We start from the raw sequence: 62392 nt of genomic DNA, 5'->3' as shown, positions 1-62392 counted from the left end.
CGCAAACGGTCCGACATGTATTATATTAGGATAATCTTAATTTAAACAAAATTAAAAATAAATAAATGATAAGAATAAATTTTAAAGTTTTGAATTAACAACAAAACATAACAACGAAAAATGGTCTGGGGAAATCTAGGGAATTGTCATAAGTCCTAAATAGTGAGTGGTTGCACAACGCCGGTCTGAAACTTGCGTTCAGGAATGTGCAAATTAATTCCTCTATATCTCAATTTGTGTCTCACTCACACCCACCCACCCCAGAACAGCTGCTGGCGAGGGGCGAAGGGCAGGGGGTGGGAGGAGGGGGATATTGAGGCTCAGTATTTATCGTCTGGTGCTTAGTTGAGCTCTGAATGGTGCTTTTCAACCAGAAAATCCACCTGGCCTGAGTTGGCATGGGTGTGAGTATTTTGGAAGGGGGTGTATGTCTCCAGTTGCAGAACACCCCCCCCTCCATTTCTTGTCCAGCTGCAATAATCCACTTGGAGGTTCCAGCAGGGATGCAAGCCATTCCTTGTTCTGACGTCCCTGGCCTGGCGCCAGATCTTCCTTGGCACCTACTGCCAAGACACCCTGCTTGGCAGACTGGCATAAAATAGGTCTTTTGTGCAGAGAATCCAGCAGGAAGGATAGGGGTTCAGAGGCAAAAGGGATGAGAGGAGGGGAGACAAACCAAGAGGAAGGTGGAACTTATTCGAGGGTCCTTCGAAGTCAAAGAAAGAGATTTTTTTAATTTTTTTTTAATTTTTATAACAAAAACAACAAATACAACCATCTTTCAATTGTACAGTATGTAGGTTGGGTTCATATATCCTGTCCATATAATAATATTAGTATACGATTTCTTATTGAGTTTACATTCATTTTATATTATAATCAACATTATAGATCCTCTTATATCATGATTACATTGTCATTAAGTGTTTATTTCGATTTCCAACTATCCTTAAAGGCAAATTCCAAATCTTACTAAATTCTATTCATATTAAAGCTTATTCAAAAATAATCAATTTTAGTATACCGTGATTCATACAATAATATCCTTTAATTTCTGACTCTATTTTCTAGCCTTGGTAAGACCACGCTTGGAATGATGCATTCCGTTTTGGTTGCCAACAATGTAAAAAAAAAGAGGTTGAGACTCTAGAAAGAGTGCAGGGAAGAGCAACGAAGATGATTTGGGGACTGGAGGCTAAAGCCTACAAAAAACGATTGCAGGAATTGGGTATGTCTACAGTAGTTTAATGCAAAGAAGGTACTAGGGGAGACATGATAGCAATCTTCCAAGATCTCAGGGGCTGCCCCAAAGAAGAGGGAGTCAAGCTATTTTCCAAAGCACCAGAAGGCCGGACAAGAAACAATGGATGGAAACTAATCAAGGAGAGAAGCAACGTGAAAGTGAGAAGAAATTTTCGTAACATGGTGATCAACATGGGATGCAGGATTCCACCATGATCTCAGCTTCTTTGCAAACCAGATAAAAAGTGCCCCTGCTTTGGGGTTCAAACTCCCCCCCCCATTTCTGGGATCAGCCCCCCCTATACATTTCTGCTGGGTCTCAAACCTGTAAAGAGAGGGACCCCAAAAAAGCAGGCTGAATAACTCTACTATTTCTTGATTAAAACTCTTTAGCCTCCCAGGATGGGCCTTTGGCAGCAATCTGGCAGGCAGGCAGGCATAAATTCAACAGATGGAGAGTCCAGCTTCTTGCTTTGTCCTCCTCTTCCTCCTCCTCCTCCTCCACCCCACAAACCTCACTCCCTTCTAGCACTGATGATGTTCCCTAGTTGGATCATGAAACATCTGCAAAAATAATAATAATAATAACCACCACCACAATCAAGCTCAGAGAACACCAAGGGCCCATGTTTGTTTGCATGTATTTGTGTTTGTGTTTTGGTGCGTGTGTGTGTGTGTATTTTGCACCCAAGAGGGATCCAAAGAGGGCACCCTCTTTCCATTCAGATCTGAGACACGGGCAGCTCAACTTTGCACTGAGTCTGTCTGGTGTGCACAGGAAAGGGAATTGCCCAGGTAAACAGGAAGTTGTGCAACCTGTGTTACCTGAGCCTCCAGGTCAGCTGGTAAATTTAATACCCGCCTGCACAGGAGCAAAACGGTTATAGCTGGGAAAGAAGGAAGCCGCAGCTGGCTGGTTCCTGCTCTGCCGATCTCGGCTTCTTTGCAAACCAGGTAAAAAGAATGCCTTTATTTTGGGGTTCAACCTGCTCCCCCCGTTTTTGAGATCAACCTCCCCCTGATACATTTTTTTACTGGACCTCAAACTTCTAAAGAACAGGCAACATTCCCGTGGAGCAACTCTACTTTTTCTTACGTAAAACTTTTGAGGTTTCCCCGGCCATGGGATTTCGACAGCAATCTGGCTAGCAGGCAAGCAGGCAGAAATTCAACAGATAGAGAGAGCCTAGCTTCTTGGCTGAGGTTTTTGGCTGAGGTTTTTTTTAACTCCTGGTTAGGAGCGTGGAATGGGGAAGGTCGTGGACCGGTAGGGGTGCTGAAGGGAGTGGGGGGGAGGAAAATTCCCCAAGGATGAACTTTGGCAATCCGTCCATGAAGAGGGGAAAATGGGGCAGTTGGGAATGGGGGAGGGGAGAAGGAGGGAGGGAGGGAAGGAGGAGGGTCTTGGAGAATTTTGCAAGATTGAAATGTTTGGGAGACTGGACGGTTTGGGGGTACTGGCCGAGGATGAGGCTGGGGAGAGGCTGTCAATCATTTCGGAAGCAAAAAAAGTGTTTGCAGATTGTTTGGTTCTGGGGTGGCTGGAGGAAAAAGGGGGGTTGGAAGAAGCTGCCCTTCTTTCTTCCGGATTTTCATGCTGGGACAATAAGGGCATCCGTGGTTCCCCCTCACCTTTTCCTTTCTTTTTTCTGGTGTAGGGTCTCCAGCCGGGGAGGGGGGGTTGGACTAGATGGCCTACAAGGTCCCTTCCAACTCTGTTGATCTAATTTTCTGAATTTTTTTCTTCTCTCTTTTCTCTCTTCCTTTCTTTGGGTCTTCTCCTCTTTTCTTCTCCCTTACTTCTTCTCTTTTCTTCTTTTTCCCTTCCTTCTCTCTTCTGATCTTCCTTCCTCCTTTTCTTTGGTCCTTTTCTCTCTTCTCGACCCTTCCTCTTTGTCATTTTTCTGTTTTGCTTCTCTTCTCTTTTTTCTTTTCTTTTTTCTTTCCTTTTCTCTTCTCCTCTCCTCTTTTCTCACCTTTTCTCTCCTCCTCTCTTCTCCTTTTTCTTTCCCTCCTTTCCTTTTCTTCTCCTCTCTCTCTCACATCCTTTTTTCTCTTCTCTTCTCTTCTCTTTCTTCTTTAGTCACTTCTCTTCTCTCTCTCTCTTCCGATTTCCTTTCTCCTTTTCTCTCTCTCTCTGTCATCGATTTTCTCTTCTCCTCCTTTCTCATCTTCTTTTTCTTTCCTTCTCCTCTCCTCCCCTCCTCGTTCTTCTCTTCTCCTTTCCTTTTCTTTTCCTCTCCTCTCCCTCTCAACCTTTTTCTCTCCTTCTCTTCTCTACTATTCATACTTATGTAACTCACGATATACCACTACCTTCACCTTGAGGGAAATTGGATGGGAAAACCAATCAGTCTGCCAAATGCCTTTGCCAGGAAGCCAGCAAGTTGTGATTTTTTGAAAACAGAAAGTTGAAACACGTGAACCGAAGGAGGGAGGACATTACTTGGGCAATGCTTAAAAGTTTGAAGAATTCTTGAATTAGGTGTGCCGGCCGTTTGACCTCAGAGGAAAGGCTTGCTGTGAGAAACATGAGATTTTGGCTTTTCTCTCTCTCTCTCTCTCTCTTTTGATTTTGCTATTTTTCAACATTCGAGTTGTTGTAAGTTTTCAAACATTTGGAAAGTGGTGGGAAAGAATTAGAGATGTACTATTATTATTATTATTATTATTATTATTATTATTATTATTATTATTATTGGTATTGGTATTGTTGTTATTGTTATTGTTATTGTTATTAGTGTTATTGTTATTAGTGTTAGTGTTATTAGTGTTATTAGTGTTATTATTATTGTTGTTGTTGTTGTTGTTGTTGTTGTTGTAATTATTATTATTATTATTATTATTGAATCTTTAGTGAGATTCACAGCTTTTGGGGCTGGTTGGTCGCTCAACAACTCGAGTCCTAACCAAGGACCTAGGAACTGTTCAGGTAGCGTTGGAGGATATAAGCTGTTCCAAGTAGGGTGGTTTTTTTGTAAAATCAGGGTATTCAAGTCTGATAAATTCAGGATTTCCAAATAGCGAGGTAGCCCTTTAGGTATTGCTCCAAGGACTCCAATCACAATTGGGATAACACACGATTTCTTTTACCAAAGTCGCTCAACTTCAATTTGTAAGTCCCGATACTTTGTGATTTTTTTTCTTGCTGTGGGTCTACAATTCATGCATCACCAAGTATTGCAATGTCAATGAACCAAACCCTTTTCTTCTCCATTATTATTATTATTATTATTATTATTATTATTATTATTATTATTATTATTCCTCCTTTTTGCTTTAGAGTTTTTGGCTCCCTGTTTGAGAAGCCACCTGGGCTGTGATGTAGAGAAAGTGTTGTCTTTATGTAGTCACTTGGCTTGTTTGCCAGAGTGGCCTGTTTCTATCTGCACCCTATAATTAGGATTATCCGAGAAGCACCAGCGTAGGTGTGAGTATGTGTACAACACTGCAATTCTCAACTCCATGCAAGGCTCTGACGCTGCAGTCTTAAAAGTACAGGTAGACCTTGGTTCGTTTAGTGACCGAGTTTACGATGGCACTGGAAAAAGTGGCTTAGGTTAGGACCGTTTTTTTAACACTTACGACCACTGCCGCCTCCCCATGGTCACCTGGTCAAAATTTGGACACTTGGCAACTGGCTCATACGTACGACGGTGGCAGTGTCCCTGTGATCCCCTTTTGTGACCTTCTGACGAGCCAAGTCAATGGGGAAGCCAGATTCACTTAACAACCAGGTTATTCACTCACCAACGGCCGTTGCTTCACTTAACAACTAGGTTATTCACATCAATGGCAGTGATCCACTTAACAACCGTGGCAAGAACGGTTGTAAAAAATGGTGCGAAGCTCATTTAACACACGTTTCCCTCAGCAGCATCCATGTTGGGCCTAACTATGGCAGTAACTCCAGGGCTACGTCTCTGGTCCTCATCTCCTAGCGTCGGCAATTCAAGGATAGACTGCATGTGTAAAAGGAAGCTCCATCCTGCCATTTATGCCAGCCCTCCCCAAATGGGTTGAAAAACCCTCGGTTAAAGTAAGCCGTGAGTTGTTTTGTGCTCATATCTTTCAAGGTTGCTCAACTCATTGTAACGCAAGAGGTTTCATACACCCTGCGAGTAAGCAGGAATAGCTTGGAGCAAACAGGCTTAATGAAGGTCAGGGGGAAAAAAAAGCAAGTTTTAAACCCGAGTCACTTATTAACCGCAATGCTTTGAAGGGGAGGGGAAAAAAAGGAGTTTATGACTTCTCCTTCTGGAATTCAGTCTCATTTTTATTCTGTTCCAACAAGGATGGAGGCAGCGGGGGTGGAATTTCTGGAGATAGCAGATGAACAAATGTCACGTGTTTGCTTTCCTAGAGAAATATATATTCTAGCACGGTGGTGGCTAACCTTTTTGGGCTCACGTGCCAGCACCCAGAAGGCAATGCGCACCCACCCCACGCCCCCTGCGCATGGAAGGCACTGCGCCTCCCCAGCTGATTTTCAGCTGGTTTGAGGCCTTTCTCGGCCTTCCGAAGAGGTTTGAGGGGGGCCTCTGCAGCCTTTGCAGGCCGAAAAATGGGCCCGTTTCGTCACTTCCGGTATTTCTGGAAATACAGGAAGTGATGAACCAGCCCTATTTTTTGGCCTGCAAAGGCTGCAGAGGCCCCCCTCAAAACTCCGTGGAAGGCCGAAAAAGGCCTCAAATGGGATGAAAATCAGTTGTGAGGCGCGCGCATGCACAGTGAATTAAGTTTGCCTGGGGCTCGCATGCCCACACAAATGGCTCTGCGTGCCACCTGTGGCACACGTGTCATAGGTTCGCCATCACGGTTCTAGCAGATGTGACCACGGGTAGTCCTCAACCTACAACCACGCAGTGGAGCTCTGAAATGACTGGGGCTGAGGGAGAAATGTGTAAAGTGAACTGTTTTGTCCCATTTTACCACCTTTCTGGGGCCCCGCCGTTAAGCGAATCACCGCAGCTGGTCAGTGAGTGACACAGCCGTTAAGTGAATCCAGCTTCCCCATTGACTCTGCTGGCCAGAAGGTCGCAAAAGGGGATCTCACGTGACCCCCTGGACACTGCAACCGTCATAAATATGAGTCAATGGCCAAACATCTGAATTTTGGGGCCACGGGGATGCTACAACAGTCGTAAGTGTGGAAAAATAGACACAAGTGACTTTTTTTCAGTGCCGTTGTAACTTTGAACGGTCATTAAATCTAAGTTGAGTGTAGGGTTTCCTGCCTAAGCAGGGGGTTGGACTAGAAGACCTCCGAGGTCCCTTCCAACTCTGTTATTCTATTCCAAGGATCTCCAAACTTGGCAACTTTGAAACATTGTGGACTTCAACTCCCAGAATTCCCCAGCCAGCATGGCCGGCTGAGGAATTCTGGGAGTTGAAATCCACAAGTCTTAAAGGGGCCAAGGTTGGAGACCTCTGTTGTATTCTAATCTAAAGGATGACAGATTTGGGGGGTGGGCTTTTTAAGGACCATCATGGCTGAATAGCGAGGCCGGCTGGGGAATTCTGGGAGTTGAAGTCTACACATCTTAAATTTGCTGAGGTTAAAAAAAAACCCCACTGATCTACAGAAAGACTCCAGAGGTTTCTGTCCAATTATAGCTAATTTAACAAACCACCCACTTATTTTAATAAGCCATTTTGAATGATAAGAACAACAATAACAGCAACTTTAATTGTCATCCTAGGGTATTACGAAAAAGGAATTCCAGCACATTTGAATGTTATTACTGCCTTGGTATGAATATTTAGTAGTGGTTATGTTTTAATAAGCATATTCAAATGGACTGAAGTTTCCCTACCAAGGCATATAATAATTCACAGTTTATTCAGGGTTGGGAATTTCTATTTAATGTGTTATTCTACTCCCTCTCCTCCGGTTCTAACCTATAAATTAATCTAATGGCCTCCATTCACGCATGATGCAAGCTTACCTCCTCTAAAAATTAAGAAATTAATAACCACTTATGTTGATTAAATAAAAAGTATAAATTTATATATATATATATGTATAAAAGCAAAATGCCCGTCATGCATCATCACAAAATCTCCATAACTGTGAAGCCTACAAACTTGAAATTTGGCATATATGTACCTCTTGGCTTCTAGGTGCTCTCCAAAAAAGGGTTTTTCGAAATGACCATCAGAGCATTTAGAGTATTTCCTATATTATTATTATTAACACGCTCTGATGCTAAGGAGTTCTACTCCCCCTCCCCACCTGAAAAAAAGAAATCTCTTCCAAATGCAAAACACAAGCAGAGGAGAGGAGTTTCAGTTTCACAGCAGCAAGCAGCTTTAGTACAGAACAGTTGAGCTAAGCCACACCCAGGCTCCTTGCTGTCTCCTTGCTCACACAGCAAACACTGTTTCAGTTTCCAAACAGCCCTCAACTCTCTCACACACTGACAGGATGCTAACCAGATGAATGCCGATGGAGGCTGGTAGGTAGAGGCAGAATTTTCTTCCCCCAAAATTAAGCCCGATCACATAGTTTCATAGCAAAGCAAGGGTATAGAGCTAGCAAAATATGTAAAAATTAAGAAATCAAATCAAGGTCCACTCTAACCAAGTTTAGGGGGTTGCATGAATTTATTGGTGAGATTGAAATACCTCTAGCCAGGTGTTTCTCTTTGACCCTAAAAGTTCAGAGGTTCATTGGGGAAATCTTGGGAGTTGAAGTCTAGTTTGCATCTTAAAGTCGCGAAAGCTCAAGAAACGCTGGATTTGGCGAATTAATCAGAATAATCAGGAGTACGTGGGATTGATGGTAAACTGAAAAGTTGAGAGAAGTGCAAAAAAAAATATATATTAAGGAAAACTTTTAACTGAGTTGCAGAAGATTCATGAAAGACTACGCAGCTTGGGCTGCTGCAATATCGATAGATTAAAATATTTGTAGCTCAGAGTGGAACTATGGGGTCCTTGGTGCTCTCTGAGCTTGGTTGTTTCCTTGCAGACGTTTCGTGACCCTACTGGGTAACATCATCAGTGCTAGTAGGGGGTGGGGATTGGGGGGAGGAGGACTGTAGGGTCTTTGGTGCTCCCTGAGCTTGGTTGTTTCCTTGCAGACGTTTCATGATCCAGCTGGGGAACATCATCAGTGCCAGAAGGGCGTTCCTTACACCAATACCAACTGAACAAGCGAATCAAGCAGTAAACAGCAGTTTAATTGAAGAAGCAATTGAAGAATAAAAGACTCTCACCAATAGTGACAAGGCAGGCCACTTATATGGGAACAGAGCACAGACCCCACTCCCTTCTATCACTGATGATGTACCCTAGTTGGGTCATGAAACATCTGCAAGAAAACAACTGAACTTAGAGAGCACTAAACACCCACCCTCCTCCTCCTCCCTGCAAATCCCACCCTCTTCTAGTACTGATGATGTTCTCTGGTTGGGTCATGAAATGTCTACAAGAAAACAACCCAGCTTAGAGAGCACAAAACACCACACCGTCCTCCTCCTCCTCCTTCTTCTTCCTCTTCCTCTTCCTCCTCCTCCTCCTCTTCTTCTTCTCCTCCTCCTCCTCCTCCTTCTCCTTCATCTTCTTCTTCCTCCTCCTCCTCCTCCCATCCTCATCCCTGCAAATCCCATTCCCTTCTGGTACTGATGATGTTCTCTGGTTGGGTCATGAAATGTCTACAAGAAAACATGTCTACCGTGCTTAGAGAGCACCAAACACCCCCAGTCTTTTTCTTCCTCCTCCCCTTCTTCCTCCACCCCCCCAATCCCACTCCCTTCCATCATTGATGATATTCTCTAGTTGGGTCACGAAACGTCTGCAAGAAAACCACCAGGCTCAATTTGTGCATTCACAAATTATCATATTTTCTGGAGCTTCCAAAGTAGGACGGACGTTTCGGAACGGAGCGTATGAAGGAAGAGCTGAGCAGGTTTGGACACCTGCAAGGGGAATGATAATTATCCTGGAACCTTTGGGATAAGGCGAGAGAGAGGAATTCAAAAGAAAGAATTGGGCCTTGTTGTTATTTTCAGGTATTTCGTTCCAAGACTTGGCCCGGGGGTGAGAACTTTCTGATTTCCTTCCTTCCCCTTCCTTCTCCTGTCTCCAAGGTGTGACCCTCATGACAGGTTTGCAGAAGTCTAGCAAGTAAGACAGGAACTTGGTGTGCAGATCTAAAATACCGAAATGTCCAAAGAAAAAAACAAAACAAAACCATATTTCCCCCCACTTTTTGGGTGTTGTGTGTTCCTCCTTCCCCTCGTTCATTTTTTTTTCTCCTTCTTTTTCTTCTCTCTCTCTCTCTCTCTCTCTCTTTTACCAACTCTGTGTCTTCAAAATAAATAAATAAATCCTGAAATCATCAGTTAATTTTTTTAAAAAAAAAAAGGCAACCCTGCATTTATGTATCAGGCGGGAGCTTCCGAAAAGACTTAGCAGACTAGGATAAAAATGAAAGATTAAAATGTTTCTAGCTCTCCTCGTTGGATGGGAAAATGGGAGTTTCCTTGCCAAAGAGTTCATTGCTACCCTACCCCCCAAAAATGTGACCTATCCTGAAAGTAAGTCCTAGCTTGATTTTTATACATGCGCCCAATATAAGCCCTACCCCCCCAAAAATAAGCCCTAATTAAGTTCTCTCCCACTCCAGAGTGGATGGGTAAAAATTCAGCTAGGATGGGAACGGGGTGGATGTAAAACTGCCCTACTACTTACCTTTGGGCAGGTGTAGCCAGGCCTCGCACACCCCAACACCTGCCTTGCCGGCCCATTTCTTCTGCCACCAGGAAGGCTGGCAAGGCTTTCCTGAAGGCCTCTGGAGCTGAGAACAAAGCTCTGGATCGATCCTGAGCTCTGTTGTCCACTGCAGAGGCCTTCAGGAAAGCCTTGCCGGTCACAGAAGAAGTTCCTGAAGGCCTCTGACAGGGAAAAGGAGGCCGGGGGCAACGTGCGCAAGTGAGGTTAGTCAGTGGATGACGTCCCCCCCAAAATAAGACCTGGTGCCTTTTTTTGGTGGCAAAATATATATATATAAGACAGGGTCTTATTTTCGGAGAAACGCAGTAAGATATACATCAACTTCCACTCTCAGAATTTCCTGGCTGCTTTTTTCTCCCCTGCAGCTGTTAAGCGAATCGCTGCCATTGTTAAGTGAGTCATGCAGTCATTAAGTGAATCTGGCTTCCTCCGTTGAGGCTGCTTGTCGGAAGACGGCTGGGAAGGTCTCAATATGACGCCAAGATGCTGAGGACTGTCATAAATATGAGCCAGTTGCCAAGAGTCTGGATTTTGATCACGTGGCAACGGTCGTTAAGTGTGAAAAACGGTCCTCAGTCCCTTTTTTTTCAGTGCCCATGTAACGTGGAACGGTCACTAAATGGATGGTTGTAAGTCGGGATATTCATGACAGGAAGTCAGCTCTCTCTCTTGTTTCCCTGAAGGAACAATACAAATCTTTCTTTCAATTAAGAATTTTAGATGAACATTAGAAATTAAAGAAAAAAGAAGAATCTGAATATTACATGGTATGGGATTTGTTTTATAAATGGCTAGAAAATAAAATTAATTAAAATTAATTAAAAGGGATGAGATGTAATTACAAAGCAATAAGAAAAATTAGCATAATAGATATATTGAATATTACTTATATATATGGGAATGTGATATTATTATATGGTTATACTATTAAAAAGAATATTATTAATTGTTAAGCACATGAAATCGACACACGGTTGAAGTGGAATGGATTTATTGTACGTTAAAAATAAAAAGTTTGAATTAAAAAAAAAGAATTTAATAAAAATTATCGTAATACAGCATAATCCTCGACTTACGACCATAATTGAGTTTCCGATGCTAAGCGAGACATTTGGGAAGTGAGTTTTGTCCCACGTGACGGCAGCCTTCCTCGCCACGGACGTTAAATGAATCAGTGCAGTTCTTAAGTCAACCCCGCAGTTGGTGAGTGAATCTGGCTCCCCTGTTGACTCTGCGTGCTTGGAAGGTCGCAAAAGCGGATCACGTCATAAATATGAGTCAGTGGACAAGCTGCTGAATTTTGATCGCGGGCCCAAAGGGATGCCGCAACAGTCATGAAACGGTCGTAAGTCACTTTTTTTCAGTGCAGTTGTAGCTTTGAACGGTCGCTCTATGAACTATTGTAAATCGAGGACTAGTTGCATAAAACACCGATCAAATTAAAGGTGATAGGAAAAAGGCTGAAGGGGAAGGAAGGTGGATGTTGGAAAGAGTAAAAACAGCAAAATTCCAAGTTATTTCGGTGCAGGAAAAATTCAGAATAAAATAACAGCCTCCAATGTTGACTTTAAACCAGGGGTCTCCAACCTTGGCCACTTTTAAGACTTGTGGACTTCAACTCCCAGAATTCCTCAGCCCAGTGGCTGAGGAATTCTGGGAGTTGGTCCAAAAGTCTTTAAAGTTGGCTAAGGATTTCTGGGAATTGAAGTCCACAAGTCTTAAAGATGGCTGAGGAATTCTGGGAATTGAAGTCCACAAGTCTTTAAAACTGGCTGAGGAATTCTGGGAGTTGAAGTCCACAAGTCTTTAAAGCTGGCTGAGGAATTCTGGGAATTGAAGTCCACAAGTCTTAAAGATGGCTGAGGAGTTCTGGGAATTGAAGTCCACAAGTCTTAAAGATGGCTGAGGAGTTCTGGGAGTTGAAGTCCACAAGTCTTAAAGATGGCTGAGGAGTTCTGGGAATTGAAGTCCACAAGTCTTAAAGATGGCTGAGGAATTCTGGGAATTGAAGTCCACAAGTCTTAAAGATGGCTGAGGAGTTCTGGGAATTGAAGTCCACAAGTCTTAAAGATGGCTGAGGAGTTCTGGGAATTGAAGTCCACAAGTCTTAAAGATAGCTGAGGAGTTCTGGGAGTTGAAGTCCACAAGTCATTAAAGCTGGCTGAGGAGTTCTGGGAGTTGAAGTCCACAAGTCTTCAAGTGGCCAAGGTTGGAGATCTCTGCTTTAAACAACTTGTCCCTTACTTTGGAACAACGCAACCTTTGCAAATAAACCTTCCTTCCTTCCCACAATTCTGGCATCAGCTCCGCCAAAGGGCCTTCGGGCTCCCGGGAAGCCTTCACCTCAATGGAAACTCTTGTCAGCCAGCCCACTCTCAAGTTTCTAGTCCTCATGGCTGAAAAACAGGATGCCTTTTTGGCTAAACTAGCCAGGCGCCTGGCTCCATCCTGCCCCGCAGAGATCGTTGTGCAAGTTAATTACCCCCCTTTTAGGGACTTCTCTGTGTCCTTCCGAGGCAGAAAATGAGACCTTCCCGGTTTCTGTCGACAACTGGTTGAACTTGAGGTGTGAAGCAGGCCGGTTGTATCACAAGGAGACAACACACCATGTTGTGTGTGGGTTTCTGCGGTTGTGAGTTGCCCTTGGCTGGAGTTTGAAAGGAAAAGTGTAGGAGATCCTGGAACCTGTTATTAATCACTTTTTATAAATGAACAAGATTTTTTTTTTCCCAAGGGCTGAATTTGCACCACAAGCCTGGATTTGCAAAACACCCCGGCTGTGTTGGCCACCAGGGATCAACCCAATAAATGACAGCTCATCGTGGTGAATTGGTCCATTTAGAACGTTCTCAGACCATGGCTAGGCGTTCCAAACCCCAGACTATTTTAGCTGAGTTTTATTGATTAAATTTGTATTTATGTTTTAATTTACAATAACAGAATTGGAAGGGGCCTTGGAGGTCTACTAGTCCAACCCCCCCTGCTCAATCAATCAATCAATCAAAATTAGAGCTGGAAGGGAACTTGGAGATCTTCTAGTCTAATCCCTCTGCTCAATCAATCAATCAGAATGGAGCTGGAAAGGACCTTAGAGGTCTACTAGTCCAACCCCTTGTGGTCTTCTAGTCCAACCTCCTGTTCAAGCAGGAGAACAGGATTACAGAATACGAGAATTGGAAGGGACCTTAGAGGTCTTCTAGTCCAACCCCCTGCTCAAGCAGGAAACCCTACACAGGTAGTCCTTGACTTACAACACTTCATTTAGTGACCATTCAAACTTACAACGGCCCTGAAAAAAGTGACTTATGACAGTGGGGACCTTGGTGATCTCTTGAGCTTGGTGGTTTTCTTGCAGACATTTCATGACCCAACTAGGTAACATCATCAGGAGAGCTAGGAGGGAGAGGAGGAGGAGGGAGTGGAAAAGCAGGACAATTGTGGGTGCTTTCTGATCTTGATTGCTTTTTTGCAGACATTTCACGACCCAACTAAGTAACATCATAGTGCCAGAAGGAAGTGGGATGTGTGGAGAGGAGGAGAAAGAAGACCGTGTGGTCCTTGGTATTCTCTGAGCTTGGTGGTTTTCTTGAAGATGTTTCATTACCCAGCTAAGGAACATCATCAGTGCCAGGAGGAAGGAGGAGAATTGTGGGGTCCCTGGTGCTCTCTGAGCTTGGTTGCTTTCTTGCAGACGTTTCATGACCCAGCTCGGGAACATCATCAGTTCTAGAAGGGAGTGTGGTTTGCAGAGACAAGGAGGAAGAGGAAGAGGAGGGAACCATGAGGTTCTTGGTGCTTTCTGAGCTTGGTTGCTTTCCCTGAAGATGTTTTACGACCCAACTAGGTAACATCATCAGGTGCTGATGTTATAAATAGATATTGATATAGATATAAATAAGATATAAATATAGATTAGATAGATAGATAGATAGATAGATAGATAGATAGATAGATAGATAGACAGACAGACAGATATTAGATAGATAGATAGGTAGATAGATAGAGATAGATAGATAGATAGATAGATAGAGATAGATAGATAGACAGACAGATATTAAATAGATAGATAGATAGATATAGATAGACAGATAGATAGATAGATAGATAGATAGATAGATAGATAGATAGACAGATAGATAGACGGATAGATAGATAAATAGATAGATAAATAGATAGATAGAGGGATATTAGATAGATAGATAGATAGATAGATAGATAGATAGATAGATAGATAGACGGATATTAAATAGATAGATAGATAGATAGATAGATAGATAGATAGATAGATAGATAGATATTAAATAGAGATAGATAGATAGATAGATAGATAGATAGATAGATAGATAGATAGATAGATAGATAGATAGATAGATAGATAGACAAGCAGAGAGACAGACAGAGGTAAATAGATAGATAGGTAGTCAGGTAGAGATATAGATAGATAGATAGATAGATAGATAGATAGATAGATAGATAGATAGATAGATAGATAGATAGATAGATAGATAGATAGATAGATAGATAGATAGATAGATAGATAGATAGATAGATAGATAGATAGATAGATAGATGATAGATAGATGGTAGAGATAGATAGATAGATAGATAGATAGATAGATAGATAGATAGATAGATAGATAGATAGAGGATAGTTAGATAGATAGATAGATAGATAGATAGATAGATAGATAGATAGATAGATAGATGGATAGATAGATATTAAATAGATAGATAGATAGATAGATAGATAGATAGATAGATAGATAGATAGATAGATAGATAGATAGATATGAGATAGATCGATGGATAGAGAGATGATAGATAGATAGATAGATAGATAGATAGATAGATAGATAGATAGATAGATAGATAGATAGATAGATAGATAGATAGATAGATCGATCCTAGTCCTTTCTAGCACTGATAATGTTACTTAAATGGGTAATGAAACATCTGCAAGAAAACAACCAAGCTCAACCAGGAATCTCACAGCACTTCCACCTCCACCTCTCCCTCCTTTACCTGTATAAGCCTCAACCTTTTGCTTTACATTCCACAACATTCCAAGCCTTTTGCTAGAACAACAAAACCGTTTAAATCATCCCAACCTGAAATTAGGATGATTTTATTCTTGGAAGTTTCGAGGGCAAAAAAAAAATCAGAACTGGTTTCCCAATGGAAACAAAACTAGACTGAGCCTTCCCTTTCATTAAAACAGCCAGTTTCGGCCAACTTCTCTCCTTTCCATCTCCGTTTTTCCATTGTGGACTTTGTGGACGTGTCTTTTTGTCTTGGTGCATGTGGACAGGCTAGTCATTAAATTTCGGATTTTATTTCGAGCTCTTTGTCCCTCAAACAGTGGTTACAGGAGTTGTTGCCCTGTTTTTATGACCTTTCTCGCCCCAGTCGTTGAGTGAATCACTGCATTTGTTAAGTGAGTCCCATGACTGTGAAGTGAATCTGGCTTCTCCAGGGACTTTGCTTGTTGGAAGGTGTTCTGACCCAAACCTTGTTCCAAGGAAACAAACACACGAAACGGAGGTAACAGCAAAACCTTTTTAATGATTCTTTACGAATTCTGTTCCTTCCTGGTTAAAAGGCTGTTTCAAACCAATTGGCTCCGGTAAGAACGAGCCTTGCCAAGGTGGTGCAAGGCTGCCAAGAACACCAGATAAAGTTGCCAAGAAATAGTTCAAATACAGAGAGTCTCCAAACACAAACTAAGAGAGTCCGAACGTGCACAAGGCTTGAGTGCAAAAACGTCTTTGCTTCCTGCAAAGAACTCCAGTTTCTCAGCTGGCTTTTATCTCTTAAGGGAGGGGCCATTACCTTGCAGCCTTACTCCTGAGTTGCCCGTGCTGCTGCAGCTGCTCTTTCCTTCGAGCAACCCTGCGTGCACTGGGCACAGGCTCCTCGGGGGCCTCTTCCTCATTGCTGCCAGCCTCCACAACCTCCGAAGGCAGCACTCCACTTCCCGATGGTCCTGGTCCCATCCCTGCATCACACGCAGGCCCCTCATCCAAGTCCTCACTCTCCGAGACCTCAGCCGTCCGCAACCCGCTGCCGGCAAACCACAACAGAAGGTTGCAAAAAGGGGATGACCCCGGGACACTGCAATGGTCATAAATATGAGTCAGTGGCCAAACGTCTGAATTTTGACAACGTGACCCTGGGGTTGCTATGAGTGGTGCGGTGGCCTAGAAGGTGGAGCTCTCGCCTCACAATCAGGAGGCTGTGAGTTCGATCCTAGGTAAGAGACTGATAATTTCTCTCGCTGGGCATAGTGAGAATATATCTGGCTGAACAAAACTCTGCACTGGTGACAGGAAGGGCATCCGGCCAATAAATATTCAGCTCCATTCCGTCGCCTAGATTCCACCCCGCAAGGGATTATGGGGTGGTTAAAAGAGGACGGTGATGACTACGGGAATGCTACAATGGTTGTAAGTGTGAAAAAAGGCCATAAGTCACCTTTTTTTTTTTAGTGCCGTTATAACTTTGAACAGTCACTAAGTAAATGTGGTAAGTCCAGGACTACTTGCATACCCATTGGTTGATCTCGCCGATTCCAACAGAATCTATAATTCAGTGTAGATTCAAATGAAAATGCAGTTTAGGAAAGAAAGGTCTGGGAATCACATCACATATACATGAATGTTTCTCAGCTTCCGTAACTTTAAGGGTTGTAACTTCAAATGGACACTAAACCAGTCAGAATAGAGCTGGTAGGGACCTTTGAGGTCTTCTAGTCCAACCCCTCCCAGTCCAAGCAGGAGACCCTACACCATTTCTGACAGATGGCAGTCCAGTCTCTTCTTGAAAGCCTCCAGGGATGAAGCTCCCACAACTTCCGAAGGAAAATTCTGTCCCACGGGTTGATTGTTTCTCACTGTCAGAAAGTTTCTCCTTATTTTCAGGTTGAATCTCTCCTTGGTCAGTTTCCATTGTTCCTTGTCTGGCCTTCAGGTGCTTTGGAAAACAACTTGATCCCCTCCTCCTCTCTGGGGCAGCCCCTCAAATATTGGGATACCGCTGTCCTGTCTCCCCTGGTCCTTTTCTTCCCTAGACTAGCCAAACCCAAATCCTACAACCGTTCTTCCTATGTTTTAGCCTCCAGGCCTTTAATCCTCTTAGTTGCTCTCTTCTGCACTTTTCCCAAAGTCTCAACATCTCTTTTTGTAACCTGCTGAACAAAACTGGGTGCCGTATTCCAGGTGTGGCTTTGCTAAGGCTTTTTTTTTTTTGGGTTTTTTTTTTTTTTTTGTTTTTTTTTTTTTGTTGGTTTTTTTTTTTTGGGGGGGGGGGGGGGGGGGGGGGGGGGGGGACGAAAGGGGGGAGATGGAAGGGGGGGGGGGGGGTGTTTGGTGGTTGGGGGGGGGCCCCCCCCCCGGTTGGCGCTGGGGAGGGAAGAAGGGCGTGGGCGGTTCAACGGCCCTAAGAGGCAGTCCCAGCGAAGGTGGCCATGACGTTTAGGAAACTATCAAATCTGCGAAAGGTGACTGTCGGGGGGGAGACCTAATGTTGATTCTATGCCTCTGCTAATAGAACCAAGGATTGAATTGGCTGCCGCTGCACACAACTCGCTCATGTTTTAAGTGATTGTCCACTAAGACTCCAAGGCCCCTTTCACAGTGACTGTTTTGGAGCCAGGTTTGAGCCTAATCTGTACTTGTTGTACCTTTGTTTTTTTTCTTGCCCAGGTACAACACGTACTGTTGTGAGTGAAGGATTACCTCTAGTGCTGTGGAACGAGTTGAGTTTTGGCTCCGTTCCTAAGAGTCATTTCACCAGGCAGGTTCTTTGCTTGGTGGTGACATCAGGTGATGCTTTCTGAATCATAACGATAACAACAATAATATTGGCACTGACCTACGGATCAGTCAATTGCAAAAGGCAGCCTTGCTTGCAACAGCTTACATCCTGCAGTGACTTGCCCTCAGAAGTTGTGGGAGCACCATCACTTGGGACTTTCAGGAAGAGATTGGACTCCCATCTGTCAGAAATGGCGTAGGGTCTCCTGCTTGGGCAGAGGGTTGGACTAGATGACCTACAAGGTCCCTTCCAACTCGGATGATCTGTTACACCTTGAACAATCTCTGACAACAACATCGGCCTGTCCTAAGTCCTTGATAGGCGGATAAAAATGTTAAAATGCTATCAAATGAATTGCATCCCAACCTTGCAGGATCTGATTGGTTAACTAGGTTGAATGTTTGGGGGTGGGGTGGGCAGACAGTGGATGAGTGGACCCTCAAGTCCAACCAGCACTTCGTATCAGATCTGGAAGGGGAAACCAGCTGTCATGCCCCTGTCGGAATCTGATTCGGAGGGGGAAGCCGAGCAGCTGATAGGGAGTGGGAGTGTGGCTCCATTGGCTGTGGAGGAAACTGGGGAAGGGCAAAGTCCGGCTGGGCAGAGCAGGGAAGAGGTAGAACAAGGGAGAGGGGAATTCAAAGAAAGACCCAGGCCCACCCCCTCTTCATCCTAAGGCACGCAGGAAGGAATGGAGAAGGGAGCAATGTAAGTGGCGTGGCTTATGGGGGAGGAAAGGGCCCTGATTCCCTCCATTAGCTGCAGCTGGGAACACAGTTTTTAAAAAGGGAAGCTGCGCACAGCAAAGTTGTTGGGAGCAAACGTGAATTTATCTTGTATTGTCGTGGCTTATCTGGGTTCCTGGCGTCTTCCCAACTGTGTCTGTTTTGCTGGCCTTTCAAGTCTGCAATTCCTTTTTCCTGCCCTGTCAAGTTAATTACTTTAGCTTGGTTTGTGTGGATTTTTAGTTACAGTTTGTATGTACTTTGTTTTCAGACTGAATTTTTTACAGTTAAAGGCTGTTCTTGGGAGTTTTTTCTCCAGCCGAAGGTAACTGGGCATTGGGGGCAAAGTTGGAGGTATTAAAGAGACTCTTCTTACTTATGTGAGTGTGTTGCCTTTGTGCCACGCCACTTTGGGTCATCACACCAGCAGACAGTGTGACTTACAAAGAAGAGGTCTTAGGTAGGTCTACTGAGGTATGCCTGTTGCCATTCACGCTGCTGTGTTCTGGACCAGTTGAAGCTATATATATATATATATACAGGTCTTCAAGGGAAGCCGCATGTAGAGTGCATTGCGGTAGCCAAGCTACAAGGTGAGCAGGGCATCAGTGACTTCCTGATGGGCCCTGTCCCCCAGTCTACCAAAGATGGAACACCAGATGGAGTAGTCCCCAAGTTGCCTTTTTTTTTTCCCAAGAGGCAATTGGATTTCCTGGTTTTTCTTTCGAAGACGTTTCGCTTCTCATCCAAGAAGCTTTTTTCAGTTCTGACTGAATGGTGAAGGGTGGAAGGATTGATATTCCTTGCAGACAGCTGGTCATTTTGCATCCTTTTAGAGGGTTGTTGAGGCCACTTGGAGGTTTATCTGTGTCCTCAGGGTCACCTGAGTGGTGCAAATAGGTGTTGAACCTTCTTGGAAATGCTGAAAGGACCGTGTTGTAGGCTGGAGATAGATGAGGGCTGTTCAATTTAGCTACTCAGGTGACCCTGAGGACACAGATAAACCTCCAAGTGGCCTCAACGACCCTCCAAAAGGATGCAAATGACCAGCTGTCTGCAAGGAATATAAATCCTTCCCTTCCCCACCATCCAGTCAAGAGCTGAAGAAGCTCCTTGGACGAGAAGCAAAACCTCTTCAAAGAAAAACAAGGAAGTCCAGTTGCTTATCACCCATCCCCTCCCACTTGTGACTGTATGACTGAAACATTGTCGCTTGTATCCTTATGATTTATATTGACTGTTTCCTAATATGATTTGATTGCTTATTGTACCCTATGACTAATATTAAGTGTTGTACCTGATGATTCTTGACTCTTGACGAATGTAACTCTTCTCTTCTCTTCTCTTCTCTTCTCTTCTATTCTTATTGTGCCCTATGACTATTATTGTGTTGTACCTGATGATTCTTGACTGATTATGAACACTGAGAGCATTTGCACCAAGACAAATTCCTTGTGTGTCCAATCACACTTGGCCAATAAAGAATTCTAATTCCATTCCATTCCATTCCATTCCATTCTATTCTATTCTATTCTATTCTTATTGTACCCTATGACTATCATTGTGTTGTACCTGATGATTCTTGACGAATGTATCTTTTCTTTGATGTACACTGAGAGCATTTGCACCAAGACAAATTCCTTGTGTGTCCAATCACACTTTGCCAATAAAGAATTCTAATTCTATTCTATTCTATTCTATTCTATTCTATTCTATTCTATTCTATTCTATTCTATTCTATCCTTATTGTACCCTATGACTATCATTGTGTTGTACCTGATGACTCTTGACTCTTGACGAATGAATCTTTTCTTTGACGTACACCGAAAGCATTTGCACCAAGACAGATTCCTTGTGTGTCCAATCACACTTGGCCAATAAAGAATTCTATTCTGTTCTATTCTATTCTATTCTATTCTTATTGTACCCTATGACCATCATTAAGTGTTGTACCTGATGATTCTCGACTCTTGACGAATGTATCTTTTCTTTTATGTATATTGAGAGTATTTGCACCAAGACAAATTCCTTGTGTGTCCAATCACACTTGGCCAATAAAGCTATTCTATTCTATTCTAAATGCAACAACCTCCTTCAAGGAAGATCATCAAGTCCAGGAAACCTTCCAAATTCCTTGCCAACCATCAAGAAGGAAGTGTTACCCCCATCTGAAGTCAAAGATAGACCGTCCCTAGATCTGGGGAGGTAGAAGTTTGAATACTTACCGCCCTCGGTCTTGGTAGGATGGAGTTGGAGACAATTCCTCTCCAATCTCTAATATCCACAGCCTTACATGACTGCCCCGGAGTCAAAGGTTACAGTTGGGTATGATCAACATGTTGATGATACTGAACCCCAAACTATCCGATGACCTCACCCAGCAATTCCAGCCCTTTGTCATGTCAGAAATCAAAGGATGGGTTTTCCTGTACCCCAAGAGGGAAGTCAACAGATGCTGAACCTGTTGTTAACTCCAATCAATTAATGGCATTTAATGCTAATTAAAGGTTAGTCAAATCCGGTCCAATTTGAGGCTCATGGTTGACCTTCCTTCTTTCTTGGCCAATAAAGAATTCTATTCTATTCCTAATTCTATTCTATTCTATTCTATTCTATTCTATTCTAATTCTAATTCTAATTCTAATTCTAATTCTAATTCTAATTCTATTCTATTCTCTATCCCGTTCCATCCCATCCCATCCCATCCTATTTAAATTCTATTCCTATATCCTTCTATTCTATTCTATTGTACCCTATGACTGTTATTAAGTGTTGTACCTGATGATTGTTGACTCTTGAAGAATGTATCTTTTTTTTTTAATGTACACTGAGAGCATTTGCACCAAAGACAAATTCCTTGTGTGTCCAGTCATACTTGGCCAATAAAGAATTCTATTCTATTCTATTCTATTCTATTCTATTCTATTCTATTCTATTCTATTCTATTCTTGTTCTGCTGCCACTGACTTTTGGGGTCCTTTCAATGGCTCTGTTGATTCCCCCTCAACATGAAACAGCAACGAAGCTATTTAGCAATCAAAAGTTTAGCTTCTTAGCAACAACGACGATTAGGGAACTGGAGGTTATAACGTATGAAGAACGAAGAGTTCTTGATGCTCTCTGAGCTTGCTTTGTTTCCTTGCAGACGTCTCATGACCCTAACTAGGTAACATCATCAGTGCTAACGTCAGTGAGAAAACAAGCAAGCTCGGAGAACACCAGGGACCCCTCATTTCAACCCTGAGCTACAAATCTCCTTTATGGATATGAAGAATGTTTGCAGGAATTGAGTGACAGATAACAGATGAACAGAGTTGGAAGAGACCTTGTAGGTCACCTAGCCCAACCCTCTGCCCAAGCAGGAGACCCTACACCATTTCTGACAAAAGGCAGTTTAGTCTCTTCTTGAAAGCCGCCAGGGATGAAGCTCCCACAACTTCCGAAGGCAACTTCTGTTCCATTCGTTATTTATTCTCAATTGTCAGAAAATTCCTCCTTATTTCCAGGTTGAATCTCTCCTTGTTCAGTTTCCATCCATTATTCCTTGTCTGGCCTTCAAAGATGCTTTAGGAAATAGCTTGACCCCTTTCCTCCTCTCTGTGGTAGCCCCTCAAATATTGGAACAGTGCTATCCAGTCTCCCCTGGTCCTTCTCTTCCCTAGACTAGCCAGGCCCAGTTCCTGTATGTCTAGTCTAACAAAGAGAATGGCTAGGGCTGACATGATAGCAATATTTCAGTATCTGAGGGGCTGCCCCAAAGAAGAGGGGGTCAAATTATTCCCCAAAGCACCAGAAACAATGGATGGAAACGAATCAAGGAGAGAAGCAACCTGGAATTAAGGAGAAGGGAGGACAATGAACCAGTGGAACAGCCTGCCACCAGAAGTTGTGGATGCTCCATCACTGCAGGTTTTCAAGAAGAGGCTGGACAGCCACTTGTCTGAAATGGTATAGGGTCTCCTGCTTTGGGCAGGGGTGGTGGTGGACTAGAAGACCTCAAAGGCCCCTTCCAAGTAGGCCATTCTGTTAAATGGGCCGCAGTGCCCTGATCCTTACCAGCGAAGGCGTTCTTCCTTCCATCCAACCAGAGATGATCAAGGGTTGGGCAGCAAGCACCAAGGAGGACGAACTGAATGTGGACTGAAAAAAACATGGAGAGATTGCAAAAGAGAACATTTCCAAACTCAGAGTGGATCGTGAGCTTCCCACGCGTTTTGCCATTTGGCTCCATCCTTTCCGTTGGAGAACTGGCGGTGATTTTGATTAAGCCTCGTTGTAGAGTTTGGCAGCTAGAAAGCTTCAAATGAGAGGCTGGTTCTCTTTAATACCAAAGGACTATTTGGGGGGGTTTCAAAGGGCAGGAGGACTTGAGCATATGAATTGCTTGTCCTTTTTCTACTCCCATGTAGGTGGGCCAAATTCTAAATGCAACTTCAATCTGCCCTTGCTTAAGCTCAGTCAGAATAGAGCTGGAAAGGGAACTCGGAGGTCTTCTAGTCCAGCCCCCTGCTCAAGCAGTAGACCCCATAACCATTTCAGACAAATGCCTGTCTAATCTTTTTATTAAAAACCTCCTTCTGGAGGCAAATTGTTCCCACTGGTTAATTGCTCTCAGGGTTTAGAAGTTTCTCCTCAATTCTCTCCTTGATTAGTTTCCATCCGTTGCTTCTTGCCCTGCCTTCAGGGGCTTTGGAGGATAGCTTGACACCCCTCTTCTTTGGGGCAGCCCCTGAGATATTGGAACATTGCTATCATGTTCTCCCCTAGTCCTTCTTTTCTGTAAATTAGCCATACCCAATTCCTCCAACTGTTCTTCTTCTGTTTTATTCTCCAGGTCTTTAATCATTGTAGTTGTTTGTCTCTGCACTTGTTCTCCAGGTCTTTCATCGTCTTAGCTGCTCTTCTCTGTGCAATTTTTCCAAAGTCAACTTCCAGAGTTGAAGTTAACACACCTCAGCTCTGGGAATTGAAGTCCACCCATCTTCAAGTTTTGAGAAACACTGGAATCCTCGACATAACGACAATTGAGCCACACATTTCCACAGCTCAGCCAAGACGGTTAAGTGAGTTTTGCCCCGTTTTGTGACCTTTCCTTGCCATGGTCCTTGAGCAAATCCCTGCAATTGTTAAAGTGAACCGTTCTCTCATTGAGCGAATCTCTTTTGACGTTGTGTCAGGATTCCGGCTGTTGCCCTCATTCAATCATGAGCCTCGAGCCAAACTTCAAAAACTTTGAAGGATTTATTAGGAGCGAACATGTCGGCGTGATCTGCGTATGAAGCCGATTCTGAGACACGTAATTCACTGTCACCCTTGACCCTGGTTTCCCCCCCCCCCACATCCGTCTAGGTGTATTATAATTCATTATTCTCCAATGACACACGTTCATCGCCAGGGGTCATCAATCATGTTCTCCAATTAGAGATTTGCGTGGCAGAAATTCTGATAGCTTCGTTATCCTCTTTGTGTCATGCCCAACGAACACACCATGACTCCAGATGCCATACACCCATCATTAAAAAAAAACAACCCACCGTTAAAAATCTTCCCAGTGAACTCCACCCCATGTTTCCTGCCACACTCTCCATGCATTTTTTTTAAAAAATTCTGGGAATAGATGACTTATGTCTGTTGACTTGCCCTTTGGATGCTTTCCAAGAGGGATTTGCAAGTGAAATGCTTTGGGCCCAGGAGGGGAGAAGAAGAAGAAGAAGAAAAGAAAAAAACCCACGCAAATATTTAAATTTATCCTGCCGCCAATGGCAGCTACGTTAAAGCTGAAGCGATTTTGCTGAATCACTCCTTCGCTCTTCCTCTTTCTTTCTTTCTTTCTTTCTTTCTTTCTTTCTTTCTTTCTTTCTTTCTTTCTTTCTTTTTTTTTTCTTTCTTTCTTTCTCTCTCTCTCTCTTTCTTTCCTTTCTTTCTTTTTCTTTCTTTCTTTCTTTTTCTTTCTTTCTTTCTTTCTTTCTTTCTTTCTCTCTCTCTCTCTTTCCTTTCTTTCTTTCTTCTCTCTCTCTCTCTCTTTCTCTTTCTTTCTTTCTTTCTTTCTTTCTTTCTTTCTTTCTTTCTTTCTTTCTTTCTTTCTTTCTTTCTTTCTCTTTCCTTCCTTCCTTCCTTTCTTTCTTTCTTTCTTTCTTTCTTTCTTTCTTTCTTTCTTTCTTTCTTTCTTTTCTTTTCTTTTCTTTCTTTTCTTTCTTCCTCCTCCTCTTCTCTTCGTTCCCTCGCAGGCAGGGACCTGCCTCACTCTTGTGGTGAAACTATTTTCGCTGTGTTACACACACAGGAGAGGCGCGCTTGGCTGAATGAGTCCTCACAACGCCCACAAGCGAATGTCAACGCGAATCGGTTTTTAAGACCGGTGGGAAAATGCGGAGGCTTGGATCCCAAAGAACCTTTTTTTTTTCCCCCACCCTCTCCAGGATCCTTCTTGGTCAACCACAACCGTTTGAGGCCTCGCACAACGCGCCCTGTCAAACGTGCTGCCACGCAGCTGATCCGCTGTCTGGTCCTTCCTTCAGCATCTCTCTCAAAGAAGGACGGTGGGAGGGGAATCCAAATCCATTTGAGATCCTTGAGGCTACCCCTAGATGGGAGTCACAAAAAGAGCAGAAGGGAAACTCAGGGTCGAATGTGGGGTCGTTTTCTTGCAGGCATTTCATGAACCAAGAAGGGAGGAGGAGGAGGAGGAGGAGGAGGAGGAGGAGGAGGAGGAGGAGGAGGAGGAGGATTGTAGGTTCCATGATGCTCTCTGAGCTTGGTTGTTTCCTTGAAGACGTTTCATGACCCAAATAAGTAACAACATCAGTGCTAGAAGGGAGTGCGGTTTGCAGGGAGGGAGAGGAGGAGGAGGAGGAGGGGAGGAGGATTGTAGGTTCCATGATGCTCTCTGAGCTTGGTTGTTTCCTTGAAGACATTTCATGACCCAACTAGGGAACATCATCAGTGCGAGAAGGGAGTGGGGTTGGAGGAGGAGGAGGAGGAGGAGGAGGAGGAGGAGGAGGAGGAGGAGGAGGAGGAGGAGGAGGAGGAGGAGGAGGAGGAGGAGGAGGATTGTAGGTTCCATGATGCTCTCTGAGCTTGGTTGTTTCCTTGCAGACGTTTCATGACCCAACTAGGGAACATCATCAGTGCGAGAAGGGAGTGGGGTTGGAGGAGGAGGAGGAGGAGGAGGAGGAGAAGGAGAAGGAGGAGAAGGAGAAGGAGGAGGAGGAGGAGGAGGAGGAGGAGGAGGAGGAGGAGGAGGAGGATTGTAGGTTCCATGATGCTCTCTGAGCTTGGTTGTTTCCTTGAAGACGTTTCATGACCCAACTAAGTAACAACATCAGTGCTAGAAGGGAGTGCGGTTTGCAGGGGAGGAGGAGGAGGAGGAGGAGGAGGAGGAGGAGGAGGAGGAGGAGGAGGAGGAGGAGGAGGAGGAGGAGGAGGAGGAGGAGGAGGAGGAGAACTAGGGTCTTCTTGGCGCTCTCTAAGTTGGTGGTTTTCTTGCAGGCATTTTATTACCAAACTAGCTCAATATCTGTGCTTCGCTATGAAACTATGTAGTCAGGCTTAGTTTTTTGGGGAGGAAAAAAAAGGGGGGGGGGGAATTCTGCCTCTGCCTACCAGCATCCATCAGTATTCATCTGGCTAGTGTCTTGTCAGTGTGTGAGAGAGTTGAGGGCTGTTTGGAAACTGAAACAGTATTTGCTGTGTGAGCAAGGAGACAGCAAGGAGCCTGGGCGTGGCTTCGCTCAACTGTTCTGGACTAAAACTGCTTGGTGCTCTGAAACTGAAACTCTTCTGCTTGTGTTTTGCCTTCGGAAGAGATTTCTTTTTTTCAGGCGGGGAGGGGAAGTAGAACTCCTTAGCATCAGAGCGTGTTAATCATAATAATAATAATATAGGAAATGCTAATAGCTCTGATGGTCATTTGGAAAAACCCTTTCTTGGTGAGCCCCTAGAAACCAAGAGGGATATATAGGTGCCAAATTTTCAAGTTTGTAGACTTTACGGTTCTGGAGATTTTGAGATGACGCGTGAGTGGTATTTGGCTTTGCTATACTGTATATAGACTAGGGAAGATAATCGGTGCTAGAAGGAGTTTGTGGAGAGGAGGAGACAGAGGTGGTGATTGTAAGGTTCTTGGCGATCTCTGAGTTTGGTGGTTTTCTTGCAGGCATTTCATGACACAAATAGACATCATCATCCGTGTTGGAAGGGAATGGGGTTTGCAGAGAGGAGGAGCCAGGAGGAGGATTGTGGAGACCTTGCTGTGATCAAGGTTTGCTTATTTTCTTGCAGATGTTTCAATACAGATAGGCCTTGACTTACGAATCCCACCACGGAGCCCGGCATTTCCTTTTGCTAAGCAAGACACTTCGGTGAGTTTTCATTCCATTTTACAACCACACTGTGGCCACAGCTGCTCAGTGAAATCACTGCAGTGGCTAAAATTGGCTTTGCTTCTCGGAAAGGTTGCAAAACTTTCCGATCCCAGGAGCTGACCTTGCAATCACAAATCTACGGGCCGGTTTGTCAAGCATCGGATTTGGGTCATGTTGGAACGTGGGGGATGCTGCAACGGACATGCCGGTTTGCCAAGCATCCGGACATGCGTGGCAGCAGCCCCCAAAAAGCGAACACAATCCTGGGTTGCATAAAGAGAGACATTTCCGACGGTTGCGGTGTCCGAAGGTCCCATGAGCCCTTTTTTCCAACCTTCTGGCAAGCCAACAGATTGGCTTAACGGCCGTGGGACGAACGGAACAGCTGCGGTGATTCGCTGAGCGAGAAAAGTCATACAAACGGGGCAAAAGTCCTGTGATGACCCGGGGTGGGGTGGGGGAGGGTGGGATAAAAAATAAACACAGTCACCAAAACCTGGTGAAGCCCCCTTTTTTCCCTTCACTTTGCTTCCAAACTCTGAATATTCTAGATGGAAGACAAAAAACTCCCACACAAACAGTTACAAGAAGGGAAAAAAAACAACACAAACCAGGCAAGGGCTGGAGGACGTCCACAGATAACACACACTGGGAAGGACGCCAAACTCAAGAGAGGAACCATAAACTAGAGATATTTCCATGCTTTGTTTCCAGCGTTCGCCCATACGTATGCATGTCCGTCCTCTTATTCAGTTGTCACAGCTGCAGCCCATGAAGAGGATCAAGGCCCTTTCCTCCCCCATAGACCATGTCTCTCCCTTATCCTCTCCTCCCTGCGTGCCCTAGGATGGAGAGGGGACGGGCCTGGGTCCTCCTCTGACTGCCCAGCCAGCCTCTGCCCTTCCCCAGCCTCCCCTACAACCTCCGGAGCCACACTTCCACTCCCTGTCGGCTGTTCCTCCTCTCCCTCAGAGCCAGTCTCCACCAGGGGCAGGAAAAGTCCCTCAAGTGATCTCTCAGCAACTTAAATGTTGGGCTCAATTGTGGCCACAAGTCAAGGACTACCTGTACCAAATGCTAGTGAGCGTGTGGCAACGATTTGAAGTTCCCCCCGCTTGTTGCGCGCACCCACAAACTGCGTCAGTTCTGTGTTTCTTTGATGTCATCGGGCATCTGTTCTACTGGCTTTTATCGCTAAGGTTTCTATAAAAGGCGGTGCGATGATAACCCAAGTTGGAGGCTTCACAGATTTCCAAAGGAACACGCACACATATGGTGCTGGGGGTGTGAAATCCACATTTCTGGGAATGAGCAATGTTCTCCTCTCCCCACTCTTTAAGTGTGCGTGGGGGATCCCATGCTTGGGAAATAGATTAGAGGTCAGGCTGGGGATGTGTGTGTGTGTGTGTGTGTGTGTGTCAAGGACTACAGTTCCCAACCAGAGCAGAGGTAATGGGTGTTGGAGTCCAGGTGCTGCAGACCTATGCTGTGAGATCCTTGGTGTTTGAGCCTTGGTGGTTTTGATGTTTCGTGACCCAACTAGGGAACATCATCAGTGCGAGAAGGGAGTGGGGTTTGTGGAGGAGGAGAGGAGGAGGAGGAGGAGGAGGAGGAGGAGGAGGAGGAGGAGGAGGAGGAGGAGGAGGAGGAGGAGGAGGAGGAAAAGTGTGGGGTCCTTGGTGCTCTCTGAGCTTGGCTGTTTTCTTGCAGACGTTTCATGACCCAACTAGGGAACATCATCAGTCCTAGAAGGGAGTGGGCTTGTGGAGAGGAGGAGAAGGAGGAGGAATGTGGGGTCCTTGGTGCTCTCTGAGCTTGGTTTCTTGCAGATGTTTCATGACCCAACTAGGTAACATCATCAGTGCTAGAAGGGAAGGGGACTGCAGAGAGGAGGAGGAGGAAGAGGAGGAGGAGGAAAAGGAGGAAGACGAAGAGGAGGAGGAGGAAGGAGGAGGAGGAGAACTGTGGGGTGCTCTCTGAGCTTGCCTGGGTTTTTGTTCTTGTTTTTTTGCAGACATTTTATGACCCAACTACGTAACGTCGTCAGTGCTACAAGGCAGTAAGGTTTGCTGTCTGTTTGTAGCGGCTTGGCCTGTCAGTGTTGGTGCGAGTGTTCTTGGTGATTCCTTGATTCCCTGTTCACTTGTTTGTCTAAATTGGTAGTTCCTTGATAGTTTTTCCAACACTAACTGGAGAAAGCGGCTTGCATATAGGCAGATAGCAGAAACCAAACCCCACTCCCTTCTAGCACTGATGTTGTTATCTAATTGGGTTATGAAATGTCTGTAAGAAAGCAGACAAGCGCAGAGAGCACCAAGGACCCCATAATTGTTTCTGTTGTGGTTTCTTCTCCTCCTCCTCCTCCCCTTCTTCTCCTTTTTCTCCTCCTCTTTTCTTCTTCTCCTCCTCCTCCTCCTCTTTGTCTCTTTCTCCTTTTTCTCCTCCCCCCTCCTCCTCTTCTTTTTCTTCTCCTTCTTTTTTCTTCTTCCCCTCCTCTTCTTCTCCCCCTCCCCCTCCTCCTTTTTCTCCTCCTCCTCTTCTTTTTCTTTTCCTTCTCCTTTTCCTCCTCCTCCTCCCAAACCCCCTCCCTTCTAGCACTGATGATATTTACCTAGTTGGGTCATGAAACATCTGTAAGAAAACAATCCAGCTCCGAGAGCACCAAAGCACGTTCAACCCGGAGCTACAAATACTCTTTTCTAACTAGGCTGTCAGGAATCCAGGGGTGATTCAGCTGACTCAGTTTCCCACCAGCCCATCAAGGGCCAGGCGGATCCTCAAGCCAGGCTTGTGGGAATGATTCAGTCAGCGTGGCGTGATCTGGTGTAAATACTTCCCGACTCCGCTTGACTGTTGGGGTGGAAGATGGCAATCTGCCTACGTGTTTCTCCCACTGCCCCCGGGGCATCCCAGTTTCACTCGCTTGCCTTCCTGACTCCTGAACTGATGACAGGGGCGCATTCTTCCTCCGTTGAAATCCTCAGTTTATGCCAGGCCGAACAGGCAAGAGTGTCTGCATTGCTTAGCAACCTGGGGTCCTTTTTTTTTTAACGCAAAAAGAAAGCAGAAAAGAAAAGGGGAGGGATAGAGGGACAAAGGGAGGGAGGGAGGAAAAAGAAAGAGGAAGGAAGGAAGGAAGGAAGGAAGGAAGGAAGGAAGGAAGGAAGGAAGGAAGGAAGGAAGGAAGGAAGGAAGAAAGAAAGAAAGAAAGAAAGAAAGAAAGAAAGAAAGAAAGAAAGAAAGAAAGAAAGAAGAGAGGAAGGAAGGAAGGAAGGAAGGAAGGAAGGAAGGAAGGAAGGAAGGAAGAAAGGAAGGAAGGAAAAAAGAAAAAAAGAAAGAAAGAAAGAAAGAAAGAAAGAAAGAAAGAAAGAAAGAAAGAAAGAAAGAGGGAGGGAGGAAAAAGAAAGAAAAGAAAAACAAAGAAAGAGAAAGAAAGAACAAAAGAGAAAGGAAAGAAAGAAAGAAAAAGGGAGGGAGGGTGGAAAGGAGGAAGAAAAAGAAAGGGAGAGAGGAAGAAAAGAGAAAGAAAGGAAGAAAGAGGAAGGAAGAAAGAGAAAGAAAGAAAGGAGGAGGGAGGGAGGGAGGGAGGAAGAAAAAAGAAAACAAAGGGAGGTAGGAAAGAGAAAGGAAGGGAGGGAGGAAGAGAGGAAGGAAGAAAGAAAGAAAGAAAGAAAGAAAGAAAGAGAGAGAGAGAGAGAGAAAGGAAAGAAGGAAAGAAAGAGGGAGGGAAGAGAAAGAAAGAAAGAGGGAGGGAGGAAGCAAGAAAGAAAAGAAAGAAAGGGAGGGAGGAAGAAAAGAGAAAAGAAGAAAAAGAAAGAAAGGGAGGAAGGAAGGAAGGAAAGAGAAAGAAAGAAGGAAGAAAGAAAGAAAGAAAGAAAGAAAGAAAGAAAGAAAGAAAGAAAGAAAGAAAGAAAGAAAGAAAAAAGGGAGGAGGGAGAGAGGAAGGAAGGAAGGAAGGAAGGAAGGAAGGAAGGAAGGAAGGAAAGAAAGAAAGAAAGAAAGAAAGAAAGAAAGAAAGAAAGAAAGAAAGAAAGAAAGAAAGAAAAAGGGAGGAGGGAGAGAGGAAAGAAGGAAGGAAGGAAGGAAGGAAGGAAGGAAGGAAGGAAGGAAGGAAGGAAGGAAGGAAGGAAGAAAGAAAGAAAGAAAGAAAGAAAGAAAGAAAGAAAGAAAGAAAGAAAGAAAGAGGGAGGGAAAGAGGGAGGGTGGGAGGAAAGAAAAAGAAAGAGAGGGGGAGAGAGGGAGGGAATTACATCCTCATGATCTCTTTCCTCTGGTGTCACAACTCACCGGTGTGTGCTGGGATTACACAATATTGTGACACATCGCTTAGCTTGGTTACATAGAAGTCATCCTAGCAGTTTTGTTTAGTGACTGAAGTTAGGACATCACTGAAAAAAGACTTAGGACCATTTTTCATATTTAACGACCGTTGTAGCGACCCTGTGGTGACGTGATCAAAATCCAGGCACTTGGCAACTGGCTCCATGCTTATGACGGCCGCAGTGTCCATGGGGTCAAATAGGATCCCCTCTCGCAACTTTCTGACCAACAGAGTCAACGGAGAGGCTAGCTTAAATGTGATTCACTGAATCATTGCACTGAGATTATTGTAATTGATTAATTGGTATATTGGCTATATTGATTACCCAAAATTGTTTTATTAAGCAATTTAATCAACGTACTATCTCAACAAACCCACCATGCCAGTAAAAAAAATCCAATACCAAACCACAACCTAAAAAAAAAAAAAAATCCCCACCAGTGAACCACAAGATTCCTGCACATGCTTTATATGCTCTGTAACTCTAAGGGTTAACGAAAATTCCATCAAATGTTCTCTATGTGAAAAATACACTCATCATGACTGCCTGGAATTACCCAAGCAAATGACTCAATAACGAGAAACATCCAATTATGCATTTCCATTTTTCTGCCCACCATATAGCCTGGTTTGAAAGAGTTGAAATGCGAATATCATCCCTTGACACCATAGTAGCATCCCTGGACACTTTAAATGAAAAATTAACTAACCTTGAAAAAAAAAAAAGAAGACAACACAAAAACCTGGACATCCAATAGCTACAAACCAACAACTGCAACCTAATCCACAAAAAACCATAAATCCAACAAATAATGATATCCCAATCCTCGTCAGAGAAGCTGTTGAGCGTGAACGAAAGCGTCCTAACGCCATCTTATTTGGTCTAGAGGACATCAATAACAATGATGATATCACAATTGTCTGCAACATCATCAGTGACTATCAAGCATCAACCATCTCCCCTGATGAAATACTTGACATTTCTCGCATTGGCCGAGAGCTCAAAAACAGAGACGGCTCTGTCGCCCCACGCTTCTGCAGAGTCATTTGCAAAAATGAATTAAGCAAATGTAAATTCATTTATACTATAAATTCACTCACCAAAAACAACACCAACCATAAAAACCTCTGATCTCATCCTGACCTAACTTTACAGCAACGTGCCCGCTCCCATATACTATGCACAGAACTCAAAAATCGTCTAGACAATGGAGAGAAGAACCTGTACATTGATTACCGTGCAAACTGTATCAAAACAAAGTCACACAGCCCACAACTCAGCATCCAAACCTTCTTCAACCAATCCACCATCACCCAAGACTAGGCACGCACACCCCCACTACCTCAATTCAAACTACAACTGGCCTTAAATGCAAGCTACTCAATGCAAGAAGCCTTGTAAATAAAATACCTGAATTTTTCCTCTTACTAAATACGGCTAAATTCGACATCATATTTCTCTGTGAAACATGGCTCAACGCATCTCTCCCTGACTCCATTACCTCAGTAAGAGACTATCATGCTTACCGATCCGATCATGAAATCCGTAGAGGAGGTGGTGTTGCTATCTTCTATAAAAAGTCCTTACATCTAATAAATATCCAAGTTACCCAAGAGCTTGCTCTTCCTGAGACCATTATCTGTGAACTGACCTTAAATATCACATTTTGGTTCTTATTATGTTACAGAGCCCCTGCTTATGACATCAAACATGTAAATAAGCTAAATACACTACTAATATGGGAAGCATCCAGCCCACACGCTTTAATCTTTCTTGGTGACTTCAATCTACCTCATATTAACTGGACCCTAAGTGAATGTACAACTGAACCCGTACACGCAACCTTCTACAATGCTGTTACAAATCTGGGACTGGAACAACAAGTAACAAACAATACTAGGCTTAACAACTACCTCTATCTCATCTTCCGCAATAGTTTGAATTCAATTTATGGAATACAAATTAAAGAACCCTTTTCCAACAGTGACCACAACATGATTGACTTTTGTCTCAACATACGTCCACACAAAAATCATCATAACGACAAAATCCCCAATTATAACTTCAAAAAGGCAACTATGATCTTATAATCAATGATCTCTCTTCCCTGGATTGGCAATTTCTATTCACTGGATGCAATCCTATAGAAGACCATTACAACATATTTTTACTTGAAGTCAAAAGAGTCATCAAACTATATGTACCAACAACAACTCCCAAAACCAGTAAAAACAAATTACCCATAACAATAAGGAAGCTTCAATCCAAAAAGAGATCACTTTGGAAAAAAAACAAATCTGGTCACGTTGCCAACTTCAAAAGCCGATACAAAAATTTATGCCACCAGATAAAAACTGAATGCACTAATTATCACATTAAACAAGAGGAAAACCTTCTACGCACCAATTCCACCCGCGCTTTCTACAATTTTGTAAACAACAAACTAAAAGACTCAAGGTCCATCCCACCCCTGAAAGGACCTGATGGTAAAGACTGCAACGATGACCCCATCAAAGCCAACCTCTTTAACACATTCTTTGGCTCAGTGTTTGTAAACAGCAATGGATCATGCCCAGTATTTACTAGTCGAACCACAGACAACTACAATGATTTAATACATATCGATTTTACAGAAGACATTGTTAAAAAAGCACTACGCAACCTAAAACCATCTCTATCTGTTGGACCGGATGGAATATGTGCCTACTTCTTAAAAAAGCTACCTGCTGCCATAGCTGAACCTCTAAGCATAATCTTTGAAAAATCTTTCAGGACCAGCTCCTTGCCTAACCTATGGTCACAAGCCACGGTCATCCCCATCTTCAAAAAGGGAGACCCCAGCCTTGTTGAAAATTACAGACCAATCTCTTTATGCTGCGTCACCTGTAAAGTAATGGGATCAATCATTAATCAATCCATTATCCTCCACTTAGAGACGAACAACCTACTCTCTAATAAACAATTTGGTTTTAGGAAAAATCTATCATGTAATCTGCAACTCTTACACTGCAAAAACATATGGACTACACAATTCGATCAGGGCAAAGCAATAGATGCAATGTACATAGGTTTCTGTAAAGCCTTTGATTCAGTGGTACACGACAAACTACTCCTAAAACTAAAATCTTATGGTATCTCTGAACAACTGCATAACTGGATAGAAGCATTCCTGTCAAACAGACAACAAATGATCAAAATTGGGAGTGTCCTATCAAATTCTGTACCTGTCAACAGTGGTGTCCCCCAAGGCAGTGTTCTAGGACCAAGTCTTTTTATACTCTACATAAATGACCTCTGTGATCATATCAAGAGCAACTACGTTCTCTTCGCTGATTATGTAAAGCTATTCAACACCACAGACAATACTGCTACCCTTCAAAAAGACCTTGACTATGTATCAGAATGGTCAATCAAATGGCAACTTCAAATCTCAACAAATAAATCCTCTGTCTTGCATATTGGCAGAAAAATCAGAAAATAAAATACAAGCTAAATAGTCAAGACTTGTTGAGGATCCAAACGTTGTCAAGGACCTTGGAATACTCATCTCTAATGACCTAAGTGCTGGAGCCCACTGTAACTACATAGCCAAAAAGGCATTAAGAGTTGTTAATCTAATCCTACGTAGCTTCTTCTCTGGTAATATCACACTACTAACTAGAGCATACAAAACATTTGCTAGACCTATACCTGAATACAGCTCATCAGTCTGGAACCCATATCATGTATCTGATATTAACACAATTGAAAAAGTCCAGAAATATTTCACAAGAAGAGTTCTCTGCTCCTCTACTCGTTGCAGGATACCTTATGCCACCAGACTTGAAACTCTAGACCTAGAAAAGCTAGAACTACGCCGCCTCCGGTCCGATCTAAATATAGTATATAAAATCATATATTGCAATGTCCTACCTGCAAATGAATACTTCAGCTTCAATCATAACAATACAAAAGCACACAATAGATACAAACTCAAGGTTTACTGCACCAAACTTGATTGCAGGAAATATGACTTCAGCAACGGAGTGGTCAATGTCTGGAATACTCTACCTGACTCTGTAGTTTCTTCCCTAAACCCCAAAGACTTTAACCTTAGACTGTCTACTATTGACCTCACCCCTTTCCTAAGAGGCCTGTAGAGGGCATGCATAAGCGCACCAATCGTGCCTACCATCCCTGTCCTATTGTTTTTTTTTTATTTTTCTTATAAGTATCTATCTCATGTATTAAAAACTATTTTTATTCTTATACCTGTATCTTGTAAGCGATTGACAAATCAAATAAATACTAAAATACTAAAAGAGATTGGACTGACATTAGTCAGAAATGGTGTAAGGTCTCCTGCTTAGGTGGGGGGTTGGACTAGATGACCTACAAGGTTTCTTCCAACTCTGTTAATCTGAATCTATCTAAGATTGTCAAAGCAGGCCTGGAGAATAAAACATACGATGAACAGTTGCAGAAACTGGGCCTGGCTAGTCTAGTGAAGAGAAGGACCGGGGGAGGCAGGATAGCAGTCTTCCAATATTTGAGGGGCTGACCCAGAGAGAGGAGGAAAGGGGTCAAGCTATGTATTCTATCTATCTATCTATCTATCTATCTATCTATCTATCTATCTATCTATCTATCTATCTATCTATCATCTATCTATCTATCTATCTATCATCTATCATCTATCTATTTCTCATTGTCTGTCTCTTTCAATCATTCTCTCTCTTTCATTTATCTATATCAATCAATATCATATCTATCTATCTATCTATCTATCTATCTATCTATCTATCTATCTATCTATCTCTGAAGAACAGTTACAAGAACTGGGGCATGGCTAGTCGAGGGAAGAGAAGGACCAGGGGAGACAGGATAGCAGCCTTCGAATACTTGAGGGGCTGCCACAGAGAGGAGGAAGGAGGTCAAACTATCTTCCAAAGCACCAGAATGCCAGACAAGGAATAAAGGATGGAAGCTGAACAAGGAGAGATTCAACCTGGAAATAAGGAGAAACTTTCTGACAGTGAGAACAATCAACCCATGGAACAGAAGTTGCCTTCAGAGGTTGTGGGAGCTTCATCCCTTGAGGCTTTCAAGAAGAGACTGGACTGCCATCTGTCAGAAATGATGTAGGGTCTCCTGCTTGGGCGAGGGGGTTGCACTAGATGACCTCCAAGGTCCCTTCCAACTCTGTTAATCTGTAATCTGTACCTGTTCTGATCCAAACCCTTGTCCAATAAAAACAAACATGAACGAAAGGGAACAGAAACCTTTTAATGATTCTTACGAATCCCCAGTTAAAAGGCTGCTGCAAACTAATTAACTTTGATAAGCATGAGCCTGGCCAAAACTGTGTGAGGCCGCCGAGAATAACAGATGAGGTTACCTAGAAATATTTTACAACACAAAGAGTCTTCAAATACCAACTAAGATACTGCAATGTCCACAAGGCTCAAGTTTTAAAACGTCTTTGCTTCCTGCAAAGAACTCTGGTTTCTCAGCTGGCTTTTATCTTCTTGAAGGAGGGGCCATTACCTTGCAGCCTTACTCCCGAGTTGCCCGTGCTGCCGCAGCTGCTCTTTCCTGCGAGCAGCCCTGCGTGCACGCTTTGCACTTGGCACAGGCTCCTCGGGAACCTCCTCATTGCTGCTGCCAGCCCCCACAATCTCTGAAGGCTAACCACAACAGTATCCTATACCCAGGGCTTCCACCTGGCCCCTGGATGGCTCAGAACTCTGGACTAGATAGGCTGAGGGCCTCATCCAGACCCAGGCCTCTTTGATGCTATTACAGTTTGCTCTTTGGTGCATGGAGGTAGTAACTAGTAGCAGGAGGCCCTGCCAAGGATTCGTGTCTCAGCCATTGCCCAGATGCCAATTCACCCAGGTGCAAAAGTTACAATGGGTGTGCCCTTTCATCCTTTCCCAAGAGACAGATGTTCAAAGCATACAAGAAGCAATGAAGGGGAGGAGATGGATGGATGGAGGGAGGGAGGGGGAAAAGGCAGGGAGGGAAAGAGGGAGAGGGAGGGAAGGAAGGAAGGAAGGAAGATTGATAGAAAAGAAAGAGAGGGAGATGGATGGGAAGGAAAAGGAGAGAGGAAGGAAAGAGGAGGAAGGAAGGCAGAGAGGGGAGGGAGGAAGATGGAAGGAAGGGAGGAAGGAAGGAGGGAGGGTGATGGGTGAGTGGAAGGAAAGGAGAAATGGAGAAAAGAAGGGAGGGAGAAGAAAGGAAGGAAGGTGGGAGGAAGGAAGGTGGGAGGAAGGAAGGTGGAAGGAAGATGGATGGAAAAGGGAGGAAGGAAAGAAAGAGAAGGCAGGCAGACAGAAAGGGGAGGGAGGAAGGTGGAATGAAGGGAGGGAGGTGGGTGGAGAAAGGGAAGGAGAGAAAGAGAAGGGAGGGAGGGAAATGGATGAATGGAAGGAAGGGAATAAATGAAAGAGAAAAAGAAGGGAGGAAGAAAAGAGAGAGAGGGAGGGGGTGGTAGGAAGTTGGATAGAAAGAAGAGAGGGAGATGGATGGGTGAAAGGAAAGAAGGGAGGAAGAAAAGAAAGAAGGGAGAAACAAAAGGGAGGGAGGGAGGAAGAGGGAAGGAAGGAAGTGGCTAGAAGAAAGGAAGGAAGGAAAGAGAAGAGAGGGAGGGAAATAGATGGATGGGAGTAAGAGAAAAGAAAGAGGAAAAAGAAGGGAGGGAGAAAAGAAAGGAGGGAGGGAGGTAAGAAAAAGAAAGAAAGAAAGAAAAAGGAGAAGAAAGGCATAAATCATCATATTTACTTAAGTGGCATTGTTATTTTATCATCCTCTTTTTATACATGGCCTGCTGATCCCACCTCCCCCTTTTAAATCCTTCCAACCACCCTGTAAGGAAATTCTGAGGGATAAAAAGTGATTGGACAAATTCTTAGGGTTATTTATAGAATTATAGTCCGGATCAAATTTGAATCTTGACCCCGCTGATCGAGGCCAACGTTCCCAACCGTTCCCTTCCTGATGATTTCCAGATGTATCAGTGGCAGAAGAGAGATTTGGCTGGACATCAACCCAATAAATAAAATTAATTTTGTTAAAAAGCCCAGCCCAGCTTTTGACTTGGAACTCTGGGAGTTGTAGTTTTCCTCCAGTCAGAAAAAAACAGTGTTTTTTTTTTTCAACCTGGGTTCCTTTAAGAAGGGTGGACTTCAACTCCCAGAATTCCCAGCCAGCCATGCTGGCTGGGGAATTCTGGGAGTTGAAATCCACCCCTCTTAAAGGGACCCAGGTTGAAAAAACACTGTTAAAAGCATCAGACTTTTAAACTTCTCCTGAGTTTAGACTGCAGGAACGGCATTCCGGGGTCAGGAAGGCACAACCCTTTGTGGGTCCATCCCTTGAAGGCAGGAAAAAGGCCTTTTTTCTGTGCTGAATCCTCTCCCATTTCAAGGGTTGGGTTTCCACTTTTAATTTATTATTATTATTATTATTCAGCTCACATTTCAAGAGCCCAGGATCTTTGTGTGTGTGTGTGTGTGTGTGTCTGCAAAAGAAAAGAAATCACTCGAAACAAAGGCTTAGCCTTGACACAACTCCTCCATTTCCTGCAAGCCCGTCTTACGCGACCCGAACCCAACGAGATGCTTCGGTTTTGCAGAACGGGGGATGCAAAAAAAATAAATAAATCTTTGGGGTCCTTTTCCCTGCACCCCCAAATTTATTCTACGCTTTTGCCCCATTGTTCTCAGGCTGCTCTTTTTCTGCTTTCCTCTTTCATGTTTTTTTTTCTCCAGCTCTTCCCCCAAAGGGGGTGGTTTTTAGGCAGAATTGTGAGACGGAGCCTCCATGAAGCAGCGCAGTCTACCTGAGGCTGGGGGGGGGGAAGCCCGGAGAGAGGGAGGAAGGGAAGGAGGGAGTTGCAGATGGTGGCCTCTCGTACCCTTAGGTGCGCCGCCTTACCCGAATTTCGCCCAGCCTGAAAAAGCTCTGCATTTCACAGGGCAGGAAAAACATATATATTTGCTAGAAAGCCTTGGATCTGATTGACTGTAGGTGTTTATTTTGAAGGAGGAATGAATGAATAAAGGGAGGGAGGGAGGGAGGAAAGACATGAGGAAGGAAGAAGAGAGGGAGGGAGGGAGGGGGGAGGTAGAGAGAGAAAGAAAAGAAAGAAACAAAGAAGATAGGAAAAAGGAAAGACCTGAGGAAGGAAGAAATGAGGAGGGAGAAAGGAAGGGAGGGAAGAGAGGGGAAGGAAAGAGAGAGAGAAAGAAAAGAAAGGAAGAAGATAGGAAGGGAGGACAGAGAGGAAGGGAGGAGAGAGAGAGGAGAAAGAAGAAATAAAGGAAGGAAGGAAGAAAAGGAGAAGCAGACAGGCAGGAGGGAGAGGGGAAGGAAGGAAGGAGAGAGAGAGGAGGAAGGAAGGAAGGAAGGAAGGAAGGAAGGAAGGAAGGAAGGAAGGAAGGAAGGAAGGAAGGAAGGAAGGAAGGAAGGAAGGAAGGAAGGCCATTTTATGTTTTTATTAGTTTTGTTTTGTTTGATTCATTTTATTTTACAGGTAGTCCTTGATTTACGACCACAAGTGGAGCCAAAATTTCTGTCACTAAGAGAGTTTTGCCCCATTTTATGACCTTGCCTGCCATAATTGTTCAGGGGGAATACCTACAATTAAATTAGCCATATGGCTGTTGAGTGAATCTGGCTCCCCCCCCACCCCACTGACCGCTTGTCAGAAGGTTGCAAATGGGGTTCATGTGACCCCGGGACACACTACGACCATCGTAACGATGAGTCAGTTGCCAAGCATCCAAATGTTGATCAGGTGAACACGGGGATGCTGCAACGGCCGTAAGTATGAAAAATGGTTATAAGTCCCTTTTTTCAGCGCCATTGTAACTTTGAACAGTCAGTAAGTGAGCTGTTGTAAGTTGAGGCCTATCTGTATTCTATTTTATTTTACAGTGTATTTTTATAATTATATTATATTACACTATATTATATTATAATATTATATTATAATACTATATTATTATCCTATCCTATCCTATAACCCAGTGTTGCCTGGGTATTTATTTATCTTAATCCTGTATTAGACAGGAAAAGCCCTGATACAAATGTAATTTCTAATGTTGGATTTTCCCCTTTACCAGAAAGAGCCCCTTTGTGGAGTACTGTGAAGCCGTTACCAAGGCAACTTCACAGCGCTGTACAGTAGAAGTCATTTTAAGGCAGTACGGTAGAAGCCATTTGAAGACACAACAGGCTGTATCCTAACAGAACACACACCCTAAGAGGTGTTACAGGTGTCTTACCCCCACCATATTTGTTTCCAATCTGTGGAGAGAGAGAGAGAGAGATGAAAGAGAGAGGAGAGGAGGGGGGAGGGAGGGAGAGAGAGAGAGAGAGAGAGAGAGAGAGAGAGAGAGAGAGAGAAGAGATTATTATTACCTTATAATTTTTTATTCGTCACTTCTTGGCCTGGTTTTCCACCTAGAGTCTCACAATAGGGCCGCTTTGCAAAGATTGTGTAAAGAAATAAAAATATTCTCAGAAAACCTGTTCATCGTCTTCTCAACCTTGCCAGGTGCCAACGCAGAGAAAGAGTTAATTCAATAAACAGGTCAACTACCTTGTAAAAGCTGGCAGTTCCATCGGCTGCGTAGATTGTATGTATTTATTTCATCGAAACGTTTATATCGCTGCCTGTTTTATAACCAGCTCTGGGCGGCTCCCATTCGAAAGTTAAAACATACAAAACTATATTAAAACTATAGAATGAAACTCGTGAAAAGGCTCAAATGGCATGCTTCATCGGGGTGCTGGAGAAACTCATTTTCTGCACAGGCTATTTAATTGTTTTATATTTTTTTTAATCTATTTATTTTGATCCCACCTTTATTATTTTTGTATGTCAATTAAAGTGGCAAACAGACCTATTACTCCCTCTTCCTATTTTCCCCACAACCACAACCGTGTAAAGTAGGTTAGACTGAGAAAAAGGCATTGGTTCATTCAGTTGGCTTTCATGGCCCAAGGCGGGACTAGAACTCACTGTCTCCTGGTGATTGACCCAAAGTCTCCCAGCCAGTTTCATGGTAAGGTGGAACTAGAACTCACCGTTGTCCTGGTTTCTAGTCCAGCACTTTAGCCACTAGACCAGGGGTGTCCAACCTTGGTAACGTTAAGCCTGGAGGACTTCAACTCCCAGAATTCCCCAGCCAGCTTTGCTGGCTGGGGAATTCTGGGAGTTGAAGTCCTCCAGGCTATGTACTACAAGGTTGACACCTACACTAGACCAAACAAGCTGAATTTGCTTTGTATATACTCAGGTACCAGGAAAAAGTAACAGAATAAAACTAACCAAGTTTTGTGTGATTGGGTGAATATCGCCAGTATCTATACAAGTATTTTTCAATCTTGGACCCTTTAAGATGGGTGGACTTCAACTCCCAGAATTCCCCAGTCAGTCATGTTGGCTGGGGAATTCTGGGAGTTAAATCCACTCACCTTAAAAGTGGCCAAAGTTGAGAAAAACACGTTTAGAGAATTAGAAAGTGGCATTAGAAGGAAACTACAATTCAATAATCATGGTTGTGCATGGATTTTCTATAACATCCAATTATATATTTAGATTTCTTTTATCATACCTAAAATCTATCCTTTTAGGGCATCTTTCATATCAAGGTTGCTTCTCTTAGAAATCCAAGCAAATTTAATTTGCCAATCAAGAGTGACAATCAGCACTGCTAGCCATAAAAAAAGGAAACAATAGCATTAGAAACAACAATGCAATATTAGACTATACTTAAATCCTGATCGACCTTGAAAGCATTTCAAGAGCAGATTCACAGCAGTTGTGACATAACACTGTTATTGCACAACCTGCTTAGTCTTGTTTGTCTTTTTGTTTTGTGTGGCTGAGCCTGCAGTGCTAGTTTAAGGCACAGTGAATGAATTACGGAAGTGCAGAAATCAGATTAATTCAGTAAACAGGTGAGTTGGCTAAAAGGCCTAGGAAAGGATTAACATCCACATGAAAATGTACATGAATTCAAAAATCATTTCACTTTAAAATATAGGTAGAGAGATAGAGGTAGCTAGGTAGATAAGTAGGTAGGTAGGTATACATAATAGATAGATAGATAGATAGATAGATAGATAGATAGATAGATAGACAGACAGATATTAGATAGATAGATAGATAGATAGATAGATAGATAGATAGATAGATAGATAGACGGATATTAAATAGATAGATAGATAGATAGATAGATAGATGGATATTAAATAGATAGATAGATAGATAGATAGATAATCAGACAGATAGAGATAGATGGATATTAGAGATGGATGGATGGATGTTAGATAGATATAGATGGATATTAGATAGATAGATAGATAGATAGATAGATATAGATAGATAGATAGATAGATAGATATTAGATAGATAGATAGATAGATAGATAGATAGATAGATAGATAGATAATCAGACAGATAGAGATAGATGGATATTAGAGATGGATGGATGGATGTTAGATATAGATGGATATTAGATGGATGGATGGATTTTACATATAGATGGATATTAGATAGATAGATAGATAGATAGATAGATAGATAGATAGATAGATAGATAGATGAATGATAGATTGATGACAGACAGACAGACAGAGTGAATTCTAGTCTCCCCTTAGGCACAAAAGCCTGCGTGGTGACATTGGACCAATCACTAGGAGATGGTGAGTTCGACTCCCACCTTAGGCATCAAAGCCAGCTGGGTGCTCTCGGACCACTCCCTCTCTCTCTCAGCCCAGCTCACCTCACAGGGTTGTTGTTGCTGTTGTTGTTGTCACGGGGATAGTAGTTGTTAGGAGGAGGACAAAATACTAGGTTGTTCCCCTCCTCGAGTTCTTTGTAAATAATAATTTTAAAAACGGCATGATATCAAGAAATAAAATAAAAAAAGGCAGCCCCGTTTTTTGCCCAGTGAACCCCACTCTTTGAGTTTCCCAGCCTCAACTCTGGATTCTGTATCCTCCAATTCGACCCAGGAAGAATTCCCATTCTTCAGAGATGGTTCCATCCCTAAAGGCTCCCCCCCCTTTCCTCCCCTCCCCAATGAGCTCCAATTCCCAACCCAAATCGGGAAGGGGTGTGTGGAAATCCCTCTCCCCACCTTTCCGCCGGGCCATGGAGAGGCGAGTGGCCTTTCCAGACATAGATGCGGCAACGGTCATAAGTGTGGGGGGGGGAAAAACGGTCATAAATCCCTTTGTTCCGGCCCATTATTCTTTGAATGGTCACTAAACCAACCTGTTGTAAGTCGAGGGCTTCCTGCCTAGGTGGTGACCGACCGACCGCGGATAATTTGTCGGAGGTTCTTCTTGCATTTCTCATCGCAAGGAATAAAACCTGCTTGGGCAGTGGGGGGGAGGGTTGGACTAGATGACCTACGAGGTCCCTTCCAACTCTTGTTCATCCGTTCTCTTTCTCCCCCGCCTCCCGCCTTTTTTTTGGAGGGGGCGGGGGAGGAGAAAAAACCTCCCCGGGACGAGGAAGCGGGAAGGCGGGCTGGTCTCTCCCATCCGAGCCCGCTCCTTCCCTATTGAGCGGGGGAGGGGCGTTCCCACGACACGCGTGACGCAGGTTCGCCGTTGATGATGAGGGTGGGGGATGTATTAAACAGCGATGGGACCCCCGGCCCTTTGATTCTTTTTTTTTATGATTTGTGGGGAGAGAGAGAGACCCTGACACCCTCCCAGCCCCGTCCAATCCCTGGAATTGGGTCCGGGTTTGTGTGTGTGTGTGTTTGAGCGCGGCCAGGAGAGTAACGTGGGAAGAGCGCAGGTGATGTCAGGGTTTGGAAGGAGGAGGAAGAGGAGGAGGAGGAGGAGGACTGTAGGATTTTTGATGCACCCTGAGTTTGGTTGTTTTCTTGAAAACATTTCATTCTTCAACTAGTGTGAGAAAGCAGTGGAGCTTGAAAGGAGGAGGAGGAGGAGGAAGAGGAAGACGACTTGAGGGTCTCTGAGGGTCTTTGATGCTCTCGGAGCTTGGTGGGGTTTGCTTAACATGATAGCGTTTCTTTTTTTTTTTAAACAAATTTTATTGATTTTTTAAAGACAAACAAAACATAGGACATAAAGGCATAAAACCTCCTTTCTAAAAATTACTTATAAGTTTTAACAAGGCAAATAAAACATTATTTTTTAAGGCATAGTTCCACATTATCACATTTCCATTTAAGCACATATATATCTTCCCCAAATTTCTCATTATTTCTCCCTTCACTTTTATTCAATTATATTTCTTTCTATCAAGGTTTTATTAATTCTCAATCAAATATAAACATTTATACAGCATAGTTCCAAATTATCACATTTCCATTTAAACACCTATATAGCTTCCAAGGAGGAGGAGGAGGAGGAGGAGGAAGACGACTTGAGGGTCTCTGAGGGTCTTTGATGCTCTCGGAGCTTGGTGGGGGTTTGCTTCACATGATAGCGTTTCTTGACCCAACTGAGGAACGTTGTCAGTGCTAGAAAACAGTGGGGGGGCTTTGCACGGAGGAGGAAGACTGTGGGGTCTTGATGCTCTCTTGAGCCTGGTAGTTTTCTTGCAGACGTTTCATAACCCGACTAGGTAACATCATCAGGGCTGGAAGGCAGTGGAGATGCAGGGAGGAGGAGGAGGAGGAGGAGCAGGAGGGCTGTGGGGTCTCTGGTGCCCTCTGAGCTTGGTTGCTTCCTTGCAGACGTTTCATGACCCAACTAGGGAACGTTGTCAGTGCTGGAAAAGAGGGGGGCTAGCAGGGAGGAAGAAGAGGAGGAGGAGGAGGAGGACCAGGAGGAGCATCCCCTCCCCATCTCCCCTCCCCCTCCCCAGGAATTGGGTCCAGGGGTTTTGTGTGGGAGCGCGGCCAGGTGAGGAACGTGGGAAGAGCGCAGGTGATGTCAGGGCTTAAGAGGAGGAGGAGGAGGAGGAGGACCAGAAGGAGGACACGAGCAAGGGGGAGGGTCCACCCTCCCTATCTCCAAGCCCTCCCCCAAGCAGGGGACTGCAGCCGGCGGGCGGACCAGACGGAGAACGTCTTTCTCCGCTGCTTCTCCCCGTGGGGGGGGGGAGGCAAGGGGAGGGGAGGGCTCCATTCATTCAATGAGTCTATCCTCCCTCCTCCCCTCCCCTCCTTGTCCTCCCCCGCGGGCTTCCTCCGCCTCCTCGTGATAGGTCAGAGCTGGCAATTCGAAGTGGCCCCGCCGTTGCGGATTGGCTGGCTGGGAGCCCCCCTCCCTCCCTCCTACGGAGAGGGGTGGGCGGGGCCTGCCCCTTGAAATAGGCGAGCGGGCGCTCCTTCTTCTTCGCCTCCTCCTCCTCCTCTTCCTCGCCCAGCTGCTGCTGTTGCTGCTGCCTTTGTCTGCAGACGCTGCCCAGGCGAGAGAGAGAGAGAAAGCCCCGGAGATCTTCTCCTTTTGCAAGGCTGCCGTCCGCCTGGGAAAGCTCCTCGCAGAGACGGGGGTTGTGCTAGGAAAGCCCTGATTTCTCTCTGCCTTCTCTCCTTTTTGCAGGCTGCCGTCCGTCAGGGGAAGCTGCCCTTCCCTATCGACAGAGCCTGGGAGCTGCCGATCTCGCTGCCTTGACTCTCTCCTTTGCAGCTGACATCCGTCTGGGAAGCTGCCCTTCCCTGCCAACAGAGATTGGGAGCTGCCGGATCTCTCTGCCTTGACTCCTTGGCAGGCTGCCGTCCGTCAGGGAAAGCTGCCCTTCCCTATCAACAGAGCCCGGGAACTGCCGATCTCACTGCCTTCTTTGCAGCTGACATCCGTCTGGTAAAGCTGCCCTTCCCCGCCAACAGAGATTGGGAGCTGCCGGATCTCTCTGCCTTGACTCCTTGGCAGGCTGCCGTCCGTCTGGGAAAGCTGCTCGCAGAGCCTGGAGCTGCGCTAGAGAGAGAGAGCGCCCTGATCTCTCTGCCTTGACTCCTCTCCGCAGGCTGCCTGTCCGCCTGGGAAAGCTGCCTTTCCCCACCAATAAGAGGGCTTGACAACAGCTGACCAGCCAGCCCAGGGCATGTGAATCCTTCCCTGGGGGTGGGTGTGAAGGAAATTGTCACGCAAGAAGTCTCGTGGAGTGGGGGTGAGGAAATCGGCTCGCCATGCCGGTGGAGACCTTCCAAGCCAGCCGTGGCATGGCCACGGTGACGGCCACGGCCCCCTTCACCTCTGCCATGCCCTTCCGCATCCTCAACAAGGGGCCCGAATACTTTCGCCGGCCCCCGGCCAGCGTCTCCCGGAAGCTCAGCGCCGTGGAACGCCTGGAAGCGGACAAAGCCAAGTATGTCAAGAGCCAACAAGTGGCCACCACCAAACAGAACCCTGTCCGGCCATTGGTGCTCAAGCAGCCACTCTTCACCCCCGGGGTCAGGCGGGCAATGTTCGCCCCCAACCGGAAGGTCCCTCAAGCGGGGCGGCGGGGAGAAGGCGGCGGCGCCAAATCGTCCCTCAACTTGGAAATCCTCAACAACCTGATCAATTTTTGCGACAGTCCCCTTGCCTTCCCCAAACCAGAGCAGAGCCCTTCGGACAGTCCGTGGCTCCCCAAGGTCCACGGCCGGAATCTGGACAGCCTGCCTTCCACCCCTAAGAACAAGGCCGCGACCGACATCAGCAAACACTCCCAAAGTTCGGCATCTTCCAAGCCGTCCAGCACCGTAGCCGTCCGCCGAGTGGACGTCCGGCCTTGCGGGGTGTCGACGGCCAGAAGTCCCCCCGCTATCCAACTGTCTCTGCTCCCTGTCCCGCCTACGCCCCCCCAAAACCTGCCTGCCACCCCTCTCCGCTGCCCAAGCCCGAGGGGAGAGCCGCAGACCGATAGCGCCAAACGCCAGACCTTGTTACACCGGTCCAAATCGGACTTGAGCGACCGATACTCGCGGGCCACGGCCGACTTGGAACGCTTCTTCAACTACTGCGGCTTGGATCCCGAGGAGGTCGGAGACATGGAGATGGAGCGGTTCACTCGAGCCAGCTCGGACATTGTGTCCGTCAAGTTCCACAGCGTCAGCACCAGCAGCTCGGCCGGGACTCCTTCCCAGCGAAGCACCATCACCGTGGAGGACAGGCAAGCGGAACGCATGCCGTACGGCATCTCCATCGTCGAACGCAATGCTCGGGTCATTAAGTGGCTTTATGGACTCCGGCAGGCAAAAGAGGCCCAGAAGATATCCAACGTATAGCGCCAGCTGCTGTTGGGTGGATGGGGGGGGGGGAACTCCCCAGCGGTGAGGGGACGAGTCCCTCAACCCTGTCCAAGGCTCTTGGTTTCAGTTTGCAACTTGAGAAAAAAAAAAGATTTGTCGTCCCCGGGACGTGTAAGGGCCCACTTGGTTTTGCCCACCGGGCGATCCCTCGTGACACGTCGATCTTAAAATCCTTTTTTGTTGTTTGGGGGTTGTAGGGGGGTTGGAATCGCTTGTTCTGTTCCCGATCCAAGCTTTGAGGCTTTGTCACAAGACACCAACACACCAAACGGAGACAAATTTAACTTGTGGGGGGGGGTCCTTGGTGCTTCTCTGAGCTTGGCCGTTTCACTGTCAAGACGTTTCGTGACCCAACTAGGTAACGTCATCCGTGCTAGAAGGGAAGTGGGGGGTTTTGCTCTCTGTTTATAAAGGAGTGGTTTGTCCTGTGTGTGTTGGTGGGGAGTGTTCTTTGTGGTTCCTTGATACGGCTGTTGTTTGCTGTCGGGGTCCTTGGGGCTCTCTGAGCTTGGGTTTTTTTTGTTTTTCTTTTCTTGCAGACGTTTCGTTACCCAACTAGGTAACATCATCAGTGCTAGCAGGGAGCGGGGTTTGCAGAGAGGAAGCAAGGGACAATGGCAATGTTGTGGTCCTTGGTGCTCTCTGAGTTTGGTGCTTTCCTTGCAGACGCTTCCTTACCCAACTAGGTGACATATCCTCAATGTTGGACGAGAGTGGGGTTTGCGGGGCCTAAAGGCAGGACTAGAACTCGCAACCTTAGAGAGCAGCAAGGACTCCACACTTCATCCCCGAGCTACAAATGCTCTCTTCTATTGCTTTGTTGTTTACTATTTCCTGAAAAAAAACGTAACGCGGAGGTTCTTCACTCACTTTAAATTTTCCAAGAGGGGGACCAGCCGGGTTTTTATGGCGGCTGAGGATGATGGGAGTCACGGATTCCTTTAGAAGCGCATCTCTTTGAAGAGGCTCCTTTGGTGGGTGTCGTAAAAATGGCACCCCCCGCCCCCTTTTCTTTCAGGGGAAGCCCCCTCCCCCCCCAAATGGTAGTCACCGCAAAGAGGCGGCGGTGCCCTCCCCACTCCGATTGTGCCATCGTGACAGCTACGTTTTTTGTGCCACGTGATGCTGTTTTGGAAGTGACATCACAGATGCCCTGCGAGGTGGGTTGGCATCGTGCGGTTAACCCTTGCTTCCTCTCCTGCTCACCTATTACTCAAGAGTGTGTGTGTGGGGGGGAAACACATCGGCTATCAAATTGGAAGCTGGGGTAGTTTCTTTCCAAGGGTGGCATGGCCCCTCTGGGTGGGGTTTCCCCCTGGGAACCAACTTCAAGCTTAAGGGGGGGGGGGAATTTAACAGATGAACAGAGTTGGAAGGGACCTTGTAGGTCATCTAGTCCAACCCCTCGCCCAAGCAGGAGACCCTGCACCGTTTCTGACAGATGGACGTCCACTCTCTTCTTGAAACCCTCCAGGGATGAAACTCCCACAACTTCCGAAGGAAAATTCTGTTCCATTGATTGTTCTCACTGTCCGAAAATCCCTCCTTATTTCCAGGTTGCAATCTTTCCTTGTTCAGTTTCCATCCATTGTTCCTTGTCTGGCCTTCAAAGGCGCTTTGGAGAATAGCTTGACCCCCTTCCTCCTCTCTGTGGCAGCCCCTCAAATATTAGAAGATGTTCTCCTGTCTCCCCTGGTCCTTCTCTTCCCTAGACCAGCCATGCCCAGTTCCTGCAACCGTTCATTGTATATTTTAGTCTCCTGTCCCCTCATCATCCTGGTTGCTCTTCTCTGCACTCTTTCTATAGTCTCAACATCTTTTTTATAGTCTGGTGACCAAAACTGGATGCAGTACTCTAGGTGTGGTCTTACTAAGGCTTTACAGAGTGGTAGTAATACCTCCCTTGATCTCAATTGTATCCCTCTGTTAATGCAGCTTAGGATTGATTTGGCTTTTTTGGCTGCTGCCGCACACGGCTGGCTCCTATTTAGCTGGTTGTCCACTAAGACTCCAAGATCCCTCTCCCAGTTCCTGCTATTGAGCCTGGTTTCCCCCAGTCTATATGTGTCCTTTGGGTTTTTCTTGCCTAAGTGTAAGACTTTACTTTTCTCTACATTGAATTTCATTTTGTTAGATATAGGGCCCAGGGTTCAAGTCTGTCACGATCCATCTTGGGTTTGTTTTTTTTTAGCTGAGGTCATCATCCTGTCATTGGCATCGCGCGGTTAACCCTTGCTTCCTCTCCTGCACACCTATTGCTCCGGAGTGGGGGGAAAAACCCACCAAGGCTATCAAACCAGAAACCGGGATAGTTTCTTTCCAAGGGTGGCATAGCACCTCTTGATGGGGTTTTGCCCTGGGCAGCCAAGTGTGAGCCTAAGAAGGAATTTTTTGGTTTTTTTTAGCCAAAGCAATAGCAGCACCTGGCAACAATAGAAGGCAGAATGGCTGAAGAAGCTGGAAAATCCCCAGGTTTTATTGTTGAGCAGGTGCAAGAATTCAAAAAAAAACAAACCCATCTTGGCTTACGACCAGGAAATGCTTTCTGGCAGAACATGGCACGGGGGCAAAATCCATGCCAGGACTCCTTGCATGCAAATGAGACGTTCTGGGTGGCCCCTCCCACAAGAGGAGGCTTGTAGGTGTGACTTAGGCCAGGTGAGGGACAGGTAGTACCCATCTGCAGGTCCGGGGTTTCGAGAGCGAGGCTTAATGTTCCCTCTCGGCTTACAGGTAGTCCTTGATTTACGACGGCTTATTTAGTGACCGAAGTTGTAACGTCGTGGGGAAAAAAACGGAAGGTTTTTCACACACTTTTGCAGCATTCCTGACAAATCGTGTGATCGAAATTGAGGCCACTGGCTTGTATTTAGAACGGTTGTAGCAGCCTGAGGTGTGTATGTGTTGTCATTTGTCATGGCCATTTGCGAACCTTCCCAGCCAATGCAGAAAGCCAGATTCTCTTAACAACAAATTCGCTTAAGAACGGCGGCAATTCGCATAACGACTTTGCATTGCCAAAAAGGTTGTTAAAAATGGGGGGGGGGGGGGCAAAAAAAAAACCCTCACTTTTAACAGCCATTTTAAATTTTTGGAAATGTTGGGCTCCCTTGTGGCTGTACGTTGAGGATTTAAACCTGTCCTGGGCTGGGGATGAAGGGAGTTGTAGTCCCCCCCCCAGTGGACTTGGAAAGTGTCAGATTTGGTCAAAATGCTTTTTGTGATGTTTGCTTAGTGGGTTTTTTTCTTTCTTTCTTTCTTTCTGGTTTCCAATGATCTATTGTCTTTCTCCCCCTTCTGGAAAAAAAAACCCCGATCTGCAAATCGTCATGATATACAGTATTTTAGCCAAGCCTGGCGCACATGGTGTGTGAAGGCAGCATCCTTTGTGTCTGGCTGTCTTGTAGCCCAGCCTCTCTCTAGATGCCTTTCCTGACCCATCCTTCATGTTGTGAGGAAGGGATGTTGGGATGTTCTTCTGGCGATACCGCCTCTTTTCCCACCACTCGTCTTTCCGGGCCCCAAATACGTCTTTATTTTGAGGGGACGGGACGGCAGCTCAGAAGGAGCCAAGATTTCAAATGGGGGGGGGAAAAAAAAGTGGCTCCAGCAATCTTGCCCAAGGGTGTTAGCTTGGGCAATATTTCTCTCGGCGGAGCTGGCTCGAAGGAGGTGGGGCACCTGCCATCCCAGTACAGGGAGCAGATAACCGATAATCAGAGTTGGAAGGGACCTTGTAGGTCATCTAGTCCAACCCCCACCCAAGCAGGAGACTCTACACCGTTTCTGACAAATGCTCTCCAGTTCTTCTTCTTGAAAGCTTCCAATGTTGAAAGCTCCTACAATTTCCAAAAGCAACTTCTGTTCCATGGGTTGATGGTTCTCACTGTCAGAAAGTTTCTCCTTATTTCCAGGTTGAATCTCTCTCCTTGTTCAGTTTCCGTCCGTTATTCCTTGTCTGGACTTCAGGTGCTTTGGAAAAATAGCTTGAATCCCTCGTCTCTGGGGCAGCCCCTCAACTATTGGAAGATCGCTTATCATGTCTCCCCTGGTCCTTCGCAAATCGAGGGAAACCACTTTGGGAAATCAGGTGGGGCTGGAGGGACCTCAGGTCATTGTCAGGATTCCAGCAATCGCCCTAATTAAATCACCTCGAGCCAAACTTCCATAAACTTCAAAGGATTCATTAGAGATGACCTACTGGCCCTGCCCTGGGACCCTGTTCCCTCCTCCTTCCCCCCTTGTTGGGTCATAAATCAGATTCTCCAATTGAGTTGGGTGTCATCAATCACGTTCTCCAACTAAATATATTTGCAGGCAAAAGCTCTGGTAAGTTAGCTACAATCTTTTAAAGATGAAGAGTTGGAATGTACTTTTGCTTCCAAACTGCTGCGCTGCTCTTCCACTTTTCCTTCCTCCCTCCCCCTCTTTTTCTTTATGGCAACTACTAAAACAGGCATAGGAATAAAAGATAACAGGTAATCAGAGTTGGAAGGGACCTTGCTTCTCTCCTTGATTGGTTTCTATCTGTTGCTTCTTGTCCTGCCCTCAGGTGCTTTGGAGAATAGCTTGACTCCCTCTTCTTTGGGGCAGCCCCTGAGATACTGGAACACTGCCATCATGTCACCCCTCGGTCCTTCTTTTCATCAAACTAGACCTACCCAGTTCTTGCAACCATTCTTTGTATGGTTTATCCTCCAGTCCCCCAATCCTCTTCACTGGTCTTCTCTACGCCCTTTCCAGAGTCCCAACAACTTATTTATATCATGGCAATCAAAACTGGATGCCATATTCCAAGTGTGGTCTTAAAACAAGGCAGGATAAAGAGGTACTAATGCTTTGCATGAAATTTGGAATTTTCCCCTTTGTAAATGCAGGCTGGGATTGCCTTGGCTTTGGGGGGCTGAGCTCATTCCCATCATTTGCAATTGCCAACCCCCCAATTCCATGGTTTAATTCGTACTCCACATTTACTACGGGTGGTTCATTTCTCACAACCACAACTTGCGTAGCTTAGCGTGAGGGCTGCAAACCCACCCTCATTCGGTCAAGTGACTTCACCAGTTTGACTTTGGGGGAAGCTCTACAGGGAATTTAAACAATTGTTTAATTCAGGGGTCCCCAACCTTGGCAACTTTAAGCCTGGAGGACTTCAACTCCCAGAAGTCCTCAGTCAACTTTAAAAGACTTGTGGACTTCAACTCCCAGAATTCCTCAGCCAACTTTAAAGGACTTGTGGACTTCAATTCCCAGAATTCCTCAGCCAACTTTAAAAGACTTGTGGACTTCAACTCCCAGAATTCCTCAGCCAACTTTAAAAGACTTGTGGACTTCAATTCCCAGAATTCCTCAACCAACTTTAAAGGACTTGTGGACTTCAATTCCCAGAATTCCTCAGCCAACTTTAAAAGACTTGTGGACTTCAACTCCCAGAATTCCTCAGCCAACTCCCAGAATTCCAGAGGAATTCTGGGAGTTGAAGTTCTCCAGGCTTAAAGTTGCCAAGGTTGGAGACCCCGGTTTAGTTGATGTTTCTCATTAAAAAAAAACCCTAAATGTTGATTAAGGGGACCCAATTCAGCCAAGAATTGTTGAAACATGGTTGATTTGGGAATGGGCACCTTTGGATAAGACTGTTGAGCCCCCTGAGCCCCTGGAGAATTCCCCCCCCCCCTTATCTCTGTGGGGGAAGGCACTAAGTGTGTATTGCATGTGAGTGTGTGTTTGTGAACAGAGATCCTCGCCTTGTATTCGAAGAACGATGAATCTGCAATGGTTGTTCTGCTATTTATATATATATATATATTTTCTCTTCCCCTGTTGGTTCTTTCTAGATATTTGGATGTTCCTTTGTGCTGGGGATTTAATATGGAGGAAGTGTTGTGAAGGGGAGGGACGGGAAGAACACAATCCTATAAATTTATTTGTATTAAAAGTCTTGTTCTTTAAATACAGGTTGTGGTGTCTTTTTTTTTTCCTGTTTCAACCCTGGTTGGGTTGATCAAGCCCAACTGGAGCAGAGCAACTGAAAATTGAAATGGGTGACTTGGAGAGGGAGGTGTGGAGGGGGCTTCCTTGTCCTTCCTTCTCTAATTGGGGAGGGGGTTTCCTAAAAACAGAGACGGATACCCGTTGCTTTGTTACTGAGGGACACAAGGCTAATTTGCAACCTCCAAGCGAGGCCTTAGAGTTGGATGGATCAATCTAGCAGGTTGTTTGCTGGAGGGCAGGCTGGGAGAAGAAGGGAGTGGGAGAGAAAGGGAGGGAGGTGGCAGGGGAGAAGGTGTGGAGAAGAAAGGAAGAAAGTGGAAGTGGAGGAAAAGGAAGCGGAGGGGGGAAGGAAGGAAGGCGGAAGGAAGAAAGGAAAGAGGGAAGAAAGAAAGGCAGAAGGAAGGAAGGAAAGAAGGAAGGAAGAAAAGAAGGAAAAGAGAAAAGGAAAGTGGGAAAGAATGAAAAAGGGACAGAAAAAAGGAAGGAAAAGAAAGGAAGACGGAAACCAAAGAGAAAAATAGGGAAAGAAAGGAGAGAGGGAGAGGAAGGAAGGAAGGAAGGGAAGGATGGAAGGAAAAGAGGGAAGGAGGAAAGGAAAGGAAAGGAAAGGGAAAGAATGAAAAGAAAGGTACGGGAAAAAGGAAGGGAAAGAAAGAGGGAGGAAGGAAAGAGGGAAGGAACGAAGGGAGGGAGGGAGGAAAGATGGAAGAAGGAAGGAAAGGAAGATGGGAGGACGGAAAGGAGGAAATATTCTAAGGGGGAGTGAGGAGAGGGGGAAGGAACGGGATAGGAAGAAAGGAAAGGAAAAGAGGTGAAGGAGAGATGGAGGAAAGAAGGAACTGAGGACTAGAGGGAGGAGGAGGAAGAAAAGGAAGGCAGAAAAAGGGAAAAGGAAGGCAGGGAAGAGAAAGAGGAAGAATCATATATGACCTCTGTGATCATATTAAGAGCAATTGCGTTCTTTTTCGCTGATGATGTAAAGCTGTTCAATACCACAGACAATACTGCTACCCTACAAAAAGATCTTGACTATGTATCAGAATGGTCAAACAAATGGCAACTTCAAATCTCAACAAATAAATGCTCTGTCTTACATATTGGCAAAAAAATCAGAAAATAAAATACAAGCTGAATAGTCAAGAACTTGTTGATGACCCAAGCTCTGTAAAGGACCTTGGAATACTCACCTCTAATGGTCTAAGTGCTAGAGCCCACTGTAACTACATAGCCAAAAGGCATTAAGAGTTGTTAACCTAATCCTACGTAGCTTTTTCTGGTAATATCACACTACTAACCAGAGCATACAAAACATTTGTTAGACCAATACTCGAATACAGTTCATCAGCCTGGAACCCACATTACATATCTGATATTAGCACAATTGAGAAAGTCCAGAAATATTTCACAAGAAGAGTTCTCACTCCTCTCTACTCGTTAGTAGAATACCTTATGCCACCAGACTCGAAATTCTAGACCTAGAAAACCTTGAATTACGCCTGTCTCGGGTCTGATTTAAGCATGGTATATAAAATCATTTTTAAAGTTCCCATGTTTATAACAACGCTATGGACAGGCTTGGAATCACTGTAACTCTAGGCCGCCCTCTGGGGGTCATTGGGATTATTGCAACCCAAGCAAAGGGGAATCCCCACCGGTATCACATATAGAGGCGCAACTGGGTATAAAATAGATTAGATTGGATTAGATTAGAATATATGAGAGAGAGAGAGAGAGAGAGAGAGAGAGAGAGACGAAAGAGACAGAGACAGTGAGAGAGAGAGAGAGATGAAAGAGACAGAGACAGTGAGAGAGAGAGAGAGATGAGAGAGACAGAGACAGTGAGAGACAGAGAGCAGGCTTGATCCAGGGAGAGGGGAGGAATAAATTTAAATAGACAGTAAAAGAGCTGGAGAGAGACACAGAGCACTTAGTAAGGGCGGGGTTTCAAGATGGCCGTTTAAGATGAGACAGATCATAGGAGCAGTTAACAAGCCAGGGGGAATTCAGTGAGAGATCCAGTTTAAAGACCCATGTTTATAACAATGCTATGGAGATTTGGAGATCAGTAATCTCTAGGCGCCCCTGAGAGAGTCATTGGGATGAGCCACAGAGGGAGAGTCCCACCAGTAGCACATAGAGGGCTGAGATAAATAGATTAGATTGGATTAGATTAGAATATATGAGAGAGAGAGAGAGAGAGGTAGGTGGGTAGGTAGGTAGGTAGGTTATATAAGGTATATAAGGTGTAAAAAATAGGTATAAGAGGAGGGGAGAGTCAAAAAATGGAGAAATTGGATGAACAGAGGCGAGTGACACTTTAAATCAGGATGCCACCCCCATTGTCCTTAATCCCTTTAATCCTGGTTTTTTTCCTCCTTCAATTATTATTACTTAAAAGCAACCTTGACTGGTCTCAGGAAGCTCAAGGGGGCCTCTTTGGTGGATGGGGGAGCGGGATCCTTAAGGAGGGTGGTGCGCCCAAGCTCTATTGCTGGATCCTTCAGGTGTAAAAACGCCGACAGGCAGGTTAGCCCCTGTCTCGGTTTCCGCGGGTTATCCCTTAAAACGGACCCTGGCTGCCTTGGCCCCAGGACCCTGTCTGTTATCAGAGGGACCAATGGCTTCAATCATTCTCCCTTAAAAGCTCCGCTGGGCTGGAGGGCTTTTTTGCTTTCCCTGGGCGGGTGGGGGGTTTTGCAACTCAGGGGCTTCTCCTCCCCTTTGAGGCAACGGACTTCTGTTTTCTGAAGACGTTCACTTCCATCTGAGAGCTTCCTCAGTTGCCTCGGAACTCTTTGGGACAACCATGACCTGGACTGACTGGGAATCGCCACAGACATTTTCTTGCAACGTTTCAATGACCCAACTATGGAACATCATCAGTGCTAGAAGGGAGGGGGATTGTGGAAAAAAGGAGGAGGAGGAGGAGGAGGAGGAGGAGTGTTGTAATGACGAGGCAGTTGAGTTGTTTGATCATGAACAACTGAATCATGATGATCTTTATTGGAGTCTAGTCTTGCATTTATACACATTTTTAATTATCCTCCATCATTGGTTAACTTTGGTTACTGCTTAACTTTGGTTACTGTTTAGCACAGTAATCCATACAATTAATTATCTCTAGTTAAAGTCTAACGTATGTTTACTTCTCTCCCTCTCTCCTAATCCTGCCTTAGGTTAGTGACTTTGTTTGCCTGAGTTGTATTTGCTGGAGAGGAGGAGGAGGAGGAGGAGGAGGAGGAGGAGGAGGGGGAGGAGGGGGGGGGAGGAGGAGGAGGAGGGGGGAGGAGGAGGAGGAGGGAGGAGGAGGGGGAGAGGAGGAGGAGGGAGGAGGAGGGAGGAGAGGAGGGAAACAAGGAGGAAGGTTTTATCTGAGGTTTGCCATCCGAGATTGGAACATTCCTGCAGGATTAGAGGAGGGAGGGGGGGGGGGAGGGAGGAGGAGAGGGGGAGGGGGGGGAGGAGGAGGAGGAGGACTGAGGAGGAGGGGGAGGAGGAGGAGGAGGAGGAGGAGGAGGAGGAGGAGGAGGGGGGGAGAGGGCGATTGTGGGGTCCTTGGTGTCTCTGAGCTTAGCTGTTTTCTTGCAGACATCTCATAACCAAACTAGGTAACATCATCAGTACTGAAAGTTATGGGTTTGCAGAGAGGAGGAAGAGGACTGTAGGTTTCTTGGTGTTCTCTGAACACAGAGTAGGTAGTAAGAGTAGGGTTTATGGAGAGGAGGAGGAGGAAGAGGAGGAGGGGGAAGAGGAGGAGAAGGAGGAGGACTGTGGGGTCCTTGGTGCTCTCTGAGCTTGGCGGTTTTCTTGCAAACATTTCATGACCCAACTATATACCACCACCAGTACTAGAAGAGAGTGAGGTGTGTGGTGTAGTGGTGGCTATGGAGAAGGAGGAAGGGGAAGAAGAAGGAGAAGAACAAGAGGAGGAGGAGGAGTGGGGGTTTTCTTGCAGATGTTTCAATGAGCCAAATGTGGAACATCATCAGTGCTAGAAGGGAAGGGGGGGAGTTGTGGGAAGAGGAGGAGGCGGAGGGTGGGGACACGGCAATTGTGGGGTTGTAAGTACCCCTGGGGAGATCTGTCATAACTTCATACAGTCACTAAGTGGGCAGCCAAAAGTCATGAAATGCTTCCCTTCCAGAGTTTCCCCCACACACACACACATTCTCTTACGCTCCTCCCAGCTGCCAAGTCTTGTGAATGCAGCTCCTCAAAGTCTATGGAAATGCAATTTGAGCTGAAAATGCAGAGCGGGGGGGGAAAAAAAATTTAAAAACCTGGCATGGTTTTCGAGCAGCTGCCGGCACTGACAGTTGGGCTGTTTATACAGGGCACCGTGGTGGGGTGTTTTTTTTTTTTTTGCTGAGGGGATTTGGGGCCAAGCGTCTGGACTGAAGTCGCCTGGATGCAGCCCCCACCCCCCGAATATTTCTGCTATATTTCTGCCGCTTCCTCTCCAACAACAGTGTTTAAAGCAGACCTGGGTAATTATAGTAAATTAGGGGCAGCAGGGTTGAATTGGCGGGTCCTTGGGGCTTGGTGGCTTTCTTGGAGATGTCTAATTGCCCAGCTATATAGCATCATCAGTGTTAGAAGAGAGAGGGGTGTATGGGGAGGAGGAGGAAGAGGAGGAAGAGGAAGAAGTAGAGGAGGAGGAGGAGGAAGAGGAAGAGAAGACATAGAGGAGGAAGAAGTGGAGGAGGAGGAGGAAGAGGAAGAGAAGACATAGAGGAGGAGGAAGAAGTAGAGGAGGAGGAGGAAGAGGAAGAGGAGGAGAAAGAGGAAGAGGAAGAAGTAGAGGAGGAGGAAGAAGTAGAGGAGGAGGAGAAGAGGAAGAAGTAGAGGAGGAGGAGGAAGAGGAAGAGGAGGAGAAAGAGGAAGAGGAAGAAGTAGAGGAGGAGGAAGAAGTAGAGGAGGAGGAGAAGAGGAAGAAGTAGAGGAGGAAGGGAGGGGAAGGAGAGGGAGGAGGAGAAGAAGAGGAGGAGGAAGAGGAAGAGAAGATAGAGGAGGAGGAAGTAGAGGAGGAGGAGAAGGAAGAGGAAGAAGAAGAGGAGGAGGAAGTAGGAGGAGGAGAAGGAAGAGGAAGAAGAGGAGGAGGAAGTAGAGGAGGAGGAGGAGGAGGAAGAGGAAGAGGAGGAGAAAGAGGAAGAGGAAGAAGTAGAGGAGGAGGGAGAAGTAGAGGAGGAGGAGAAGAGGAAGAAGTAGAGGAGGAGGAGGAAGAGGAAGAGGAGGAGAAAGAGGAAGAGGAAGTAGAGGAGGAGGAAGAAGTAGAGGAGGAGGAGAAGAGGAAGAAGTAGAGGAGGAAGGGAGGGGAAGTAGAGGAGGAGGAGAAGGAAGAGGAAGAAGAAGAGGAGGAGGAAGTAGAGGAGGAGGAGAAAGAAGAGGAAGAAGAGGAAGAAGAGGAGGAGGAAGTAGAGGAGGAGGAGGAGGAAGAGGAAGAGGAAGAGAAAATGGGAGGAGGAAGTAGAGGAGGAGGAGAAGGAGGAGGAAGAAGAGGAAGAAGGAGGAAGAGGAGGGGAGGGAGAAGGAGAAGAGGAGGAGAAAGAGGAGAAAGGAGGAAGAGGAAGAAGAGAGGAAGAAGAGGAGGAGGAAGAGGGAGAGGGAGGAAGGAGAAGGAGAAGAGGAGAAGGAGGGAGGAGGGAGGAGGAGGAGGAGGAAGAAGTAGAGGAGGAGGAGGAGGAGGAAGAGGAAGAGGAAGAGAGGAGGAGAAAGAGGAAGAGGAAGAAGTAGAGGAGGAGGAAGAAGTAGAGGAGGAGGGGAGGGGAAGGAGAGGGAGGAGAGAGAAGAGGAGGAGGGAAGAGGAAGAGAAGATAGAGGAGGAGGAAGTAGAGGAGGAGGAGAAGGAAGAGGAAGAAGAGGAAGAAGAAGAGGAGGAGGAGGAAGAGAAAGAGAAAATAGAGGAGAAGAAGAGAGAGGAGGAGGAGGAGGAAGAAGAAGAGGAAGAAGTAGAGTAGGAGGGGAGGGAGAAGGAGAAGAGGAGGAGAAAGAGGAGAAAGGAGGAAGAGGAAGAAGAGAGGAAGAAGGAGGAGGAGGAAGAAGAGGGAGAGGGAGAAGGAAAAGGAGAAGAGGAGAAGGAGGGAGGAGGAGGAGGAGGAGGAGGAGGAAGTAGAGGAGGAGGAGGAGGAAGAGGAAGAGGAGGAGAAAGAGGAAGAGGAAGAAGTAGAGGAGGAGGAAGAAGTAGAGGAGGAGGAGAAGAGAAAGAAGTAGAGGAGGGGGGAGGGGAAGGAGAGGGAGGAGGAGAAGAGGAGGAGGAAGAGGAAGAGAAGATAGAGGAGGAGGAAGTAGAGGAGGAGGAGGAGGAGGAAGAAGAGGAAGAAGTAGAGGGAGGAGTGGAGGAGAAGGAGGAGGAGGAGGAAGAGAAAAGAGGAGAAAGAGGAGAAAGGAGGAAGAGGAAGAGGAGAGGAAGAAGGAGAGGAGGAGGAAGAGGGAGAGGAGAAGGAGAAGGAAAAGAGGAGAAGGGAGGAGGAGGAGGAGGAGGAGTTGGACGGTAGGGCCTCTGAGCTTGGTGCTTTTCTTCCAGACATTTCATGACCCAACCAGGTGACATCATCAGTCCTGGAAGGGAGTAGGATTTATGGAGTTGAGGAGGAAGAGGAGGAGAAAGAGGAAGACCGTGGATGCTTTCCGAGCCTGGTGGTTTTCTCGAAGACATTTCATGACCAAACTAGGTAATATCACCATTGCACTGACGATGTAATTTAGTTTGGTCAGGAAATGCCTGCAAGAAAACCTCCAAGTTCACAGAGGACTCCACAATCATAGAGTTGCGAGGGGTACCTCAGAGGTCTTCTAGTCCAACCCCCGCACCTAAGGCAGGGGAATCTTATACGGTGTATGCCATCCCAGCCAAATGTCTCTCTTGTCTATTTTGCTATAAAAAAAAACAACCGTCCAGAGATGGAGCATCCACTGCTATTCCACCGATGAAACCTTCTCGCCCTCAGGGGATTTCCAGACTGGCTCACTCTTTAATCCCTCCTCTTGGGGCTATTTTGGGGTGCCCCAAGTGCAGGCCGAAAAGGAGGAGATTCTTAGCTTCCTGTGGGATCATTTTGCTCCAGAAAATCTGTGCGGGGCTTATTTTAGCAAGCAGACAAACTTTTCCGTGGGAAGCGATCTCTAATCCTTTTATTTAAAGACCGGCATAGTCTGACCTCATCTGCGTCATTGCATTCCATGGGACTCCAGGCTGGAGGGGGAGCTGGTAGGCTGGAACAGCCACGTAGAGGGTGTGTGTGCGTGCGTGCGTGCGTGTGTGTGTTCGCGTGGAACTGGGGATGTGTGTGTCTGTGCATGTGTGCACGCCTGGTAATGTCTGAGCTGCAAATCAGGAAATCAACTCTGAACCCCCAGCACAGAAGGATGTGTAGTTTTAATATTTCTAAAGAATCTGGAAAATATTCTTTTAAGGTTCACTAGGTTAAGGCATTAGAATAGATTACAGGCAGCCTTTGATTTACAACTGTAATTGAGCTCGGAATGGGCTTTGCTGGTCAGGAGGTCGCAAAAGGGCATCACGTGACACCAACCCCTCCCGGGACGCTGCGGGCCGTCATAACTAGGAGTCAGTTGCCAAGCATTTGAATTTGGATCGCGTGACCATGGGGGAATGCGGCGACGGTTGTGTGAAAAACGGTCATAAGTCCCTTTTTTCTGTGCCATTGCAACTTTGAATGGTCAAAGACCATTGGAGGTCTTCTAGTCACACCCTCAGCTCAAATTGGAGACCCTTGCAGAATAACAGAGTTGGAAGGGACCTTGAAGGTCATCTAGTCCAACCCTCAGCTCAAGCAGGAGACCCTTACAGAATAACAGAGTTGGAAGGGACCTTGAAGGTCATCTAGTCCAACCCTCAGCTCAAGCAGGAGACTCTTACAGAATAACAGAGTTGGAAGGGACCTTGAAGGTCATCTAGTCCAACCCTCAGCTCAAACAGAAGACCCTTACAGAATAACAGAGTTGGAAGGGACCTTGAAGGTCATCTAGTCCAACCCTCAGCTCAAACAGAAGACCCTTACAGAATAACAGAGTTGGAAGGGACCTTGAAGGTCATCTAGTCCAACCCTCAGCTCAAACAGGAGAGCCTTACAGAATAACAGGGGTTGGAAGGGACCTCAGAGGTCTTCTAGTCCAACCCTCAGCTCAAACAGGAGAGCCTTACAGAATTACAGAATAAGAGTTGGAAGGGACCTTGGAGGTCATCTAGTCCAACCTCAGCTCAAGCAGGAGACGCTTACAAGAATAACAGAGTTGGAAGGGACCTCGGAGGTCATCTAGTCCAACCCTCAGCTCAAACAGAAGACCCTTACAGAATAACAGAGTTGGAAGGGACCTTGAAGGTCATCTAGTCCAACCCTCAGCTCAAACAGAAGACCCTTACAGAATAACAGAGTTGGAAGGGACCTTGAAGGTCATCTAGTCCAACCCTCAGCTCAAACAGGAGAGCCTTACAGAATAACGGGTTGGAAGGGACCTCAGAGGTCTTCTAGTCCAACCCTCAGCTCAAACAGAAGACCCTTACAGAATAACAGGGGTTGGAAGGGACCTCAGAGGTCTTCTAGTCCAACCCCTGCTCAAGCAAGAGACTATACTAGTGCTGACTAACCTTTTTGGGCTCCTGTGCCCAAAATTGTCTGTGCGCTGATGCTCGGGCACTCACATGCCAGCACCTAGAAAGCAATGCACCCGCCCCCACGCCCCTGTGCATGCGTGCGCAATCCCCACACCTCCCCCTTATTTGCACTCGCCTCACAGCTGATTTTTGGCTGGTTTGGGGCCTTTTTCAGCCTCCCAGAGGCAAAAAAAAAAGCCTCTGCAGGCCAAATAGGCCCGTTTCGTCACTTCCGGTATTAACAGGAAGTGACGAAATGGGCCTATTTGGCCTGCAGAAGCCTTCCTCAAGCCTCTGGGAGGCCGAAAAAGGCCCCAAAACAGCCAAAAATCAGCTGTGAGGCATGCGCATGCGCAGTGAGGTAAAT

At 45.6% G+C, this 62392-nt stretch overlaps 1 protein-coding gene across 1 annotated transcript; it reads left to right on the top strand.

The window, feature by feature from the left end:
• Nucleotides 1–2092: 2092 nt before the first annotated feature.
• Nucleotides 2093–51628, top strand: FAM110A (family with sequence similarity 110 member A). The gene is made up of 3 exons (XM_087962377.1): nucleotides 2093–2196; nucleotides 45730–48976; nucleotides 51335–51628. The coding sequence occupies exon 2, from the start codon at nucleotides 46317–46319 to the stop codon at nucleotides 47394–47396; it is 1080 nt and encodes a 359-aa protein (XP_087818503.1). The 5' UTR covers nucleotides 2093–2196; nucleotides 45730–46316; the 3' UTR covers nucleotides 47397–48976; nucleotides 51335–51628.
• Nucleotides 51629–62392: the final 10764 nt, after the last annotated feature.

The sequence above is a fragment of the Notechis scutatus genome, chromosome 3 (assembly GCF_049901735.1).
Source record: "Notechis scutatus isolate UNSWTSFEM ecotype Mainland chromosome 3, rNotScu1.2, whole genome shotgun sequence".
Classification (NCBI taxonomy): Eukaryota; Metazoa; Chordata; class Lepidosauria; order Squamata; family Elapidae; genus Notechis; species Notechis scutatus.
Note: the sequence above shows the minus strand (reverse complement) of the source record. Positions and strands in the feature narration are given on the sequence as shown.

Coding starts and splice junctions, on each gene's coding strand:
- FAM110A (XM_087962377.1), top strand. CDS start 46,317: ATGCCGGTGGAGACCTTCCAAGCCAGCCGTGGCATGGCCACGGTGACG.